The sequence below is a fragment of the Quercus robur genome, chromosome 11 (genome assembly GCF_932294415.1).
Source record: "Quercus robur chromosome 11, dhQueRobu3.1, whole genome shotgun sequence".
NCBI lineage: Eukaryota > Viridiplantae > Streptophyta > Magnoliopsida > Fagales > Fagaceae > Quercus > Quercus robur.
Genome location: NC_065544.1, coordinates 14,429,082 through 14,500,838, shown reverse-complemented (window position 1 = coordinate 14,500,838; position 71,757 = coordinate 14,429,082). Strand labels below are relative to the sequence as shown.

Sequence of the window (71,757 nt, the reverse complement as noted above, 5' to 3'; positions counted from 1 at the left end):
TAATATATGTTCTTTTTTTTAATTAATGTTATGACTGACTATAAATACTTGAATTCCATCCATAGTTTTATAGTTCAATTAGTTTCCTGATATTTCCAGTAAAAATATTCATCAAGATTTATCAATAATAATAATAATACTTAAATTTTATATCTATATATATATAGATGAGAGAGAGAGAGAGACTATAAATGTGTACCCTTATGCATGCCACAACAGTTGTCAGTTGGAATGACTTTTTTTGTGTAAAATGGAAATGGGTGTGAAGTGTTTTCTAAACTTTTGTGTGGGGGTGGCTTTATTTGCATTATTGCATTGACAACGACTCTTCGTTGCATTCAAACGCAAAATTTTCATTTATTTGATGTAGACCGTGATCTCTATGCTGTGCAATCTCACTTTTTTTCATATTGTAGTGAACGTGTGTCCATAGCACACGATTTAGTATATATATAGCACCGTTTAGCAAAAAACAATAGTATATATATACTAACTCGTGAGCTATGGACACACGTTCATTACAATATGAAAAAAAGTGAGATTGCACAGCATAGAGATCACGGTCTACATCGAAAAAAAAAATAGTATATATATAGCACCTTTTACATCTTTTTTGTTTTTGCTGAATGGAATCTTTTAGATCTGATTGTCCAAATTATTGAGATTTACTTTATACATTTTTATATGGGGGAAGTTTGGGAGTCTTGCAACGTAACTGTTCCATCACATATATATATATAGTATTGCTGCACAGTTGTGTGCATTAAAATTTAAAAGATGACCTTGTATTAGCCCCACAGCTGGGGAATCTCATCTCTAGTTGCATGATTAATAGTTCTTACAGTATTGTAGGAATATCTCTCGAGAACATTCCCTAATGCTTGTGCAAACTGTGAAGTGTATCTACCCCGAAACAAGTCATTGTGCGGATGGAGTTGGGTTGTAACCAAAGTTTAGATTTTGTATCCGCGTAATTGATGTAAAGTGAAACACATGTTATAGTTTAAGATAGTAATAATGTATTCTGAAAGCTCATAGTGGTAAGGGTAATTTTTTTTTTTTTCACCATAATTGGTTGGTTATAATTTGCAGTACTAATGTAAAAATAAATAAATAAATAAATAAAAGTCCAATTTTCCTTCAAATTTGACACTTCATAAGATCATTAACGTGCATTCATAGAATTTAAGAGTCTTGTATCTCAATTCATTAACACCTCATGGTGTTTTCAACATACACATCTAGTATTCAAATTCCCCCCCCCCCCCCCCCCAACTTCCCGTAATTATTGAATTATCAACAAAGAAAAAAAAAAGAGTAGATCATGTGACTTAAAATACAAGTAAATATTCATTTGTCATTATGTATTGAGGTAGAGGAAATTTTATCCCACCGTTTGGAAGAAAATTATGCCCAACACAAAAGGTTTAGGACAGTTTTGTGTGTGTGTGTGAGAGAGAGAGAGAGCTTTGCATGCTCTTTATTTATGGGAAAAATACGATTTACCCCTATGATCTAGTACGGTAAACAATTTAGTTTACAACTCTTCAAATGTTACATTTGACTCCTTAAAATTTGGATTAAAATAAAATTTTAGAAATGGAGTAGGCGACTACATGGAATAACATGCTGAAGAAAATTAGTGTCAACTGCCAAGTGGTTATAGTACAATAGGACAACTCTCTTTTTGTATTAGGAAAATCAAGATTTAAATTCCTCCTTCTCTAATATTAAAGAAAAATAAAAGATACCCTTTCTCTTCTTTCTATTTATCAATAAACAAAAACAGTATAAGAGCATCTCCAATGGTATATGTAAAGGCAAAATATTCTCTATAATAGAGAATAGCACCATAAAAAGAGTCTCTAATGAATTCTCTATAGCTGGAAGTTTTTTTGGCTCATGAACAGTAGCTCATCAAGTCTGATGGGCTACTATTCATTCTTCAAATTTTTTTTCTATTATAATAATCAGGTGTTGAATAAAAAAATATTGGAAGATATGTAGTTGTTAAAAAAAAAATAATGAATGAAGAAATAATATTTAAATGAGATAAAAAATGAGATAGAGAATCTATTAGAAAGTGTATTTGAAAAAATGGATAGATAAAAAATAAAAGTCATTATTCATTATCCAAATAGTACAAAATTTTGATAAATTTGCTAGAGATACTCTAATAGAGGAAAAACAGGATTCGAATCCCTCCTCCAATACTATGAAAAAATAAAAATAAAAAACACCCTTTCTCTTCTTTCTTTTAAACAAAAACAATATTATTATAATAATAATAATAATAAAAACAGTTAAAATTATATAAAATATGGTGCATAAAAAAGCGTGTACAATATAAGATCTGCATTTAAAATTTGATTTCATAAATCTACGTCAAGCCCATACATTCTGACAGCCTTAACCCACAATGGCACCATCATATTGGTCCCCTTCCCATTTTTTTTTAATTTTTTATTACGAGTAACTTAGTCAGGATTTGGATACACATTTGCGTTTAAAGTTTATGTTTTTTTTACTCTTATTTTTTTCAATGCGTAAACAGTAACATCACATGGGTTCACTGTATAGGAGACAAAATGCACTGTTCACGCACTGTTCACATATTAAAAAATTATTTTGTTACAGTATTTTTAGTTTTCAATTTTCAGTTTCAATAAAAATAAGTTATATCTAAACGGTCTCTTATTAGATTCCTTTATGAAAGATCAGAAAATTAAATCTAAAGTTGCCATGTTTGATAAGAGATTTTTAGTAATGTTGTTATGTGTAAGTGAAAATACGTATTGTGATGTTTAAATAATGAAAACTGTTGTTTAAACAACAATACCAAACCAACTATCAATCTCTCTCTTTTCCACTTTCTCAAAAAGTATCTCTCTCTTTTCCTATATAAAAAAAAAAAAAAAAAAATCTCTCTCTTATTATATAGGTTCTCACTATAAAAAAATTCAAGTAAGACAAATTCTTTTTGATCTCTATTTTTAACCAAATCATATATATATATATATATATAATTGTTTTTTCACCTTTTCAATCTATTGATTAATCTTAATTATTCATAAATATTAATAGCCTTAATGTCATATTTTAATGGAAAAAGTATACAAACCTCCCCCCCCCCCCCCCACGTGGCTTCCCTATAAATATGGAACCTCCTTGAATTTTTACTTTTTATTTTTTATTTTTAGAAGAACCTCCTTGAGATATATATTGATTGCAATACTTAACTTTTGTATTATAATTGGTTCCGGCTTCAAAAAAAAAAAAAAACTTTTGTATTATAATTTTATATGTAAACCGAGAGACATCTGTGAAAATAAATTATGAACTACTCATGTGATTAATATGTGTCCATTTTTTTTTTAGATAACATGCATGTATCTATATTTAAAATAGCGCTTTCACATAAAGTAATATCACTTGGGGGTTTTTGCGTCATATCGTTAAAACTTGAAAGGGTTTTTTTTAAAAAGAAATTTTGGCAATTTTATTGAAGTAAAAAAAAAAAAAAAAAATCTAAATATCAAGGAATTTTTTTATAAATGGATATCAAAGAGTTAAGTGTTACACCATTTATACATATATAAAACAATATCACATTAAGGATTAAGTGTTGTACTGAAAAGTTTAAGAAGATTTCATGTTTTACGAGAAAACTATACTGGAATTTTATATATCTTCCTTATTTTAAAATAGATGAAATGTCATCAACCTTTATTAATTTTTTTTATATTATTTTTTGAGAAGAGAATTGTCATCAACCTTGATAGACTCTATCTTACCATTATTGTTGACGTGGGCCGTGTAGCTTGTATTGCCAAGCCCAAGTCAACACAAGTTTACCAAATACTTGTTATATTAGGAGTCCAAGGTAGACGACCTAACATTTATATTATTTTTTGAGAAGAGAATTGTCATCAACCTTGATAGACTCTATCTTGGCCAAAATGGCCCATTAGCATTAATTTTTGAAATATTTAGCAACAGAGCACTGTTTCGGAAATAATTAGGGAAATACCACTTTTTTCTGGTACTCGAGCTCCCCAAGCTCGAGTACCATGTTTTTTTAATCCACCATCGCCCCATATTCAAGGAGCCCTATAGTAGCGTTTTTAAGCCCTATAGTGACATTTTCGGGCCCTATAGCGGCGTTTTTAAACCCCCATAGGTTCAAGGGGCCCTATAGTGACGTTTTCAGGCCCTATAGAGGCGTTTTCCTGCAAAAAAAATTTTATAAGTCCCATAACAGGTTCAAGGACCCTATAGTGGCGTTTTTAAGCCCTATAGTGACGTTTTTGGTCCCTATAGCGGCGTTTTCCTGCAAAATTTTTTTATAAGTCCCCATAACAGGTTCAAGTGGCCCTATAGTGGCGTTTTTAAGCCCTATAGTGACGTTTTCGGGCCCTATAGCGGCCTTTTTTTTTTGGAGAAGATGTTTGACCAATGAAAAGATGGTACTCGAGCTCACCATGCTCGAGTACTAGAAAAAGTGGTATTTCCCTAATTATTTTCGAAACAGTGCTCTGTTGCTAAATATTTCAAAAATTAATGCTAATGGGCCATTTTGGCCCTCTATCTTACCATTATTGTTGACGTAGGCCGTGTAGCTTGTATTGCCAAGCCCAAGTCATCACAAGTTTACCAAATACTTGTTATATTAGGAGTCCAAGGTAGCCGACCTAACATCTCTCTCTCTCTCTCTCTCTCTCTCTCTCTCTCTCTCTCTCTATATATATATATATATATATATATATATGTTATTAGTTACAGCAATAGAAGAACCTGAATAACCTGGTAGGTTACAGCCGCATAAGAAAAAAGAGAATTAAAGAGACAATCAACTTCTATTTTTATTGTTTTTGTGAGAGAGTGTTAGGGTGTAATTGAGATTTGGATTTCTTGAGAGTGTTCTCATACACTATTATATCTTCCTATTTTTATAATGAAAATTTTCTGTTATAGCAATGGAGAATAGGCAGTTTGTCGAATCACGTAAATTATTGTATTCTTTGTGTGCTTGTTATTTAATTTATGCTTATTTACTATTATTGATTTGAGTCTGGGGTGCTATCTGCACCACAATTATTTATGTCTTACTATATTATTCATCCCACAAAAGAAATAATTGTTATGTGGTTATTTTATTCCATTTTTCCTTCGGAACGAAGTAAGTTAATTGATAAAGTAAAATGAGCTTATCGAAGGGGTTCGTCTTTATTAGTTAAAGAAATCAATTAAATGTACAGAATAATTGATGAAAATGAAACCTACTTAAATATATTGGCACATTGTTTCTTTCCACGTTGAACGTGAGGGGCCTGTTTCCTTTGGATATCTCCAAGCTGTGATTTTTTTATTTATTGGATAATCAAATATTCTATTTGATTATGATTAGTTTGTAATCATATCTTATTCTTGGCTTAACCAAACACTATTTTGAAATTTTAAAAAAAATCAGATTTCAACAATTCTAAACATTTAACCCACTTAAAAATCTCAATACAAGTAGTATGATTCATAATAAAAGTGACTAAACTTTACCTCTAATCTTATCTCATTTCTTATTAAATTTGTCATCTAAGAAAAAACCAACTTGCTTATTTTCAAGTGAAAGGTTACTTTTCAAGTGAAAGGAGCAAGTTGTTAATTAATTAGGATAAGCAAATTGCCCCCTTGGCTAAGTAGAAACATAATATAGAATTATTTTTTATTGTATTGTTTTTTAGTGGTATTGATCTCTTTGTTCACTCCTACCGATCGACCTGCGCTTGTCAAGTCAACTTTGCTTTCCAAGGAAATGAAACGGCAGCTGATGGACATGGTTTATCGTTTAAGACTTGTCTAATCTTAAAATCTGATTGATAAAAATGGAAATGTATGATAGAATAATACACCCAACAATACCATTTGAAAAAAATAAAAAGAAAATTCCATAGACGTATAGGTGTGTTTTATATAAGTTGATGAAGAGAGTTGTCAAATAATTGGTCTAAGATTTTGTAGTACGTACAGAACATATCCAAAGCATTGATCAATAATGAAACGATATCTTCAAACTGTTAACTACTGTGCTATGAAGACCAAAGTACAATACAAATTGGAAGAAGATATATATAATAAGCATACAGTAGCAGACATTTTTCATCCAAAAACAAAAAAAACAAAAACAAAAACAAAAACAATACCAGACCTATTTGCATGTGGGATATGAGTTATGACATCAACTTTGCATGTACTCTCTTCTCCAGAAAAAAAAACCTTTGCATGTTCTTTCTCTAAAGCATATCTAATTGGGCTTTAGCTATAGCCTTTAATCAAGAGTTAACAAGCAAGGCCCAAGCATTGGCCTAACCATTAAGAAGATAATTACATTTAGACCCAGCCCTGCTATTAAAATGTTGTTAGCTTGTGATTTTGTCCTTTTTTTTTGGGTAAACCAACGCTGAAATAGATTAAATACTAATAATTCTGTTATAATATAGCTCGGCTTTGTCAAAAGCCAGCAAATCGTCCATCACAGGCGGTGGGTTAACAAAATTAACAAAATATTGGTTTGCCTCCCTGAAAATGTGCTGGATATTTGTACTATGAAATTTCTTCAATAGGGTCCTGCAATCACCAAGCAAAGGCTCTAGCATGAGATTATTTATCGAGTAATTATTGAGAAGTAAGACAATAAGCTCAGCATCAAGCTCAACACAAATGTCAGCAATTCTAAGTTGAGAAGCTAGTGTGAGACCATCATTTAAAGCCCATAATTCTGCCATGACTCCAAAAGTAATTCCCAATGATCTAGCAAATCCCATAATCCAATCACCATTCTCATTACGAATCAGCCCTCCACCACCTGCTATCCTAGGATTACCAATAGCAGATCCATCCGTATTAAGTTTCAGCCACCCTACAGGAGGTTTGGTCCACTTCACCTGAATATTAGTTCTCGGATTCTTGTTGGATTTAGCACCGACAATTGCAAAGAATTCAGCACTCTTTTTAATGCAAAGGTCCTAGATGTTTCTAGTCACCGTACCAGAAGAGAAAAGAAAATAATTTCTTTGATTCCATAACTGCCAAATACCAAACGGAAAGACTATCTTCCAAGGCAACTGATGGTGCCTTGATATACTCTTTGAGGAGCAGTTCACTTTCATCCATTCCTCAAGATCGAGTAGGAAGAAATCATGGTGCTTATTAGGGATGCCAAGCAACTTCCAAAATTTTTTTTGCAACAATACAATCCCTTAGGACATGGGATTTGGATTCCATGGCCAAGCCACACAGTTCACATGCCGTGTCAAGATTTGGATTCCTAAAATTTGTTTGACAATAAAATGAACCAAGCTTGAACATGCAATCTAATTTGATGATAAGCTCAAGCTCGATTCATGTTTGAAATAAAATTAAATGAACAATTTGAATTTTTAATATTTGGCTTGGTTCAGCTCGTTAATTTACAGCCTTAGAGGAAATAAAATTTTTTTTTCCAAACGTGAATTATTTTATTTATTCAAATGCTGACATGAGATTTTTTTTTTTTTTTTTTTTTTATATTTATGTAAGCAATTTCCATCAATCATTGGTATGACGATAATGACTAAAATGAAATTTGTTATAAACTCAATGTCCAAATTGAATGTTTTCAAAACATGAGGACAAAAATGAGAACCCAAAATACAAAATTGAAAAAGGAGTTTTGGAAAAAAGAAAAGAAGAAGTAGAAAATGTCTAAGCTTTATACTTGTGGGGGTGTGCAAAACTTCATCGGAGCCGACCCAACTGACCAACGCCGATGACACCGTCTCCCGACTGTAGCGCCGACCGAATGAGCCGAGGCCGGCGTTCAAACTTCACCCTCCATTCCAATGCCAGTGCGGTGAAATCATCGGATTGAGAAATTCGAAACCGAGACTGTGCCGAACCGAACCGAACCGATACAGGATCTATAGTTCTGTTTTTATTTATTTATTTATTTATTTATTTTTATGAAGCTGATAAAACGATGTCATATGTACTATGTATGGGTGTTATAATAAAAGCAAAACGGTGCGTTTTATGCTAGGTTTTCAGATTCTCAGAGTATATAAGTTCATATTTATCTTAGAGTATCTTTTAACTCTCTCTCTTGCTCTCAGTCTTGAGTCTCGCCTGATGCAGAACGACAGTAAGCTTCTTCAAGTTTTTCAGTTTTGTTTGTCTTCCTGTTTTACTATTTTTTCCTTTTCATTTGTTTTGGAAAGCTGAAAGCATGAATAAGTATTTTTAGTTGGTTTGAATGTTTGATTAAGTTTAGCAGCTAAGCCTCACTGAGTCACTGAGTCACTGTATGCCTACACACTTCCGTTTTGCAAAGCATTTTTAGTTGGTTTGAATCTCTCAAAGCAAAGCTTGTGTGAGTGTGTGTGTGTGACTGCCGTCTGTGTCTTTCTATTTTGTGGGGGGTCCAACTCCAAGTAGCTGCTTAGTGCTTACAGTTACATATATAAATATAAAATTATATTAAGGTTGGATGCTTACAAAGTTACATATATAATATTAAGTATTAACTAGTAACTATTAAGTTTGGTTGTTTGTGTTTGTAGCTGCTTACGTTTACGTATATAATATTATATATATAATATTAAGTATTAACTAGTAACTATTAAGGTTGGTTGTAGCCTGTTTGTAGCTGCTTACGTATATAATATTATATATAGACGGATGCTTACATATATAATAATATAATATTAACTATTAAGGTTGGCTCATTTGGCTATTTGTATTGTAGCTGCTTACATATATAATAACAATATTATATATACATGGAGTACACGGATGCTTACATATATAATATTAAGGTTGGCTGTTTGATTAAGGTTGTGATTTATTGATTTTTATATAAGACTTTAATAGTGGACTGTAAACTGCTGGAAAGACTATTATATTATATAGTCTAATAAGTATCCTGTTAGCCCCCCAAAAAATAATATAATATAAAATAACTATGTCATTAGTCTTAGTTGTTACTTTAATAAGTTTATAGTAACTATTAGTCTACTAAGTACTGACATTTTTTTTTTCTTCTTCAGCATTTTAATTTTTGAGGGAGATAGAGATTGAGAGAGTTCAAGCTTTCAATCATTCACAGAGAGGTAATCACTAATCACTCACTATATTCAGCATTTTGATTTTAAATTTTTAGTACTTAGTAACAACTGCTTTAAGTTTATATTATATATAATTAGCTTTTATTTTATATTTATATTGGGAACTGTAAGGACCGTATTTGGATTAGACCCAGTATAGGATTGGGTTTAAGCCCAACAAGCCCAAACAATGAATTTATAGAGCGTGGATAAAAGAACTAATTCTACTCTAAAAGATGGACCATAAAAGTTGCTGAATTAAGATTATTAAACATAAGTTAAGTAAGAAAATTTGTCCTAGGCATAGACTAAGAAACGTATCTTATAATATCTTGTTGATGAACACAGTTACCAGAGTTCACAATGTTATTGCCTAGATTTTATGATTTTTTTCTCGATCTCCCTTTTAGGTCATCTTCCCATGCTATATATTACAATCTTGGTTTTATCCTTACCATACACGTGTAGGTTGGATTTTAGGAGTTCCTTCTTGTCCCATCCAACACCTCTCAGAACCATCAAATAGTAGCTGTAAGGCTGCTTGGTCACTGCTCAGGTATCACCTCCACATTAATGCGGCCAAAGAGTTAGTTGGGAGGCATTTAATGTAGAGGTAATAGCTTTTGAAGATATTTGTTGCCTCCTTTTGCTTACCCCTTGTCCAACGTCCAACTCCTAGTTGTGATGTAACTTTGAAGAAGGTCTAGGGTGATATGACACTCTTACTGACCTCGGATCCTTGTTCCCGAGATGGCTTTTCTCTTCGGACGTGTATTGGACTTATCTCGTACTATCTTTATTTTTCTCTTTATACCATTCCCATTATAACCTCGTTTGGTCATTCTCGGATTAGTTAATGTGCTCGGATTGGGCCATAGGCCCAATTCGTATAACCTTAATAATACCTCCTAACTAACTGGCCTCCACAATAGCCCCTCAAAATCTTGCTTTTCGACTCCTCAGGAGAAAATGATGATTTTGATGTCCTCAGCCCATCCTGCTTATGGTTTTACTCTATATTCCTAATCTCCTAAATGCCTTTTTACCTGCTCAAGGCACGCTTCGGCGTCCAGAGCGTGCCATCATTAAATTTTGGCGGCATCTTTGTCCCCCACGTTCAACGGTGGGATGTAAATCGAACGGTGGAGGATTTTTCTAGTTTTACGAGTGGGAACTTTCCTGCTTGTAACTTCTGCACCACTATAAATAGCTTTTCAAATCAATTCCTTTTCCTACTTTCAACAATCACACAGTCCTAGAGCTCATACATTGAACCTTTCTCTCTCTCTTTCATCTGCGTCTACAAATACTAGAAATTTGTCTGAAGACCCCCTTTTTTGAACTTGTAAGTTTTATTAAACCCGCTTAGTTTTCGTTTTAAACTTGTTAATTTTTCTTCAAAACCTCTTAGAAAAATGGGTAAGTTCAAACGTTTAGTTGAGTCCGAGGAGGGTATGGAAAGTTTTAGGGCCAAGTATAGGATCCCACCAATAGTGGGCATGAGATATGCTGCCCAGGGGAATGGGTAGATGCTAGGAAAACAGGAGAAGTAGTTATACCCATGATCGCCTTCATAAAGGGAGGGATGACCATTCCTATTAGCCCCATTACTAGGAACTATCTTAGGTTCTTTAGACTATCTCCCACCCAGTGCACCCCGAATATGTTTAGGGTATTGGGGAGTATAGAAGCTTTAAATGAGAGAATGAATCTCAATTTAACCCACCACGATGTGAATTGGGTATATAACTTACACCATCTGAAGGGACAGGGGTACTACCTTAAGTCGAGGCATCCTGAAGTAAGGTTAATCCAGTGTCTCCCCACTTCAAACAAAAACTTAAATGAGGATTTCTTAATCTTTTCTGGGGAATGGCATGATGGCCTACCCTGTCCAACTAAGGAGGGAAAACCAGGTGGGGGTATAGCTGTAGATTTATGTGTCTTGGTTTGCATTTTTTTTTTTGTTTCCCAACATCCCTGTCTCTAATGAAATTTTACTCTAATTCAATGATTTTGCAGATAAAAGTTCTACTAAACTCAAGCTCAATTTAGTCAACAAAGAGAGCTTAGATAGGATTTTGCGAGCCGAGGTGTACGTAAATGAAGCTGACCATCAACTTCGAGCGGCACACCTGATTCTCGAGTATACACCCCTTTCTCTTGCCTTTCAAGCCCCAAAGTACGTGATAAAAGCACACGATCCTCGTCTCCACCGTATCAGTGTTGCCTACCAAGGGTTCGTTGTTCCAGAGGGCATCCCACTTCCTGAAGGCACTCCCCGTACTCAACCGCTTTTTGTTGCCACCCCTTCAATAGGAGCATCCTCATCCCAACTCATTCTTGAAGAAAAGGAAGAAGAAAAAGAAAATTCAGAGGAGATCGTTGACATGTTAGACTCTTCAGACGAATTCGAAGCATTCAACCTGCCTTTATCCCCCTGAGAGTACATCAAACGAAATAGGTATCCAAAGGAAATCCCAAAGGAGTTTGATGGAACTAATAAAAGATCAACCCGGGAGAGGCGCATCGGGGAAGTCCACCCAGCCCAAACTTCCTCCTCCTCCTCCCAAATCTCCTCTCCCTCATCCTCAGCCATCTTTGCCTTCCAGGCCCGAACCTGTTGACCCGAAGAGGAAGAAGGAGCAAAAAGGTAAGGATGTGGTGGAGACCGGGAGACCTCGTCCTACTTGTGAAGACGAGGCTCAACGAGCTACGAAGCAGCAAAAAGTTAGCCACGCGTCACAATGAGGCGTGGAGAGGACATATAGCCAGCCTTTAGAGCCTCAGGCTTGGCTCCCAGCACCCATGCTTGGCGGTGAGCCCTTAAAGGATGATGCATCACTCAGGGATTTCAACGGGGGTATTAGGTGCCATATTGCCTCGGTCTTGGAGGAGGCTTTGTTACTTCTAAAGGATATGACTGAGTTGCGGAATATCAGGAAGAACGAAGTTTTCCTAAATGCCAAGAGATATTTAGGCATCGTATGATACTAACCCCCCTTTTTTTACTTATAATTATCATATATATATATACATATATATTTTTTTTTTTGTTATGTTATTGACCCTTTTCTTTTAGGTTGTCCAAGCCACCTTCAGGCTCGAGGAGATAACCAACTCCTGCTACCAACAACCAAATGATGAGAGGAAGAGGCGGGTAGCAGCTGTACAGACGCTCAGCATTGCTGAGCAAAGCAATGTAGAGTTGAGGAAAAGGCTGGCTGACGAGGAGCATGCCTGGAAAAGTGCTAACTCGGCTCTAGAGAGTGCACAAAGACAAGCTGAGGATCAGAGAAAATGCTTGCGTAAGGCCAATGATCAATTGACTGCTTCTAGGGAACAAATGGAAATCCTTAGAAAACAACTGGAAGAAGCCCAGAGACTCAAAGATCAGGCCGAGAAAGCAAAAGCCGAGGCAGAAAAGGTAAAAATAGAGGCCGAGAAGGTAATGGATAAGGCTGAACAGCGTGGCTACGACATTGGCGTAGCTGAGACCGAGGATGCCCTCCGGGCAGAGGTCCTTGCCTTATGCCGAGCCTACTGTGCTCAGACTTAGGAAGAAGCTTTCAACCGAGCTGGGGTTGAGGCTTCTTCTGAGCTGAAAAAGCCTAAAAACGTTTATTTCCCTCCAGCCATACGAGCTTCCCACCTTCCTTCCAACCAAGTGGAGGCGGCCTCTATAGTTGCTGACCCCGCCGAGGAAGCCCAGACTCAGGATCCTCTTCCTCCCAGTCAGCAGGAGCAGTCCAAAGAGCCTGAAGCTCCTAAAGACAACTACTCAGACAAGGCCACAGAGGTTCCTTAGGATAGGGCAGCTTCCCAAAGTTTTGAGTAAGCTTTAGTCTCAACTACCTTACCTACTGGAGAAGTTCTTAAGGAGAAAGAAAAAGTGGCTCCTCCTGAAGCAGCTGACAAAGCCTTCATGAACAAGCTCCAAATAAAGTTAAAACCATAACTCTTTATTTTTATATAGAGTAGTCATAGTTAATGTAATGAAATTCCCTTTTTATTTTTTACTTTAAGACAAGTTTTAATGAGATGTACGCTTTACTTTTCCAAATTTACATGGGTTATTATTATTTTATCTTTTATTTATGCAATTTTCATTTTGACTGTTCTTTGTTCATACATAACCATATGCCATAGAAGAGCGAAGTTTGCTAATATGAGGGAAGGCACAACTTTACATATTTTAACTGAGAATCTGAGTATATTATGACTATTAAATGCACAGCATTATCAAGTCATGTTTTTAATTCATCAATTCTAATAAGTTTCCAACTTTGAGAAAATATTCAAACGTTTAAATAACAGGCAAGTCCAAGGTACCTTAAAATGCTTTAAGTGATGCTCATGGATTTTACTTTGGTTTATAAATTTGGTCATAACTCAATTCAAGGGGTATTAATTTCCACTAAGTTTGTAATCCGAGGAATCTGACATAACTTAGCTTCTGTTTAATACTTCAATAGATGTCAAAGGGTATTAATTTCTACTAAGTTTGTGGTCCGAAGGACCTGACATAACTTAGTTTCTGTTTAATATTTCGATAGATGTCAAAGGGTATTAATTTCCACTAAATTTGTGGTCCGAGGAACCTAACATAACTTAGTTTCTATTTAATACTTCAATAGATGTCAAAGGGTATTAATTTCCACTAAATTTGTGGTCCGAGGAACCTGACATAATTTAGTTTCCGTTTAATACTTCAATAGATGTCAAAAGGTATTAATTTCCACTAAGTTTGTGGTCCGAGGAACCTGAAATAACTTAGTTTCTGTTTAATACTTCAATAGATAGGGGAGCACATAATACATGATTGGAATAAATTAGAGAAAAAACTAAACAGGATTGTTTTTATTAATAATAATATCTCTTTAGATTGTTTACATTCCAAGGATGGAGTACAGTTTTTTCATCTAGATCCTTCAAATAGTATGCACTTATTCCTGCCACCAAAGTTATCTGATACGGTCCTTCCCAATTAGGCTCCAATTTTCCCAAGGCTGGATTCTTGGTGGTTCCCAAAACTTTCCTCAGTACCAGATCTCCCACGGCCAACGGCTTCAACTTTACATTGGTATCGTAACCTTGCTTGAGCTTATGTTGGTAGTAGGCCACTTGGACCATAGCATTCTCTCTTTGCTCTTCGATCAAGTCCAAACTTTTTTCCAGTAACCCATCATTGCCATCCGGGATAAATGCATTTGTTCTCAGCGTCGGGAAACCTGTTTCCAGAGGGATTACAGCCTCGGCCCCGTATGTCATTAAAAAGGGGGTCTCCTTAGTTGACCGGCGAGGCGTTGTTCGATACGTCCAAAGGACATGCGGCAATTCCTCCACCTATCTTTCCTTTGCATCATCCAGTCTCTTTTCAATTTGACAGCTTCAGTTTGCCCATTTCTTTGCGGATAGGCTGGAGTGGAATATCTATTCTTTATCCCCAGATCAAAACAATACTGCCTGAAGGCTTTACTATCAAATTGAAGGCCATTATCCGAGATGAGGGTATGGGGAACCCCAAATCGAGTAACGATATTCTTCAAAATAAACCTTTTGACATCCACATCTCTGATATTAGCTAAAGGTTCAGCTTCAACCCACTTGGTGAAATAGTCTGTGCCGACCAACAAATACTTTTTATTTCCTAGTGCCTTAGGGAAAGGACCTACAATATCCAAGCCCCATTGAGCAAAGGGCCAAGGGCTAGAAAGAGGTTAAGAACTCCTCCTGGCTAATGGATGTTTGGGGTGAATCTCTGACATTGATCACACTTTTTAACATACTCGTAGGCTTCCTTTTGCATGCTTGGCCACCAGTATCCTTAAGAAATGGCTCAGTGAGATAAGGATCTTCCCCCTGTGTGACTTCCGCAGATTCCTTCATGTAGTTCTTCTAGGAGTGATTCTGATGCCTCTGGATGTATGCAAAGCAGATATGGTCCAGAAAAAGAACGTTTATACAACTTTTTATCCTCAGACAACCAAAATCGAGGAGCTTTCCTTCGTATCTTCTCAACTTCTAACTTTTCTTCAGGCAATACATCCCTTTCAAGGAACAGCGATATAGGATCCATCCAGCTTGGCCCTAGCCTGATTTGATGGATCTGGAGCAAATCTTTCTTTGTTGGGGTAGGGGTGCATAAGTCTTCGACAAGTATCACTCGGGGCAAATTCTGTGCCGAGGAAATGGCAAGGGTAGCCAAAGAGTCTGCATGGGTATTTCCACTTCTGGGGACATGCGATAAGTCGAAGAATTCAAATTTCGTTTGTATACGCCTAACTTGACCTAAATATCCTTGCATTCTTGTATCCCGGGCTTTTAGTTCCCCTCTTACCTGGCCTACGACCAGTCTTGAATCTAAGAACATTTCCACTGCCTTTCCACCCATTTTCTGGACCATCGCCATTCCAATCAACAAAGTTTCATATTCCGCTTCGTTGTTTGTAGCCGAGAATTCCAACCTCAAGGATTTTTCAATGGTGATCTTTTCAGGGGATACCAGAACTAGCCCCACTCCTGATCCCCGCTGGTTTGCTACTCCATCCACATATACTTTCCAGGGTGAGGGGTATTGGGTGGAGACTAAGCCAACGGATTTTTCATCCATGCCACGCTGCTTCGCATCTATTTCTTCAAGAAATTCAGCAAACTCGGCTACTAGATCGGCAAGGACTTGGCCTTTTATAGAGGTACGAGGCATGTACTTGATGTCAAAAGCTCCCAGAATCGTGCCCCATTTAGCAATCCTCTAGATATAATCTGCGCTCCAAAGTATTGATTTGAGCGGTAATTGAGTTAGAACAACCACGGTGTGCACCTGAAAATAATGGGGGAGTTTCCGTGTAGCATGTACTACTGCCAAAATGGCCTTCTCCAGTGATAAATACCGAACCTCGGCTTCATGAAGTGACTTACTTACGTAATAAACTAGTTTTTGAATACCACCATCTACTCGTATCAAAACAAAACTTACCACGTGAGAGGCTACCGTCAGGTAAGCAAACAAAACCTCGTCCAGCTCGGGACTGGACATGATGGGTGGCCGAGATAGGTATTCTTTAAGTTGTTGAAAGGCTAGAGCACACTCCTCGGTCCATTCGAATCATTTCCACTTATGCAGTAAAAGGAAAAAGGATCTGCACCTATCTGCTGACCTGGATATAAATCGGTTCAAAGCAGCAGTTATCCCGGTCAGTTTCTGGACCTTCTTGGGATTCTGAGGTGCTTGTAAGCCATTAATGGCCTTGATCTGATTTGGATTTACTTCAATTCCCCTGTGAGTCACTATGTAACCCAAAAACTTTCCCGAACCTACACCAAACGAACACTTGGATGCATTTAGGCGCAACTTATGCTTCCTTAGAACTTCAAAGACGTTTGTGAGGTCTTCCACATGCCCCGACGCTACCTTGCTCTTTACAACCATATCATCGATATAGACTTCGATGCTCCTGCCTAGCTATGGTTTGAATATTTTAGTCATCATCCGCTGATAAGTAGACCTTGCATTTTTAAACCAAAGGGCATCACTTTGTAGTGATAGTTTCCAATGGGAGTGACAAAAACTGTCTTTTCTTGATTGTTCAACGCTAATGGTATTTGGTGATATCCTTGAAAGGCATCCAAAAAACTCATCCGAGGATGACCCACCGTCGCATCCACCAACTGATCTATCCGAGGCATAGGGAAAGGATCTTTGGGACAAGCCTTATTAAGATCCGTGAAATCCACACACACGCGCCATTTCCCAGTTTTCTTTTTCACCACTACTGTGTTAGCTAACCATTGAGGATAGAAAACTTTCTTGATAGTCCCTACCTGTTTGAGCTTGGTTACTTTATTTCTGACAGCCTCGGTGTGCTCTTTTGATGGGCGCCGAGGTGGCTATATCTTCGGGGTAATAGAGGGGTTAATATTCAGATGATGACAAATGAAACTTAGATCTACACTCGAGGCTTCATACGCGCTTCATACGAACACATCCACATTTTTCCTAAGGAATTCAACCAACTGATCCTTCTCCTGCATAGGCAGCTGAGCTCCAACTTGAAAGAACTTTTCCGGATCGTCGCCAACAACTACCTTTTCTATATCTTCACATTTCGCTTCGTTAGCTGGTCCATTTATGGGTAACGCCGGAGTTTCTGATTGCTATAAGTCGTTATCAACAGTGGTCAAGATTTCAGCCTTAAGCCGATGTTGGATGGCCGCTACCAGGCATTGTCTAGCTGTAGACTGATTTCCTACTACCTCCAAAACCTGGCCTCTGAATGGGTACTTCATCTTCTGGTGAAGAGTAGAGGAGACGGCCTCTAGGGTATGAAGCCAAGGTCTACCCATAATGGCCGTGTAGGAAGAGAAAGCATCTATAACAATGAAGTCCACCTTTACCACATCTGGGCCGGTTTGTATGGGTAATCTGATCTGACATTCCAGCACGACCATCTTACCTTCAAAACTCACCAAAGGAGAATTGTAGGCTGTCAAGTTTTCAGATTTCAGATTTAGCCCCTTATATAGGTCTAGATACATTATCTCAGTTCCGCTGCCTTGGTCAATCATCACTCTTTTCAACATCGTACCCACCAATCCTGAGTGTGACCACTAGAGCATCATCATGTAGCTGTATAGTTCCAAGTTTTTCCTCATCTGAAAAACCTAACACCAATGGGATGCCCATCTTGATTTTCTTCGGCATTGAACTAGACTCCTCGGCTAGGTAACAAGACACTGACATTACCTTGGAAGGACAAGATCCAGTCCTCCCTAGGGCAACAAATATGACATTTATTGTGCCGAGAGGAAGTCTTGAAGAAGTATCTCCCCGAAATTCTGAACTCGTTTGGGTTCCCCGTCCACTGGAATGATGCAAGAGTTGCTTCAGTTTCCTTTCTCGAACTAGCTAGTCTAAATGGTCCCACAGGTTTCTACAATCCTCGGTGGTATGCCCATGGTCCTGGTGATATTGGCAATAAAGGTTCTGGTTGCGTCTCATAGGATCTCCTACCATCTTGTTTGGTCATTTGAAGAACGGCTCATTCTTAATCTTCTCCAGCACTTGCTGCACTAGCTCTCGAAACAGAGCATTAACCACCTGGATGTTGGCAGATCCTGTCTGCCCAACAAAGTCTTTCTGAGGTCAATTATTATTGTATCGGTCCGACCTGAAATCCCTCCTCTCTTGAGGGATCACCTTAGCCTTTCTTTTCCCCTGCAGTTGGTCTGCTTTTACCCTTCTGTACTTGTCAATCCGATCCATCAATTGACGTACACTGGTAACAGGTTTACCAGTTAGAGATTTCCTTAAATCATGCTCGGCCGGAAGGCCAACCTTAAAAGTACTAATGGCCACATCATCGTACTCTCCTTCTATTTCGTTAAACATCTCCCAGTATCTATCTGAGTAAGCCTTCAGAGTCTCACCCTCCCGCATGGACATAGATAATAAGGATCCTAAAGGCCGAGGAACCCTGCTACAAGTAATAAAGCAAGCATCAAAGGCTCGGGTGAGTTTTTTAAAGGAGTCAATAGAGTTTGCCTTTAAACCGTTGAACCACCTCATCACCACTGAGCCCAAGCTAGATAGAAAGACCTTACACATCAAGGCCTCATCTTTGGAGTGGACAGCCATCCTTTGACTGAAATGGCTAACATGTTCTACTGGATCTATTCGACCATTATAAATGGTGAACATGGATTGATGGAATCGCCGAGGAAGACTTGCACCTTCTATGTTTCATGTGAAGGGTGATTTAGATACTTGACTCAGCGCCTTGTTCATGGCATCGTTCCCCAAGCCTTTGCGAGGCGGGCTCTTGTATCTACGTCTATGGTGGTACTCCTCGTCATAAGAAAAAGTCTCGCTGGGCGGAGTTCTAGATCTCCATCTGTAACTAGCACCATCTGTCTCCTTAGAGGACGGCTCGGAGCTGGGCGATGAATGTCTTCACCAAGCGTGACGCAATTCCCTCTTCAATTCATCTATTTCATGTTGCATGTCTCTATTACCCTTTGAATGGGAGACATGGCTTTTCCCTCGAGATTGATTTTTATTGGTATGAGTTGTATGCTCACTTCCTTCACAACCTCTTCTCCGTTTGAGGCTTCTACGCGGACTGCCATGTTGGGATCCCCTTGATTTTGCCTGGTATAAATTAGCATCCACCTGGTGTGGACCTGCTTCTTCCATCTTAGGCTACGCACTTAAATCTCTTTCAGAATAGATTAAGCTCTTCTCACAGACGGTGCCAATTGTAAGGACCGTATTTGGATTAAACCCAGTATAGGATTGGGTTTAAGCCCAACAAGTCCAAACAATGAATTTATAGAATGTGGGTGAAAGAACTAGTTCTACTCTAAAAGATAGACCATAAAAGTTGCTGAATTAAGATTGTTAAACATAAGTTAAGTAAGAAAATCTATCATCGGCATAGACTGAGAAACGTATCTTATAATATCTTATTGATGAACACAGTTACCAGAGTTCACAATGTTATTGCCTAGATTTTATGATTTTTTCTTGATCTCCCTTTTAGGTCACCTTCCCGTGCTATATATTAAAATCTTCATGTTATCCCTACCATACACGTGTAGGTTGGATTTTAGGAGTTCCTTCTTATCCCATCCAACACCTCTCAGAACCATCAAATAGTAGCTGTAAGGCTACTTGGTCACTGCTCAGGTATCACCTCCACATTAATGCGGCCAGAGAGTTAGTTGTGAGGCATTTAATGTGGAGGTAGCAGCTTTTGAAGATATTTGTTGCCTCCTTTTGCTTACCCCTTGTCCAACGTCCAACTCCTAATTGTGATGTAACTTTGAAAAAGGTTTAGGGTGATATGACACTCTTACTGACCTCGGATCCTTGTTCCCGAGATGGCTTTTCTCCTCAAACGTGTGTTAGATTTATCTCGTACTATCTCTATTTTTCTCTTTATATCATTCTCATTATAACCTCGTTTGGTCATTCTTGGATTAGTTAATGTCCTTGAATTGGGCCATAGGCCTAATTCGTATAGCCTTAATAATACCTCCTGACTAACTGGGCCCCACAGGAACAATATAATAAATCCCTTGTTAATATTAGTGACATGAATTGTTGAGTAATGACTAATGATTGTTAATTTGTTAGTTTGTTATTGTTGTAACTAAACTTATTAATTATATTTTGATATTATTGTGAAACTTTGTTTTTTGGTTGGTTGGAAATTTTTTCATTAGATGGATGTCGATGCTCCACCTGGATTTAGCACACCTGGGGACCCTAACCCACCTCCTCCTAGTCCTGGTAGTGTTAATCCTAACCCACCTGAACCTGCAGCACCAATTGGACTTGGTGCATCACTTCCCCCACTATCTCCTAAACAAGGTGGTAAGGACCCGTCTATAGTATGACAGCACTTCATTAAGCTGGCGAGTTTTGATCCTAATAATTCTAGGTCTCAATGCAAGTATTGTAAAAATCAATATAAATGTCATGGTAAGAAAAATGGTACTTCAGGCCTGTTGCAACACATGAAGGTGTGTAAGAAGTGGTCTTTTCCTCGTGATGACAAGCAAAAAACTTTGTCTTTTCAAGCTAAGAGAGAAGGGGAAAGTGGTCCAAATGTGTTAGTGGTTGCAAATTATAGTGAAGAGAGGATAAGGTTGGCATTGGCAATGATGATTGTCATTGATGAATTGCCTTTTAAATTTGTGGAGCATAAAGACTTTCAAGAATTTATGGAAATAGTTGAGCCTAGTTTCCTATTCCCCATCGCACTACCATTGCAAGGGCTTGCATGAAGATTTATTTTAGTGAGGTAGATGTTTTGAGAAGGGCTTTTGTGGGGCAACGGGTTTGTGTGACAACAGATACTTGGACATCCATACAAAACTTGAACTACATGGTAGTCACCGCACACTTCATTGATGGGGATTGGACTTACCAAAAGAAAATCTTGAACTTTTGCCCTATCACAAAGGGGACACTATAGGTAGAGCGGTTGAGTCATGTTTGCTGAAGTGGGGTATAGACCGGTTGTTTACAATTACTGCGGATAATGCTAGTTCTAATGAAGTGGCAATTGATTATGTGAAGAAGAAAACAAAAGAAAGAGATAGTAGTATATTGGGTGGTGAGTTCATGCATATGCGTTGTTGTGTGCATATCTTGAATTTGATAGTGCAAAGTGGGTTGAAGTCCATTTATGAATCAATTGCCAAAATTCAAAATGCGGTGCGATATGTGAGAGCCTTTCCTGCAAGGTTTGAGAAGTTTCAAGAATGTGTTGAAAATGAGAAAATCAAAGCCAAATGTTTGTTCTCCCTTAATGTGCCAACAAGGTGGAATTCCACTTATCTCTTGTTAGATTGTACTTTGAAATTTGTGGGAGCATTTGATAGGTTGGAAAAGGAGGATGGGCATTATAAACTTTATTTTTGTGAAGCGGATAGGAATGGGAAAAAGCCCATTAGTCCTCCTAACTATCTTGATTGGGAAATGTCAAGACCTTTGTGAAATTTTTTGGCATATTTTATGAGGCGACACTTAGATTTTCTGGGTCCTTGTTTGTTACTTCTAATACATACTTCCATGAGCTAATTAGCATTGAAGATCAATTGCAACGATTGTGTGGTGTTGATGGGGATCCACTGTTGAAGAGTATGGCGGTAGAGATGAAAAAAAAATATGATAAGTATTGGGGAAGTATAGATAATATCAATTTGATATTTTTTGTTGTTGTTGTTCTTGACCCAAGATATAGATTGAAGTATGTAAAGTTTTGGTTTAGGGAGTGGTATGGAAAGGACAAGGGGGATGCGATGAGTTCTAAGGTTCGGGATGCATTGAAAAGGTTGTATGTGGAGAGAGTGGGTCAAAATGGAGCTTTGAGTTCTAGTGGTAGTGGTGCTTCATTGTCTAGGGACTCCAGGCCAAGTGTTGGTAATGCTTCATTGTCTGATCGCATTAAAAGTTATAATAATAAGTTTAAGCAACACTTGGCAGACAAGGACAGTATGGAAAACAAATCTGAATTTTATAGGTATTTGTTGGAATCTTCTGAGGACCCTAATGTGGAAGATTTTGACATCTTGATGTGGTGGAAAATGAATTCTTCTAGATATCGAGTCCTTTCCCAAATTGCCCTTGATGTGTTGGCTATTCCTATCTCTACAGTTGCATCCGAGTTTGCTTTTAGTACCGGGGGGGGGGGGGGGGGGAGGGCGTGTTCTAGATTCGTTCCAAAGTTCACTATCTCCTAATACAGTTAAAGCCCTTATTTGTACCCAAAATTGGTTGAAGGATGCAAAGAGAAAAAGACCACTAAAGCTTCGGGAGTGCATGGATAATGTGGAGGATATGGATGGTTTTGAGATTGACACTGGTAAAAATATATATATGTTCATTTTGTTTGTTGTATAGATCAATTGTTTATCTATTTGCTCAATGCTTACGAGTTATTTTATTTTGAATGGGATTGTAGAAATTGCATCGGTTTGCCCAATGCCTATGGAGGAGGATCCAAGCACCGTTGTGTTGGATGATGATGAGTGATGTGCTACTCTTTGCTTGGAGTTAATTAGTAATTAGTATTATGTAAGTATACTTACTATTATCATTCGTTTGTGTTAATTATAAATATTTTATTGTTCATAAATGTTTTATTGTTATTAACACGTGTTTATTTTGTTTTGTTTAGTATTTTGTAGGAGTTCTAGAATGATGCATAGTGTAGACTTACTGGACAAAGGGCTTACGAGAATTAGCATTCTTTTGCCTATATGCTAATTATATTTGTACATGTTATTGGTAGTGGACTTTTCACTAATGATAGTTATTTAGGTATGCATGGGTGGGATTATCATTGGGGATACAAGCAATTAGCATTCTTTTGCCTAAATGCTAATTTAATTTGTATATCTTTCTTTTGGCATTTGTGGACAGTGACAAATGGTTCTGTAATGCGTTATTAAGTGGATACATTAACGCTTATTATTATTGACACTGACACACACAGTAACACTAATGATATTATTATATGCTACATGATAGTATTTTGGAAGTTTAACTCTTATTGAGGCAATTTCAAAATATTTTTACATGGTGAATGAAATGAAAAATTTTGGATAGTTTGGATCATTGCTGTTTGGGTGAACAAATATTTTTATGTGAATAGATTTTTTTATGTTGAACATTTTTTTTATGTGAACATATTTTTTTTTATGTTGAACAGTTTTTCTTATGTGAAAAAATTTGTTGAATAGTTTTTTATTTATTTATTTTTTTTATGTTGAACAGATTTTTTACACAGATTTTTTGCACAGATGGCTTGCTAAATAAAAAAACTGTTTGTATTTACTTGAAATCTTGAACAAGTTGATATATTGATATTGGGCTTGAAAGCCCAATTTTTTTTTTTATTAAAAAAAAACAGTTTTTTTTTTTAATATTTCAACCGACCGCAAAAAACCACACCGCTATTGGTCGGAAAACCGACCTTAGGCGGTGTGCATCAGTTCCAATTATAAAAAATAAAAAATAAAACCGATCTCTATCGATTCGGTAATAAATTTGGAAAAAAACCGCCCCTACCAAACTGCGCATACCCCTACTTGTGGGTGTGATGATATATTTTGAAAGCCCTAGGTTGGGTTAAACGCCTTTAGGCTCAGCTATATATCTGGGAAGAACATTTATACGCCTTGTGAGATTACATTTTAGTTGAATTAAACTTATATGTTCTCAATTTATGCGAGAGCAAGATTCATATTTCTCAAGCATGTCAAGATTGATTTGATTATATGAATATATTTTGTGCACTTTGTAACTTTTGTTCTTGAGTTGTAGTGCTCCTTGATGTCCAACTATGTGCCTCGTTTTTTACCATTGCTTTGCCAAGTAACACCTTTCAGCAGTCATCTTTAGGAAGCTACTTCTTTTTTTGGGATAAGTGTCATCTTTAGAAATTAAGCTATTCCTTAGAGATTCCCTTTTATTAATGAAAATCTTTATTACTTATAAAAACTAGTGTTTAACCCGCGCAATGTGCGGGATCATTTTCCATATTAATGATCTTTGCATCCAACATAACCTTAGTTCTCATACTTTCACTACATGCATTCAAACCTAAATAATTTTGTATATTTAAACATATAGTATCTAATATCCCCTAAAATTTTTAAACATTAGTCTCTTCGAATCACTTCATGTATGTACTTCCATTCTCCAAGAGACCACTTGGACTAACATATGATATGAGCAACCACCATTGTTATTACTTTCATTGCAATCAAATGAGTTTGAATGAGGGGAATTCTCTAGAATACCTGAATTTTGCATGCAAATATGCAATATCTTCAAAACCATCCAATATCACATAATAATAATAATAACAATTTATTATAGTGGAAATCATATAGAAAATAGGGCAAATATATCCAACTGAATTGGTATGCCATCATTGTCTAAACATTTGGGACTAAATCTTCAAAGTCAAGACAAGACATTGAGGAGGATATTAAGCTAATCCAAAATATCACTATAAGAAGCAGTTATAGCACCGAATTTGTCAGGAGTTTGATAAAACCTAATACAAAAAATGAACACAATAATTACATAATAGCAAGATGATAGGCCTATAATTTAGATTATATATAAACCATCAAGAAAATATATTCAATTGCAGGTCTATTTTGTCACGGTTTTGTAATAGGAGAAATGAATATATGTTGATAGTTGATAATTAATATAATATTTTAAAAGGCCTTTGCAAAACTTTTTGTTTTTTTTAACAAAACAATAGTGGTATTTATTGAGAACTTATAAAACTTGTACATCAGTAACTATTAATTGAATCTGAAATACATTCAAGAGTATCATACCAAGATTTGAGTATGTTGTATTGCCTCAAAAGAATGCAATGCACCTGAAAGCATGACAAAGAGTTAAAGCATATTAGGTTCACTTATCAAAAAGCATATTAAGTTCTTGAATGACGGAGCTATCTTCATACTCTACCTCCAGGTCTCATATTGATAAATTCTTGGCAAATTCCAAGGCTTTACATATCCCAACAGCTAGCATTTCCAATCAATCATTACCAATATCCAACAAATCCAGTGATCCGCAAATAATGCTCATATACCAAACAAAAAATCCTTTCCAATTTTTTTTTTTTTTTTTTTGGGTGGGATTCTATATATCAAACAAAGCTAAGATATACAAAAATGGACCTCCAAAAGGCCAACATCACTCAGCTAATCTAATACTCTTTTCTTTCTTCTTTTAAGCAATTTGATGGTTTTTGAACCTTAATTTCTTGAGTTATTTGGCTTTGACAATCATAAAACTACAAAGATTGAAGGAAGAGATTGGCTCGCAGATTAACTGTCTAAAGAGAATCAGAAAGAGGACAATTGGTAAAAGAAAGAAAAAAAAAAAAAAAAAACACACACACACACACACATTTCTTAAATTTATTCCTGGATTATGGCTTGCGAAGTACACTTTGCAGTGGAATGCTCTATGGTTTTAGCTTTCAAGAATCTGCCCTTTACTAATCTCACTAACAATTTGCAAAGGTCATTTTATTTTTAAAACATTTACTAAAACTTACATAAAAGCTTGAAACGCACCAATCTAAAACTTACATGACAATTTCAAACACCAAATTTGCTATTCCTTGGAACCACAATGAATCGCACCGAACTAAACTTTTATGACAATATTAGTTATAGTCTTTGAGGTATGTATCATAATTTGTGTGAGGGTATGAAGAAGCATATAAAAAGTTAAAATAAAAGAAATATCTCTTAATTTTTTTGTAGATTAAACCCAATTTATCACCACTTTTAACCCCATTCCTCCCATTCTCTTTCAGGTATTACAAAAAGTATTAGAAAACTTTAGCCCACAATATTCTCATAAACTAAACATAATTTCACAAATGATGATTTAAAAATGAAATACATAGGAAATCCTTATATTGCCTAATTGTGCTAAGTGCTAACAAATCCTAGATTGTACAATGACTTAAAACAATATATGAAAGCGATCACAATATAATGCACATGCAATGAACATGATAAATCAATTCTAACATTTATGAAATCACCCAACAGGAAAAACTCAGATTTGTGTAAAATCAAGTCTTGATAGTCACAAATTTACAATCAATATTGTGCCATCCAAATAAAACCCATGATGATAAAACTTCAATTGTTCATTACATACTAAAAACATATTAAAAAAAATCAAAACATTGTAGCAATAGAAGTCCTAACTGCTACCTTGAAGTAAAAGAATAGGACTGTTTCCATCAATTTTGTTTTCTCTCATTTACATTGGTAAAATAGAGAATTTGAGTACTTGAATCAGTAGACAACTTCCACAGTAAAATGAAATCATTTAAATATAAATCCTGAGCTATTTAATATAATATATAAAGCCATAGTTGGTTTGTTTAGCAAGTACAACTTTCTACCATGAGTAATAAAAAGTTTAGCATAGTGCATTCTCATCATTCCTTCTAATAATTAATTATGCTTTTCCAAAAATAAAGGAAAGTCATTGAAAGAAAAGATTCCCCACATTTTTTTTTCATTCCAAGAACTTACTGGTGGTTCTTAAGTAGGGAAATTCTTCTAATTCTAGGCCTGAAAGATTTGCTTCAGATGTTTCTAGTGCCTGCCTTTGGATTTGCTTGAAACAAAGATGGGTTGGCAACACTAACTCTACTTTCACCACTTCTATCTCCTTCTTCTTCATGGAAATTGGATATCACTAAAAACAGTGGCTTTTGTGAGAAATATACAATTTTAAGAAAACCGCAACACAATCCAAATTAATTAAGAAAACCGCAACACATTCCAAATTAATTAAGAGAATACAACACTTTGTACAGAAGCCTCGACACAGAGTCCATTACAGAAACAAAAAACCAATAATTAAAGATGTATAACATAACCAAAAAAAAAAAAAACTAAACTAAAATTTTAAAAGAAAGCTTATTTGATCCAAAAGACATCTTTAAGATTTTTGTTTTGAACACTTTGTGAGAGTGCCCTTTTCTGTGACACTCAGGCCCAAGGATCCCGGGCCTAAATAAAAGGTTTGGTGAACCGGGCCTTGACTCACCACAGCTAACAAGCTGTTTAAGAATCAAGTGATATATAGGGGATGCTCCTGACAATAAAAAAAAAACTGGGAAATCTCAAACACACTTGGCATCTCAGGAAGGCAAGGATGTCGGGGAACCTTTAGCTTCAAGGACCCGGAAGAAGACCAAGGTAGAGTCTTCTTTTTCCCAGGTTCCTGTGACTGCTTCAGTCCATGGTTCTTTAGGATCCTCTGATTTTGTATCCTAGCCTCCTTTAAGACCCTCTGGGCGTACTCGTAGTAAGCAAAAGACTTCCAGAGAATTTGTAGAGAGAGAGAGAAGGGCAAGACTTCTTTCCTTCTTCTCTCTTTTTCACTTGTTCACCTTGTTGCACTTATTTCTTCTTTGCTGACGAGTGGTGGTTTCCTTTGCAGTCCAAACGCAAGTCTGATTACAAGAAGGGCAAAAGCCAATCTTCTGGTGACGACGTGGTATGTGTGTTTTTTTTTTTTTTTGTTCATGTTCTCTCCCTTTTGCTCTGGCACTGTGTTGTTAGCATTACCCCGTTGTTTTCACTTGGCACTGCTTTTCCCTCCTCTTTTTCCTTTAGGTGGAGGTATCTCCTCCTATGACCAGCAAGGCTCTGGGAGAGGAAATTGTTACAGCTCTTTCTGTTGTTTTTCCTATTGTGGGGGAGGAGCCCCCTATTGGTGGTCTGGCTGAGGAAACCGGGCAACCGATGCAGGGTTCCCAGGATTCTCAGGATCCCAAAGCCTCTAAGATCCCTGCATCTCAAAGTCCCCATCTTGAGCGCACTCCTAGTCCCATCAGGACTGTGTTTCCTCAAACATTGTCAAATAAAGGTGCTTTGGGAGACACTCCTTTATCCAAACAAACAGGTGAGCCATGTTTCCTTGAAATAGCGTTACATCTCTATTTTCTTTTCCAGTTTTTTTTTTTTTTTTTTGAGTTCCTTCTTTTCTTTCTCCTTTTAGGTCAAGCCAGTGAGAAGTCTGCTCCTAGTGTTGCCTCTTCCTTAGAATCAGAAAGCTCAGAAGGTGAGTGCGAGCTGCTCCCACTGTGTTTCCTTTTCCTTTCTTTCCTTCCTTTCGCCCTTCTTTTTTTTTTTTTATATGGCGAAGCCCCCTGCATCTCTTCCTTCCTTTAGCCATTTTTCCATTAATTCTTCACCCTTTCTTCAACTTGCCTTATGTTCTTTCCCAGAATCTTTGGGGAAATCAGGGGATCAGGAAGAAGAGGCTCTGCCTCAAGAAACCGGTACTGGTTTGCTCTTCTCTCTTCTTTTTTTTTTCTTTTTTTTTTAAGACTAAATCTGTTCTTCCTTTTCTTTTTTTTTTTAATATTGATACAGGCTTTAAAGATTTTGAGCCTGTTATCCCTGAAGGAATTGTAAGATCCGTTCGAATTGTTGATCTTCAGCCAGAGCAAAAGGCTGCAAGTCCTCCAGTCTCTACAAGTGGTGACACAGCGATGGGGGACACCTCGGGAGTGGTTGCTTCAGATCTTGATTCAAGGCTTTCCTCCTTCCTAGGTCGCTTTGACCTCTTGGAGTTTAACAGTCTTCCTGCCAGCCATTTCCATGCTTTTGGGTCTTCTTATGGCAGCTTCCTGTGCTTCTCTATTCCTGTTGAAGGCCTGCCGTTGTTAGAGAGTCTGTTCAAGAGTCACGGGGATTTCACCAGTGGCTTCAGGGGAGGCATTTTTCTGGGTAATATTTTGATGGAGTTGCTATGTGCTGTGCTGGTTTCCCTGAGGAATTCTTTTGTAGATTCTTTTTCTGAAGAAAAGCTTCTGGAGTCGAGAGGGGTGGTCTAAGACCTTCTAGAGGCCAAGTTCAATTTGTCTTTTTTGTTGGATCACTTGCGTCCGTTGGCTTATATGCTGTTTCAGAGGCAATCATCCAAGAGTATAGACATCGAGATAGCTGCTGCTGAGGAAGCTTTGGCTCGTGCTCACAGGGTTTTACAAGATTTAAAGGTCAAGCAGCAGAGGATCCTTTCTGCTTCGACTGTGCCTGTTATTCCTCCGGATGCCTCCCTGTTGGCCGGCCTCATTCCTTAGCTTACTTTAGATTTATATAAACAATTTGGGGTTGTATAAGTTTTTTTTTTTGAACATTTCTTTCCTCTTTCTTTCTTTCTTTTTTGTGTTTCAAAACTGCTTCTAATTTCTTAGTATATGAATCTGCCTTTCTCTTTGATATATTGCCTTTTCTTTCCTTTTTTTTTTTTTGATATATGACTTTTCTCTTTTCTTTCCTGAGTCCTGGACCATGGTTCCCACAGCCTTCACTGTAAGTTCTGGTCCAGGTACCCAGTGATCTATTGTGCAAGTACTAAACTGGGTACACTGGTATCTTTTCCTATATATATATTTTTGAGATACGGTCCCAGTTCATGAACTTTGACAGGTTCCCCTCTTTTGCCAAGTGCTAGGCTAGGTATCTTGGGTATTTTACTTTTACCTGTGATCCTAGACCTATGCACTTGGAGCTCTCTGTGGGGTATCTGAAATTATTTGTGAGGTGAATCCTGAGCCATATGTAAAAGGGTATTACATACCTTTTTTTTTTTTTTTTTGACTCAGGTATCCTTCCTTAAATCTATCCAAACTTGGACTTTGCAGTATTTAAAGAAAGACTTAAATATTGAAGAAAAAGGAACTTCATTAAAATATGGTCATCTTTTAAGGAACAAAGAAAATCATTTAGTGCGGTATTGACCACAAAGTGTCAATCTATCATAGGTTCCTGAACAAAATCATTTTAGACCAGAATTCATGACAAAGGCTGAACGAAATAAAAAGATAAAAATAAAAACACTTAGCAGATTGTGAAGCTGGTAAAAGGATCCTGATGTGCTGAGATCCCTTCGTCCTTATGCATAGTATTGCTTCAGCCATTTCCCGTTTATGGGTTCTATCAGGACTATCCCATCTTCTTTGGTAAGGTAATAATACCCGCTCTCATGAGCTGCACTAATGATGTAGGGTCCTTCCCACTTTGGGGTGAACTTGGAAGGCCCTGACAGGTTCCTCCTCACGTGTTCCGCCATCCTTAGTACCAATTGCCCTTCAGTGAACATTCTTGGGCGTACTGCTTGTGCATATGCTCTAGTCATTCTTTACTGGTACCTCTGGCTTCTTTTCTTGGCTAGCTCTCTTTCTTCTTCTACCCCTTCCAGATCTGCTAGCCTTCTTTCATTGTTTGTGTCCTCACTTTCTCCTTGGCTTTCCTCCAGAACTACCCTTGGTGTAGGAATGACTAACTCCACAAGGCTGATGGCTTCTATTCCATAGACTAGGGAGAATGGGGAGAATCATGTGGCTGTCTTTACAGAGCTCCTACATGCCCAAAGTACATCTGCCAAATGATCACTCCATTTCTCTCCATACTCATGCTTCATTTTCTTAAGGATCTTCAACATTACCCTATTAGTAACTTTAGCTTGGCCGTTTCCTTGTGGGTAGTATGGGGTAGATCTCCCATGCTTGATGTGGTATGCTTCAGTTAACCCCTTCATGTCTGTGTTTATGAATGGGGTTCCGTTGTCACTGATCAATCTTCTGGGGATCCCGAACCTTGTAATGATGTGGTTTCGAATGAAATTTGCTACGGCTGCTCCAGTGGCTTTTTTCAAAGGGATGGCCTCTACCCATTTTGTAAAGTACTCGGTGGCTGCTAGGATTCATATGTAACCGTTGGATGAAGGGTTTATAGGCCCTATGAGATCAAGCCCCCAAGTGTGAAAAGGCCATGATGTCGTCATATCTTGTAGAACATTTGGGTGAGTGTGAATTGCATCTCCCAGGACTTGGCAAGCATGACATGTTTTAACCAGCTCCTCAGAGTCCCTTTTCATCGTTGGCCAGTAATATCCCAACAACAATAATTGCTTATACAGCCTTCTCTTCCCCGGGTGACTTCCACAATCTCCAGAATATACTTCCCTGACTACTTCTCTAGCTTCCTTTGGCCCTAGGCACCTTAGGAGATCCCCATGGTATCCCTTTTTGAATAAGATGTTGTTTTGCAGGAAATATCTGCCCGCTAGTTTCTTGAGCTTGTGGGCTAGTTTTCTGTCGATTGGCAGGATCCCCTGAGCCAGGTATCCTATGAAAGGAACCCGCCAATCTTCTGTAATAAACACCGCGTAGCTTTCTTCTTTATCTATTGCCAAACGACACTCCTGACATTTCTCCTGTATAATTGCTGCTTCCTTGTCCATATTTGGCCAGTAATACCCCATGCGTTGCATCCTTCTATATAGGCTGACCTTTTCTGCAACTCCACATGCTTGGGCGTGTAATTCTTCTAGCTTCAACTTTCCTTTCTTCTCGGTGATACATCTGGACAATATTCCTCCTGGCAGCCTTCCATACAATTCCCCTTCTATCTAAGTGTAATCCATTAGTTCTTTAATGTTCCCTCTAGGCCCTGCCTCTTTCATCTTTTCTTTGACTTTGTTCCTCCAATCCCACTGTTTGGACTCTCCGGGGTACATCCCTTGGAGGATCCTTACAATAGAATGTTCCTGCCTTCCTATTTTTATCAACGTATCTCTCCCATTAAATGGTATTTGGGATCCTAGGGTGGCGAGCGCATCAGCAAACCTATTTTCACTTCTTTAAGTGTACTCTATGCTAAAAGTCTGAAATTCCAGCTCCAGCTTTTGTGCCCAAGTTCTGTAGACTGCTAATCTTTGTTCCCGTAACGCGAAGTCACCTTTCAATTGGGAGACTACAAGATTGGAATCTCCCAACACTCTCATATGTTTCACTCCTATACTGAGTGCTATAGTCAACCCGATTAAGTATGCCTCATATTCAGCTGCATTATTAGAGCACGAGAAACCAAGCTTGAAAGACAAGGGTATGATATCCCCATTTTTACAACTTAGTACAATTCCTACCCCATTTGAAGTTGCTGTAGCCGACCCGTCAAACCTCATGGTCCATTTCTTCCCTGGGATCTCCATTACTGCTACCTCACCAAGGATTTCTTCGCTCAGCGGGTCTTCCTCCTTTCCTGGGAATTGAGCTAGCAAATCTGCTATGGCCTGGCTTTTGACAGCCTTGGGAGTTCTTATGCCTATATCATATTGAGAGAGCAAAACTAGCCATTGTGTTATTCTTCTCGTGAGAAGGGGTTGGTGCAGGAGTGCTTTTATGGGGTATGACTTGGTTACCAAAAGGATTTGGTGAGCTGAGAAGTACCTCTTTAGCCTTTGGGACGCGTAAATGATCACTAGGCAGGCTTTCTCTATTCTGGGGTACCTGGTCTCGGTATCCTTGAGTGTTCTGCTTACATAATATACAGGCTGCTCATTCCCTTGGTCGTCTTCTTGTGCCAGCAAAGCTCCTATTGCCTGGAAGTTTGATGCTAAGTATAGCAGCAGAGGTCGCCCACGTACTGGTGCCTAGAGGGTGGGCAAATGATTCATGATGCCTTGAATTCTTTGAAAAGCTTCCTGCTGCTCCGTTCCCCAGGTAAATTCATTCCCCTTTTTCAACAGTTTGGATAGACCTGCTGTAGCTGAGGCCAAACCAGGCATAAATCTCCTAATATAGGAGACCCTTCCCAGGAAGCTTTTGAGTTCCCTAACAGTAGTTGGTCTTCTCATTGTGGCGATAGCTGTGGCCTTGGCTGGATCCACACTTATGCCCTTGTGATGTACCAGAAACCCAAGGAACTTTCCAGCAGACACTCCAAAGGCGCATTTCATGGGGTTCATACGTAACTTGTACTTCCTGCATCTTTCAAAGACTTGCTCAAGTACTTGGAAATGTCCTGTTCTGGTCTTTGACTTGACCACAATGTCATCTACATAATCTTCCATCTCCTCATGCATCATGTCATGGAAAATAGCTGTCATGGTCCGCTGATACGTAGCCCCCGCATTTTTGAGGCCAAAGGGCATTACAGTGTAGTAAAAGTTCCCAATTGGAGTTCTGAATGCCGTCTTCTCTGCATCTTTGGCAGCCATTCGGATTTGGTTGTACCTACTATACTCATCCATAAATGAGAACATTGAGCTTCCTGCAGCTGAATCTACAAGGAGGTCGATATTGGGTAAGGGGAATTCATCTTTAAGGCATGCCTTATTCAAGTTGCGAAAGTCCACATAGCAACGGATCTGACCATTTTTCTTTTTCACAGGTACAATGTTGGAAAGCCATTTTGGGTGTTGGATGGGTTTAATAAAACCAGCTGTTAGCAATTTTTTGACCTCTTGAACTATTTGAGCTTCTACCTCAGTGTGGAAGACCCTAGCCGGTTGAATTACTGGCCTCATCCCTGGGTCCACATTAAGAGAATGGACTACCAATCCTGGGTCTAAACTAGGCATCTCATCATAGGTCCATGCGAACACATCTCTGTATTTTTGAAGCAAGGTTACCAGTTGTTCCCTTTCTTGTGCCACCAGATGATTGCTAATGAAGACAGGCTTTCGGGATCCCGGTTCGGTTCCCAAATCTATTTCCTTTAATTCTTCCTCAGGCTGAATCTGGGCCTCCTTAACTGGTTCTTCTGGGATTTCTTCTTGGGCCATCATGCAGTTTGGTGGTCCGGGACCTTCCTGCATAATGCATTCGGGCCCCGCGCACCTTCACAAACGGTAGATTAGCCTCTCTCCAGGTTCCCGCACCACCACACATTCTCGAGATCCTGAAGAGCTGGGCTCCCTCTTTTGTCTTTTTCTTTCCAGAAGGTTCCTCAGGTCACGGGTGCCCCTCCCTCCTTCTTCTTCTTCTAGGATGGGTGCCCCTAGGGTCCCCGGGGCGGGGCTCTCAGCATCTGGCTCTAATTCATCATAGAACATCATTTCTGCAAAGTTCACTTCTCCCTGGCTGAAAGGATTATGGTTGGCAGGGATCCTTATGGGCCTCCCATTCAGTCTCCCTTTAATGCATTGATGGAACGTGGATGGAATAAGGCGATGTTTGTGAAGCCACAGGCGTCCCAGCAACACATGATAAGAAACTTCTGCATTAATCACATGAAACCTTGTCAGGGCTACTATTAGCCCTACCCTTAAGGCTAGCTGCACGTATCCTTCTGTTGATTCCACCGATCCTCTAAATCCTGTTATTTCCATGGGAGCCCCCAAGATCCTTCTGTCAACTAAGCCCACAGCTTCCAGGGTACTCAAGGCTATGAGATTGAGCGATGCCCCCGTGTCCACCAGTGCTCTTCTGACTTGAACGCCGTTTATGGTGGCCATTAGATAAAGGGGTCTACGGTGGTCTGGGTGCTCAATCTCCATGTCTTCATCAGTGAAGGTTATTGCATTGGTTGTCTCCAGGAAAGCTCGACTAACATGTGACTCTACTATAAAGCATTCCATCCCTGAATCTACTGCTATGCTCATGAGAGACTATGTGGCCACTCTTCTTGCTTCTGGTCCGAATCCTAATTGATTGAATAGTGACCTGAACTTGGGATTCTTCTGGAGGGTCCTGACTGTGCTCGGGTGGAAGGATCCTTCAGATTCTCCTGCTTCTGCCGGGTTCCCATGTATTACCACTGCTACCACCCCTTTCCCTTTGTGGTTAGGCAAGGGGTTCCTCTGCACTTCTGGTTCCTTCTAAGTGAGTTCCAGGGTTCCTTCCCTCAACTTTTTGTGGAAGAGCCTGCGAAGGGTCCAGCAATCCTTGGTGGAGTGCTTGACATAATTATGGATTCTACAAAATAAAGGGTTCTTCCTTTCTTCTTCAGTTGGTGGCCTGGACACAGTGAATGGCCTAACAACCCCATCTCCGATCCATTTGTCTAAGACATGGCTTAACTCTTCAACTGTACATGGGATCACCAGTGGTTCCTCGAACACCTTCCCATTTGGTCTCTTCCTTTTCTCTCCTACTGATGCTGTCATAGCTTGGGACACGGGTAGCCTTTTTGTCCTCATGGTTTGCGTCGTTCTTCTGGTTCTCTATAGCAGGTCAGCAAACTGCGTGATACATAGATTTTCAAGGTTGAACCTGTAATCAAAAAGCATGTTGGCTACACAGGTTTCCACGAGCTCCTTTTCTTCGTGGTCCCTATAGCAATCTAAGGACACATCTTCAAATCTTTTAATGAACTGGACGGGATCCTCTCCAGGTCTCTGCCTCACCATTTGCAGGTTCTGGAAAGTGATCTTGTCTTCACCAGGATAATATTTGGCGTAGAATTTTTCCATCATCTCATCCCAGGTCTTGATGGACCCGGGTCTCAGCATGGTGTACCAAGTGTATGCCCTATCCACTAAGGACTTGGCGAAATCCCTTAGACATAATTCTCTGTCTCCTGCATAGGGGCCCATAGTGTGGATAAACCTACTCACATGTTCCACAGCACTTCCATTTCTTCCATCAAAAGGATGGAACTTTGGGGGTTCGTACCCCTTAGGGTATGGTTTGCCAAGAAGTTCTGGAGGGAACAGGGGATCCCGAGAGAATTGCTTGGGGATCCCTGAGAGTTTTTCCCTTTCTTGCTCCAGAAGGGTATTGACATCTGCCAGAGTTAAGTACTGAGGGTTGGCTCTTCCTCCCACTGCTGACCCTCCTTCTGGCTGCATTCCATTTTGGTGACCAGTAGGGGGAACATTGTCTCTGATTTCCTGTGTCCTGCCTTCTTTGAGAATACGAACTTCTTGCTCCAGATCCTTCAACATTGTTGTCATCCTGGCCATGAGGTCTGGTTCCTGCCTTATGTGTCTTTGTTCTGACACAACCTCCTGTTCTACCAGGGGTATCCCGCCTCCTTGCCTGGAAGCTACCTCGTTTTCTCCTACGGGCTCAGAGGCCGTAGGTGGCACATTAGTTCATTTGTTATTTCTTTGTCTTGGAGGCATACTCTGTGAAGGGATTGCTTCTTCCCTCTTCTTTGCCCAGTCCCCAGCGAAGTCGCCAAAATGTGAGAGTGCCCTTTTCTGTGACATTCAGGCCCAAAGATCTCGGGCCTAAATAAAAGGTTTGGTGAACCGGGCCTTGACTCACCGCAGCTAACAAGCTGTTTAAGAATCAAGTGATATACAAGGGATGCTCCTGACAATAAAAAAAATGACAAGCAAGGATATTCGTATTGAAGAATGCCAAAAACAACAAGGTAAATTCAAAAGGAAAGAAGCAGGATTAGCAAAGTGGTACAAAATTAATGCTAAGGGGATCCTGGGATTAATGAGGCATATTTCATTAATACGTTGACTGTTAAGTTACAGAAAACTCACTAGGACGTGATACAAGGTTCAATCAAGCTCAAAAATTACAGTCTTGAGTGGCTATTTCAGCCTTCAAAACTTGCAAAGTTTGATTCTCTTTGAATCCGAGTATGTGCAATAGTGGCTTTTACAGGATACCGAGAAGCAATATTCGTTTTCCCTTAGTGTTTTCTTTCTCTTCACCACAAGTTTACTGATAGTTTTTTTTTTCTTTAGAACATCTCTTCTTTTTTCTCTCTCTTTTTCCGCTCCCTTTTCTTCGCAACCCATCCCTTCCTTTTATAATGGAGTTCTGGTCTTCCAGGGGAACCATTGGTTCCCCTATTTTGCCTTCTTGCGAACAGAGCATGTTCCGTGCCTATCATTCGGTAAGTCCCATTTCCCGTTTTTCTCATTCTTTCCTTCTTTCAGTTCTGATTCTTTTGAAAGTTCCTAGTTGGCCACCTTCTTTGAGATGTGCTGAGATATGCCGTTCTCGGCATCACCGTTTTTTGGCAGTTTCCACTTTTCATTTTTCTTTCCCATCTGGGCAGAATCCTGTTTTGCCAACTTGAAAGCCGCTTTTTATCATTCTTTTTTTTGTGCTTCCCTATTCTGGTTCCCCAAGGTTTTTTTCTGTCTGTGCCATGAGAGGTCGCTGGGTTCTACTGGCGCTTGTGTTCTTTTGCTTTTGTTTCTTATTTTCTTGTTCTGTCTTTTTCTTTCGAGCTGTCCTAGTCTTCCTTTGTCTTTGTGCCTGAAAGGATCCGCGCCTCTTGATGGTTGCTGAGGATCCTAACTTCTTATCCCTTGCCGTGGTTTTTTTTTTTTTTTTTTTTTTTTTTTTTTTTTTTTTTTTTTTCTGGATGCTTCTTCGTCTGGGCTTCAAGTCTCCTGGGCCTTTTTATTCCTTCGTGGTTCCACTGCATCTGCTACTTTGGACTTAGCTTGATTTTTTCCTTTTGGGCCTCCTTCACTATGATCCCTTTTAGACCTCAACACACTTTAGGGTGAATCTTTTTTAGTAATTTCTGTAATCTATACAAATATAAGACGATGTTTTAAATAATTTTTAATGCATTTAAGGCCAATTGACAACCATAATCAAACACATTCAAGGCAATTCATCAAATGACAAAACACCAGACTCTTACTTTTTAATAAGCACATGTTGTTGCTTAAAATAGTATAAAGATAAATTTTAATCGAGAGCCAAGCTAGTTAGAGCAATTAAATCTTCAAATTGCTTCCAAAACAAATCATGAACTCATGAAGATTATTCTATGAAAAAAAAATGCAAATTAGAAAATTTCAAAACTGTGGTGCTTCCTGGCTTCTCTTCAAACTTGTTTTTGCCAAAAATCTTCAGTTGGGCTTCAGCATTTTCTGTTAAAAATCCACTTCGTTCTTCAAAAATTTCTTCTAATGCAATGTGCTCCCATCAAACCAAAGTATTTCAAAGATTTTAAAAATTAAAAACAGAACTTTACAGGTAACTATTTCGGCAATCTGACTGTGTGCGAAGACTGATTTTTCTTTCTCTACTTTAAAATCTCAAATCTCTAAGTCATTATTCTAAAAGCCCCAAATTTTTCCTGTTTGATACTGAAACAGTTTTTAACAACAACTGCAGTTCTACCTTTCAACAGAAACTGACATAGAATGGTTGCAGACAAAAAAAAAAAGTAAGAAGAAAGAAAAGAAAAACCAAATAGAATTCAGAGAATAAGAGGAAAGAAAGAAGAGCACAATAGCAATAACAAAAAAAGGAATATACAAATCTGAAAAATAAGAATTAGAACAGATTTTTTTTTCCTTAGAACTTTAAGTCTCTCTCATTCCGATGTGCCCCTTATGAATTGTTTCTCTTTGCGATTGTGGTTCCGGTGGTCTAAGTCTGGCGATGGAACGAATGGTAGAGGGAAAACTGATGGTTATGGCCAGCCTTACATATTGGCGCCCTATGAACTTTGTCTCTCATATCTCTGTATCTCAAGCCTTTCGAGTTTTGATTGCATTTTAAGTTTTTAACTCAAATAACTAAATCTAAAGCAATCCAACCAAAAAATTCAAACCTAAATCATATTCAATCCCTAGATTTGAAAAAGAAAAGGAAAAAAACAAAAACAAAAATTTTACTGATTATGGGTATACAGCAAAAAAACCTAAAATAAATATCAATGCAACATTCAATCCTATACTTATTTAATCCCAATGATTTGGTTAAGATTAGAAACAGAAGTACCCAAACTAAAACCAATATTTTTTTTAGTGATTTCTGTAATCTAAAAAAAAAAAAAAAAAATCTCGTTTCTTTACAGTGAAAAACCCAAAAAAAAAAAAAAAAAATCAAAACCTACTGTAATCCAAATACCCTAATAAATTCAATCCAACCAATCTCATACCCAGATCTAAGAAAGAAAGGAAAAAAAAAAACTTACAATGGTAGTTCTGACGATCCGATGTTAATGTGTTAATGGCACTTAGTTTTCTCTTCCTCAATCTCTACTCCTGTGCGCCTTATGGACTGTCTCTCTCTATCTCCGTATCTCTCAATCTGATGGTAACGGTGTTGATGGCTTTCTGTAGGTGTGCACTTGAGTGAATGAAGCCACCGCCTGATACTTTAAACCATGTCTCTCTGTTTCTCATATTCACTCTGTTTCTTGGGCTCTCTCTGTCTTTCAATTTAACCGTGTTCTGTTTTGGACCGTGTGGAAAACACAGTAAACGTATGGATTAATTTGAGGCCCTCAAATGGTGTAACTATCGGGCATTTGGCCTTTAAAAGTGTATACGTGGCAGCATTTTAAGGGGCCTTTTTTCCTAACGTGGCAGCACCTCCTTAAAGGCTTATGCTATTATATATAGTATTAGATTAGATTAGATATGGAGGTACCAGTAGAATAAAGGTCCTGATGGAGGTCCTTACATATTTATGAGGAAAATCTGTTTTGAACTTGCTTCAACCAATTTTTGGTTTGTTTGAGTATTTATAATTTCAAAGTAGTTAATCAATATTGTAGAAGCTCTAAAGTCGTTGATCAAACAATACATATTTCAAAATATTTTATCCATGGTACTTTTATATATATATATATATATATAGTCTATGATTCCGGAAATACTATTTGGCTCTACTGACTTAAGACCATGGTTGTTGTATGGAAAGGGTCTTTTGACTACATTTCCTCTTCATTTTGTAGATTTATACACACGACTGCACTTGATGTACTTGGAAAGGCGAATAGACCTGTGGAGGCACTCAATGTTCATTCAATGCAGGTATTATACATTTATTTTTATTGCATGTAGCATGCTTTTTGCTTGTGCACTACACCTTGCTAAGAGGAAAGAGAAAGCTTTGAGAGAAAATACAATTCTTTTATTTATTTTTGTTTAATTTCTCTCCAGCAACAAGTGTCTACATATCCTGAGTATTTGGGAAGTGGGACCCAGAGTTGGAACCAGATATCATGGTTTACAATGCGGTGAGTAATACTTGATTGAATTCGATCTGCAAAAGATAATGGTCTACATTTGCTTCACTGGTTGTATACCTGCATGATTGGATAGTTTCTATACCTTTTACATGACATACTTTTGAAAGATAGAAATTAAAAATTATAATTATATTAGAAATGGTTAAATCTGTGAGCTGCAACTAAAGTATGACAGAATTCTTGAAATTGTCAGATGGTAATTTTATTTCATTGATTCTACACTTTCTAATGTGTAAGTGATTCTTTTTTTCTTTTCTTTTTTTTAATTTTTTAATTTTAGAGATAAAGTGAATGATAATATATTAAGGCATAGCCCAAGTTTATAGGGAGTATAGTAAAGTTATACCCACAATTAAATTCTAAAAGTGCAATGATCCATCTGATCTAAGAGAGTAGAAAAAAACCAGTTGTATGCAACCATCCATTTAAATAAAGTTTGAAGAAACATCAACTTCAGATCCAATAGATTCCATTCACAGCCCTCAAAACATTTGGAATTCGTCTCCCGCCAAAGACACCACATCAAATAATGAAGAATCGCCTTCCAAATTTCTATGCACTGATACTACCACAACCCCTAAGAAATTCCATTGAAGTTTCGGTTCATTACCCAACCCACTTCATGAAAATTGCGCCATATTTTTCAATATGATGAGTCACACGAAACAGAGATAAGAAGTAAGTGGGTAGATTTGAAAAGGTGCTTTTTATTAAAGTATCTCTACCCCTTTCAAGAGATACAATCGCTTCCATCCTGTCTGTCTTCGTTCCAACTTTGACTTGCCTAGATTAACCTTCAAACTGGAAACAGCTTCAAACCAAGTGATTTTAGGTTTTGTAATAAAGCCAGGGCTTCTTTATTTGTTATTATTATTTTTGTAATTTTTAATCTATGGTTTAGTTAGATCTCAAGCTAGTACATGTAGCTTGTAATAGGCATTAGGGTTTTGACGGTTGGTTTTATGAGTTTGGAGTTCGGTACTCTTAGCATCTTTTGGTATTGTTGTAGGAAGTAGAGATTAGGTAGAGTTTTGAGATAAAGAGCTTTACCTGAGAAGACCTTTGGTATTGTTTGATTTGCTCTTCTTATGTTAGGGAGGAAAAGCTTTTATTTGAATGGGTGGGGATATCCTTGGTCAAGGTTAAGATGACATATTTGCATTCTTTTTATTGCATGGATGATTAAATTTGCCTATATTTATCTTTTCTCTTTTCTTGAGTTTAACAATTCCTTGATTTTTGAAATTTCCAGAGTCTAAGGTGGTCCTCTCTTCATACTCATGGATCAACCCCTTAGCATTGCCTAAACGAATTTCTTTAGTAATAAAATAGTTAAACCAAAATATCTCACTTATATGATGTATATGTCTCTTCATTTCAGGTCCTAAACGCTTGTGTCCAGCAGAAAAAAAGGGATGCAGCATCCTGGCTTTTGCAGCAATTAAAGCAACAAGGCCAAAAGCACTCTTCTGCAACATATGGACTTGTCATGGAGGTAATAGCTGCCATTAGTTGCTTTCTTGTGGTCCATTCTTTAACTATTAAAGGAACACTTTAATGGCATGGTACTCAGTTTACTTCTTTCTTGTGAAAATTGTTTCATTAAAAATTTAAAATACGAAGATGATTGTGGTTTTTCAATTGATTTCCTGATATGCATGAATATGTATCCTTCCAGCATGCAATTTCTGAAGTTGCCATGTGGGATATTTTTTTTTCTTCTAGCGTTTAGTTATTATACAAAAGAAATGTGTGGAATTGCTTGCTATTGGCCCAAAACTATATAAATATTGTTGAACTAGCTTTTCCATCCAAATGAAAGTGACCATTTTCACATCCTATACAATCTTATTTTACTTATATAGTTATGTGCTCCATTTGTAGACAGGCATTTGCCATTTGCTCAGGAAAAAAAAACCTATAGCTGCGTTTTAAAAATACGACTAAAGTATGTCCTATAGCTGTGTTTCTAAAAATGTGGCCATTGGTCGTAGCCTATAGCTGCATTTATAAAAACACAGCTATAGACCCGTCGGACCTATAGTTCTGGGTTTTAGGAATTCATTTTCACTAAATTTTCAATGAAACGTGTGTGAAAAAGCATAGAAACATGTACATATGTAATCGAAGACAAATATCATTCAACAATAACTTGTATCAGCTACTAATTTGTGTCAATGAGTTTTTGGCTCAAATTTTTTTTTTTTGGAAACAAGTTTTGGGCTCAATTTGAACTTGTCCAATAAGAATAAGTGGAGGGTGAGGTATGTGACAATGTCGTGGAGCACCCATCCACAATTGATGAGCTCCACACACCTATGGGACTTATGTTGTGAGATGGATGCTTTATAAGACGATATGATAAGATAAGTTATTTAAGTAAAACACAATAAATGTCTCATTAGGGGGAAACACACAAACATACTATGAATGCTATATCACCTACTTTTCGTTCACAAAAACTTTTTTTTTTATAATATGTCTAAATCGAAGTCATCAACCATGCCATCAAAATGATTTGGCACACATAAGAAAAATGAACTTTTAACTTTTAAATAATTGTCCAACCATTATGATTCTAAAATTATTATGATTCAATGTTTTTATCATAAACTTTATTGTTCTTTTTAGCTACTTTTTGTTTTCAAAAATAATATTATATTTTCTATGTTAGAAAATTTGTTTTGCAACTAAAATAAAATAAAATACAATCATTATCAAATTTCTATTTTTTGACAAAGATAATTTATTCAAAGAGTGATACTGTCCTTGCTTTTTATTTGTTTTCTTATTTTTAATATTTTAAATTTGTATCCATGAAATTTTTAAAATTTATATTAAAATATTTTATATGACACAAAATTCCTAGATAATGTTCACCTAATGACCTGAAAATTTTCCGGTTCTGTAAGATAAATGTCATATTATAAGATCAAGATATACGGGAAATAGGTTCTTTAGCTTCAAAAGATGAATTCCAAACTATTTGTTCAAGAATTGGAAAAGTGGGTTGTTATCTATTTGGAATATCAAGAACAAGTGTTGTTTTGAAAATGCCCAACTTCATTCGACCATTATTTTTACCAAATCCATCGGTTGGAAGAGTATTAAAATAATAAAATATATTGGAGAGCCAAGAGCACACTTGAAATTGCTTTTGTATTTGTTTTCATGTGCTTTGTTTGTATTTATTTGAGATACAATTATGAACTATTATGTTTTTACCAGACCAGTTGTATATGTTTTATTTTATCATTAATACAATTTTCTATCATTTAAGTAAAAGAAAAAAAAAAAGTAAAAGTAAGATAAAGAAAAAAAAGTAGATTTAAAGTTTAGAGTAATTTTGATTTTTCACTCTAAAAAAAAGTAAAACTTAGAATTGTACTGTAGCATTATGCTAAAATATATATATATATATATATATATATTTTTTTTTTTTTATTCCACCCCTTAGCTAAAAAAAGTGATGATGTGAAAGAAATAATAAAGAAAGATTAAAAATAATAATATTTTAATGAAAAAATAAAATAATAGAGTTTTTGGATGTAGGGTGTATTGTAAAATGGTATGGTATAATTGATAAAGTAACTTTTTAGGATGGTAAAATAGAATAGAGTAGCATTCTTCAATGCTGATGCTCTAACATTTTCCATCATTCTAATCGTGGGCCCTTCCATCCCTACACTTAAGGGACACCTAAAACAATCTTGTATGTTAGTTGGAGCTTTTAAATTTTGACACGTCAGTTTAACATGTCAAGTCAATTAAATAAAATAAAAAATTTAAAAAAAATTAAAATCTAAAATTGAATTAAAAAAAAAAAATTCTACAATATTTTATGGGCATCCAATCCAACTTTCTGTATATTCTCTTTTCAGGGCATTGAAACTTTTTTTTTTCTTTTCAAATGGTCCATATTTTTCATTTAGTTTCTTTTTTTTAACAAATTTTTGGGAACCAAACAGAATCCAGATAATGACTAAAACTATATCAATATTGTTGTAAGATGTTATAAATTTTATATTTATGAAGATACTAATTTTTTTTAATTATATTAATTATATAATTATTTTTAATGGCATTTAGGAATTTTGATTAAAATGCCATTCCACCACCTTCACATAGTGGAACCAAAAAAAAAAGAGGAATAGTTATTTCATTTCACCTTTTTATATTAATTGTAATAATGTTTTCTATTACATTGTAAGTATGTAATAGGCCAATAGCTACTAGCCTACTACAGTGTACCAAAATGTGTCCTAAAATTTGAACCCTAACCACCATTTACAATTCATGAGTCCTTAGTGAACCGCTTTTCAAACCCAACAAATGCAAAAATCGTTCCCACAATCTTTATTGCTTTAAACCTCTACACCAGAGCATATGCAAATCACCTATAATAAAACTATATTATTTTGGTCATTTAACAGTAAGTGTGTGTTTGTATAGAGCGTTGCGCGTCTACGTTTCACGTTTTCTGCGTTTTTTTTTTTTTTTTTTTTTTTTTTAATTCTCCCCAGCAGCAATTGTTGACCCGGTCCTCTGTGAACAGTGCACTTGTGCACTGTTCACGGGTCCCACAAACTCCACTTTTTATCAACTTTTTCATTAAAAATGGATTCCACAGTACTATTCACACATTTAAAAATTATTTTGCTACAGTGTTTTCAGTTTTAAGTTTTCAGTTTCAGCAAAATAAGTTCTATCCAAACAGACCCTAAATCACCTAACGGACATTAACGGGCAAACTGAAATGAATAAAGTTAAAACTTAGAGGTCTAAATTGAATTTAAGCAACATTAAATGATACAATTTGTAATTTAGCCTAAAAAATATAAAACAATATGTATAGAAAAACAAAATGATGAAGTTTTTATTTAGCTTAAGTCTAAGCACAAAAATAGACTGAAGGCCTCCAATAAAAAAGATAAGGGTAAAATACAGTTAACACCTGTGAAGTTCAGACAAATGCTAGTCAGGTCTAAAAATTTTTAAAACTGAACAACTTGGTCCCTAAATCGGTTCTCATTTTTCTCTTCTTTCTAAACCCAACTTGATCCCCTAAACTGTTACGCATTATTCTCCTCTTTCTTATAGTAATTAAAGACCAAATTTATTAGTTTTGAAAAGTCTTAAGACTTAACTGACATTTATTCAAACCTCAAAATTATCTAAAACTTTAATTTTACAATTTAGTAAGAATTGTATACGTGGGGGTCTGTATAGTCCCATTAAGCCATATACCATTAGTCTCCAAAATATGAGCCCAGCCCAAAAGGTCCAAATTGCTGTGTGCGAAAGCTACTGTACTGTGTAGGCGTGTAGCTCAGCAAATTTTTCTTTTCATTTTCCATTCCTAATTGGCTAATTCCAACGTGTCTCTCTCACTCTCTCAAGCCAGACACCACTGATTTTGTTGAGGTTAATTCTTTTCACTCTCATTGTTTCTTGTACTTTGTTCTGTTATATATTTGTTGAATGTATGCATGTATGTATGTGTGTTTTGGATTATTGATAATGGGGTATTGGTTTTGGTATTAGAGGCGTGGCTTAAAGTTCTCTGATTTTATGTCATGGGTTTTACGTTTTACTTTACTGGGTTCTTCTTGGGGTTTAGTAATTTCTGCCTATTGCTTAGTTTGGACTAATACCCATGATTTTTTTTTTTTTACTGTATAAGTTTGTGAATCAACTTCATAGAATCTGGATAATTTTTTCACCCTTATTATTTCTTGCTCTTTGTTTTGTTTATGTGATGAATGTATTTGTGTTTTGGGTGATTGATAGTTAGGGTATTGGTGTTGTGTGAATTAAATTTCTCTGATTTACTGTCATGGGTTTTGTGGGTTCTTCTTGGGGTTTACTGATTACTACCTATAGCCTAATTTGGAACAGTACCCAAGATTTATTTTTTCTGAATATAAGCTTGTGAATCAAACATCATATTATATGGCTCTTGTAAATAGAAAGTTAAAGTAAAAGTTTGGAACTTTGAATTTTCATCCACTAAGATTTGTTTTGTTTATATGAATAATAAAAAAAAAAGTTAAATTCTTTTTTGACATTTGAGTGCCAGGAAATCCTTTTTACCCTTTGGGTGCTTTCTTCTTCCTTGCTTATTATTCTTATGGTTTTTGAGTTATTGCAGAGTAGCATAGAACCCAGTTAGAAATTTTTAGGATTGTCATAAAACGTTTTCAGCATTAACTTTTATAGTTTTTGACTTATTGCAAAAGTATCATTGAACCCAATTAGAAATGTTAAGGATTGCAATTAAATTTTTTTTCAGCATTAGCTTGGTAATGATTCTTCTTTTTCTTTGGGTGATAAGAGATTTCCAGTTGGGTAGCTCACATGTAGTTCCTAACCCAGCCCAAACAACATTCGTCAGCCATTTATGCAAATAACAACCCAGCCCAATTTAAGCAAAATTTTAGCCAAAGGAAAATCAGATTTTGAGAGAGAGAGAAACGCATACATCAGCTACAGCCACCGCAACGCCTCATCTGGCCAATCTGCCCAGTGGCCAACCACCTCGACGCCGGTCAGCCACCGGCCTCAATCTGCGACTAATATGTACTTCTTCTTCTCTCTTAAAAATCTAACTTTTAACTGCTATGCCCCATAAGTGATAACTGATAAGGCTGTGATTGACTGTTGTTCTTTTCATTTTTTTCTTTGTGATTGTGAGTCTTTTTCTCAGAGACCATTGTTTTTTTGGCAATTTTGCTCTGATTTGAGTTGTGAAAGGAAATTTATATTATACAGAGGCTGCGTGTCAGAGTTTTAAATTTATTAATAGTGTTTGATTGTTTGTCAATATCTTTGTGGATATTTGTCTTGGTTGATAGTTTGCTTATACTATAAAGATGCTTATTTGAAGATTTTATATATATTTTTTGCTTATACTTCAGCCCCCTAGCTTGAAATCCTGGGTCTGTCCTGAGTTGCTAATTTGCTGTGTGGGACTTGAAATCTGTATTTGCATTAAGAAAGAGTAGCAGCAAAGTTTGTTATTTTGATTGCTAAGATATATACCAATCATGATAATAGCTTTAGGGCAAAGGGGCATGGCACCTTCTTGAATGAATTTAAGCTGTTGAGTAGTGGAACATTACTTTATATGCCCCCTAGAAAATTTTTCTTAAGGAAAGTTATGGGGCAGTATGTAGATGAGAGCCAATTGAAAATATTCGTTCTGCTTGACAAGCTAGATTATTTTTTTATTGATTTCATTTTGAAGGGTAGAATTCTGGGAGAAAAACCAAAGTAAAGGTGGTTGATCTGGTTTTTTTTTTTGGAGAGGTTCCTTTGGAAGACATAGGAGTAGTCCCTGCTTGAATGCAACCTTTGTGTTACATTAAATAATTTTTCTGGAGAGAGATATTCGCATTTTTAATGGTGTGTTCTCCGATCTAAAATCATATTTTCTTGTAATTTTTTTGTATGAAGGTCTCTTGTTTTGACTTTTTATATTTCATATAACATGGTTTCTCCTATTTCTAATATGATTTTGTTACTAATAAAAAAAATGTTATTCTAGTTTTAAAAGTAAATTTCAGTTTCTTCAAGATTGAGGATTGCTTTTCATATGTAAAAATGGCTTATTCACTTGTCATTCTGCTTGGGAAGGCATTAGAGCAAGGAATGGTGACGTGGATTGGTGGAAATTGGTGTGGGATAGTGCTTTCATATTTAAGTAAGCTTTAATTCTGTGGTTATCTATTAATTATAGGCTATCCACCTGTGATAGGATGGCTTCTTGGGAAAAGCAAGGGAGTGTTGTCGTGTTTTTTAAACAGGACTGAATGCAGGGACCATTTGTTCTTTGATTGTTCTTGTTCACATAGAGTGTGGAAGCATGTGGGGTGGTGCTGCTGTGGTGTAACTACCCTGCAGGAAGCTGGTACAGTGGGGTTGCTTCCAGCTGGTAGGAAAGAAGTTTGAAGTTGGAGTAGGAAGAATTTCTGTGGTAGCTATAGTTATCATCTTTGGAGATAGAGGAACCAGTTTTTGTACCAGGGGTCATTGGCTCCAGAGGAGCAAGTAGTAAAAGGTATTTTAAATGATGTGAGATGGAGAGCTAGTGATATTCTTCCTGCTTAGCCTTCAGTCAGTGAGCAAGATCTTTGGTCCTAGTTGAGAATTCAGCTGTGAATGGGTTCTGGGCAGTGCTGGCGGTTGTACTGATCTGTTTGGACTAGCTTTTTGTTGTTACCTGCTGGGTGGGTAGGGGTGCAGGTGTTTTGTGTTGGATTGGAGGTCCATTTGATGACCTGTTTGTCTGTAGTTATGCTACTGCAGTAGCTGTGTTTTTTCTAGAGTGGTGTTTTGGCCTCAGGAGTCTAAATCAGTGTTGGCTGCCCTGATTGGGCTAGTTGATTGTTGCTGCTTGCTGGATTTTGGGCAGGGGTTTAGGTGTAATTGGGAGGTTCTTTGAAGACCTGATTGTATGCAGCCATGCTGTTTGTGTTTTTGTGTTGTTGAGCAGTAAATGATGGGTTTTTTTTTTTTTTTTTTTTTTTGATAGGTAAATGATGGTTTTTGGTTAATAAGATTTCTTATTCATCAAAAAATAAAATTTGCTTTTCATAGGAAAAGGAGATAAAACTATTTCTTTCAAATCTAAGATGAAATGATATGATGTAGTACATGCAATCCTATATTATTATGTTTCTTTTAATTCATTGAGATTATAAATAGCCAAAATTCAAGGATTCTAACATGGGACACACTTTTGATGTATTGCTGTATTTGTCTTCTCCTCCTTTCTCAATCCTTTAGTCAAATAACCTTTTTTACGTTTGACCTCCTGTATTTTTTCTTATTATTTTTCTACTGAAGGTTACTGTCGTGTCTTGTTTGTCTTTGTAAATGTCTTATTTCCTGTTGAACTAACCTTGCTTGAAGGAAATGTATATGAATGAACAATCTTCCATTCCATATTTATTTATTTGTTGATTTTGTGGATTTCAGGCCATATTGTTGCTCTAGTGAGAACTCAAAAGCTTATACGTTGATTTTCCATTAATAAGACTATAAGCCTGAAAATGAGCTTCGTTTTGAGATTTAGACATCATTTACCTAATGGGTTATCTAGAAATCCTGTGGTAGCACTAAATGCCATTAACTTCAGTGGGTTCACTCGAAGTTTTGGTCAACCTGCAAGGGTGGAAGAGGAGGAAGAAGAGGAGATTGATCAAAGAAGGCTCCCAACTGATTATGATCCAGCTACTTTTGATCCTACAGAGCATCGCAGTCCACCAAGTGAGCGTGTCTTTAGGCTCGTAGATGAAGTTTCAGGACTCACATTGGCTGAAGCTGCTGAGCTGGGAGCCATTATGATGAGAAAAATGGGAATGAAGGAGCCACCAACAGTGGGGGTCTTGAAACCAGGAGCAGCTGGATTGGCTGGAATGGCTGTTAAATCATCAGCAGCAGCCAAGGAGGAGAAGAAACCAGAAAAGACTGTTTTTGAAATAAAACTGGAGTCGTATGAAGCTTCTGCAAAGATCAAGATAATCAAGGAGGTCAGAGGGTTTACCGATTTGGGTCTCAAGGAAGCCAAAGATTTGGTGGAGAAGACCCCTTCAGTTTTGAAAAGGGGACTTTCAAAAGAAGAAGGTGAACAAATAATTGAGAAGTTGAAAGCTCTGGGGGCCAAGGTTGTTTTGGAATAAATGGAACCAATTTGACTTGTACGCCTCCCTATATGAATTCTCTAAATTTGTTCTTTTTGCTTTAGCTTTAGACACTATAATTATAAGTTTTGCATGCATGTATCAAAGTAGAAGTGGGATGAATCCTGTTTTATGGATTAAGGGTTTGGGATATTTTGGATACCTCAGGATTGATCCAGTCCTGTCCCGTGCTATTCAATTATCTGCCCCATTTGTAGTCATTTCTTTGCTAGTTAAAACCCATCTTGGAAACCCAAATATGATATCCTTTTCATGTTTGATGTTTTCATTTGCTATGATTGTGGTACATTTTAGGCTAAACATGCCATGAATTGTTTCAAGTTGTTTACAGGAGCTTCTTCATTTCTAGGAGAGACATACTTAAAATTTCTGTTGCTGGGCTGACTTAATTGGGATGGTACTACCCTTGCATCTAGGGGGCATTAGTGCCATGACAAAGTGTCCAATACTCGGTGTACCACTTAAGAGAACTCATAGAAGCCGAACATTAGTGTACTGTAGTAAGAAATTTGTTAGGATGATTAGTTCTATTGGCTGAATATATGTGCACGTAATCTGGCCCTTTATTGAAACAACCATATTAGGTTGTCTACATGTCATTTCAGTTGAACCGAATCCATCTTGGTATTTTGTCTAACCATACTGCATGCCATTTCATTTTAGATTAGAGTGGGATATGTGGAACGGATTATTTTATATCATCTCAAAAATGACCTCCTTGGCCTGTGATGTGTGTGTATATATATATATTGGACAATTCAATTGTTATAATGGGGAATGAGTGATTCGAACCATGGATGTTTTTGACTTTTTGTTGGGAACACTTAGAAGTGCCAATTGAGTAAGATCTACTCGATGGCTTTTGGCATGCACAAGGTAATTGAAAAATACCACCTTCATATACTAGATTAGGATTAAGAAAGAAAACATATCATGTTGATCAATATACTATACTACCTCCAACATTAATTAAAATTAATTTTAAGTTCTATAAATTTATATAAGAGTACAAGACCTCAGCTATTGTCCATCCTAGGAACTTTAGTAAGAAACTCATACATGTGGACATTCATGTGTAAGAGCTGGAAGGATTCGAATGATTGAATTAATAAGTACTTCCACAGACTGAAGTATTAGAATTAGTTAATGATTTCTCATAATATCAAGAGACTTTGAAAGTGTTCAATCGGATTGAGCTATTGAAGTTATACAACATGATTTTCAGTTGAAGTTAAAAGTCTTATTTATTTTGAAATTATGCAAATTGCACTTTCTCATAAAGTTTGGGTTCAATTGCAATGTTTCCACTAAAGTTCAAAATCGAACAATTAACTCTTGACATGGTTTCAGGAAGTAAAGCTTCATTTCAACATTAATAATGGTTTTCTAAGATATCCATTTCTTGCTTAGTGAGAGAAGCTATACTCACTCGTAAAAAAGAGAAAATTTTTAAAAGAAAAGAAAATGGAAAAATTTAAGCTTGATAACAAGGTTTTTTTTTTGAGAAAAACTTGATAACAAGTTAAAGAGGAATATAGGCACATCTTTGTGGTGTGTGCTAACGATTGAAATAACTTCTTGAGAGAATTACTTTATTTATCAACAAACTCTTTTGAGTGGGGATAATTATCATCGTAAAGAAAGTGTTTTCAACATACTTCAAAGTCACATTAATTTTGTAATCATTATTAATTTTCCTTTTCTTTCTAGTGGAGACAATTATCACCCTAAATACAATGTTTTCAACATGCTTCAGAGTTCTTCTTAAAAAAAAAAAAAAAAAAACTTGCCTCAGAGTCACATTAATTTAATGATTATCAATTTCCTCGACATTTTTTGAGTGGGAGCAATTATCATCCTAAAAGGAGTTTAAGGTTTCAACATTCGTTACATTAATTTTAACATCAATATTAATTTCCTCAACATGTGTGTACAATAAAATGCTTTCACCGGCAGCAACATAACTATTGTCCATATAGATCTTCATCCTTCTATTTCTTGCTTTGAGCAGTCATGGCCTTGGTCAAGATCTTGTTAGCCACATCCGCATCAAACACTTCGGGGAAGTCCACGTTAGACACTCCTCAAAAGGATCGTGGATATGATAAGGGATTGCAGCCACATTGGTATTTGGCCTCTAAAACATGATAAAGGTAGTTGTTGCACCACTGATCATGCAAGGACTCAGTTCCTGTACTTATCTTGCTCTCAACCCCAAGTGCCTTGAATCTGTCATGATCATAAACACTTCACTTCATCGCCTTCAGCACTTCTCCATATTCAGTCAACTCGCTGACCATCTTGAAGCTTTTGGCGTGATCACAACTGTGATGGCGGAGCTTCGGATGCTAAGTGATGGACTTTGGCAGTGTCATCTATGGAGTCCTCAAATGTCTATTGAATTGGATGCTTTTGCAGGTTTCTATTGAGGATGGACTCCTGAACGAAAGTCAAGCATATATTCAAGGAAGCGTATAGATGGTGTCTTGGCTGCTTTGTGGAGAATACAAGCTGAGCACTTTATTTTGTTTGCGACTCTCATTGCTCCTTTTCTAGCACTAGTCTTCGTTTTGAAAAGATACATATTAAACTTTCTTGATATTTTGTCGGTTTCTCTATGATTTTTGAAATTAATGGTTTCTTTTTTCCTTCACTAACATGTTCCAAAAAACCTATAGAGAGAAATCCAATACAGTGCGAAAATAATGGTTAGAAATGTTGAACTTATTGTCATAAATCTCATGACACTCTAGAAACCGAAAATAATGCAATAACCTTTAGGGGTGTATTATTGTCAGTGTCACCAAGTGATAACTGACAATCACCTCCCCACAACTTTGGGCCCGAGTCTAAAATTTGGAAGTGAGAGCCAGCCAATATGACCTTTTTTTTTTTTTTTTTTCCTGGCCTAAAATTGAGGCTTCTTTTGTTTTAGGATCCTCATGTTATTGATTCTTCATTTCTTTTTACTTTGAAATGTCTCTTTTTGCTTTTCTTTTTTCATTTTCTCTCTCCCTCTCTCAAGAAACTGGAACTGCTCCTGGTTCAAGAATTTAGAAAGAAAAATAAAATCTCAGAATACATGGATTTGCCCATCACAAAACTAATGTGATCGCAGATCAGATACACTAATGGTTCATTTGGATAGAAGTTCAAATGCTTGGATAAAATATGAGGGCTTTTTTTTTCCAATATATGATATTTGAGAAGGGGTTTGGGCTGTATTAAGATATGGATTTGGATTTGATGCTTATTTCAAATCCATAACATCACAAGTATTTTTGATAGATCAAAATCCCCAAATCTCAAATAATTTGTTGAACCTTATCAAACAATTTATACTACCAATTGTTCTACAAATCCCTTGATTGCATAACATTATGACTCAAAAAAAAAAAAAAAAAAAAAAAAAAAAAAAGGGAACATCTACCTACCGAAAGAGACTACCAAAATTTCCAAACTGTGGTCGGATGAAACCAAATGAAAAAGACACAGAAATGCTAACAATCATCAATGCCTGAAGTGCCTCACATTGGTGAAGAGGAGCGATACACCATACTTGTTACAGCAGTCTATGGCATCTGCATCTCTGATGCTCCCGCCAGGCTCAGCAATAACGCTAACTCCATTCTCACATGCTATTTCCACTGCGTCTTTCCAGGCTGTTCACAAAACAAGCAGCATCCACATTAAAAGATAGATATAAAAGATATATACAACCTTTTAAAGCATCACTTTTTTCAAAGTACTACTGAGCTTTTGCACAATAATCAGAATAAGCTGAGCTGAAAAGAGATTCATCCAAACACACAAGAATCCACTGGTGCGGGAACACACTAGCAATTTAGCGTAAATCAGGTAGAAATTACCAAATGGAAAAAAGGCGTCGCTAGCCAAAGCTGCCCCTTTGACCTCATCCCCAGCTTTCTTCAATGCTATTCTCAAACTCTCTACACGGTTTGGCTGCCCACTTCCCATGCCCAACATACAGTTATTCTGCTCAAATGACAAGAAGAATAAGAAACAAGTCCCAGCCAGATCCATTGGTGCATAAACTAAGAAAAGCATAAAAATTCCAACCTTTGCTATTACAATGGCGTTACTTTTGACATGCTTGACGCATAACCATGCAAACTCTGCATCATGAAGCTCACTTTCTTGTGGAGCCTTCTCAGAGACCAAGTTAAATTGGATATCCTGGGGGGTCAAGTCATCTGAATCCTGAGCTAACCACCCACCACCAACTTGTCTGAGTGAAAGCTTTCCCTTTTCATTTTTTTGTGCTTCGAGGATCCTTAGAGACTTGGATTTTTTCTGTAGAATTTCAAGCCCTTTCTCTGTATACTTGGGTGCAACCACAATCTCATAAAACATCCGAGTCTCACCATCTGTGGGGCTCCTAAACTCTCGGATTTCCTTAGCAAGAGCCTACAAGTACAGAAAAACAAAAAGCAAAGAGGGTTTAGCTCCTCTTTATTTCCAGCTTCCAAAATTGGCTGCATTAGCAATCTAATTGTTACATCTTAATGAATGGAGAAGTGATTCAATCTTATGAGAAGAGAATATGATTTGGCCCCAGGGTCACAGATCACATGATAAAGGAGCACAGTAGGCTTGGGTTGGGGACCTCGGATATGACTAATATTCAATTTTCAAATCTTGCTAATAATATGTCATATAAGATGAAAGAAAAGTGATAGAATGTTGGCCCTACTTCTTGGTTATATATCATCAATGCCACCTCATGCTTTAATGCATATAATAGGAAAGCTCACAAGATATGCAAGGAAAAGAATCCATGCTAGACCCAAAACTTACAATGACAAACTTACCTCATCAATTTCAACATTGAAGGCTACAATGCCGCCAAATGCACTCACTGGATCTGCTTTTACAGCAAGCCTGTATGCTTCAAGGATATCATCACGTGAAGCTACCCCACAGGGATTTGTATGCTTTACAACTACACAGGTAGGGTTTTTAAACTCTGACACACAATTCCAAGCTGCATCAGCATCTAAATAGTTATTGTAAGACATTGACTGCACCAAAAAAGAAAAAGGCTGTAAGCACATGCTTGGTTCAACAGATATGTATATCATAAAAAAGTGATTTCTGCAGACTGATGGATTCAGATAATCCTCTACATAAAAACTTGGGAAAAAAATAATAAAGAAATTAAAATCTGAATTATACCAATTACAAGGAAATGTTAAAAGAACCCTAACCACAGTGCTACCATAATAATTGTACATGTACTAGCACAGACATTCATACACGGTCTTCTTGTGATATACATTTACTTTATCACTGCCAATCTCATCAATAGGAAACAAAATCCAAGTCATAAAAATAATGAAGATTAATATACAATGCTCAACTCTTGAGAATAAGATCAGGTACACAAAAGGTATGTAAGTATGAAACTATTCACAGCAGGAATCTTTTATTGAAAGTGCCTACATCACTACTGAACCCACTTACACTTTAATGCCATTGCTAAAGATAACGGTAATGACACTAGACAAATGAGAATATTGTTGTCACCTATTCAAACCCAATTTTAATCTACATCTTCACTATAAAAGTAGAGGATCTATTTTATTATTATCATATTAGAGAGGTAGAGATTAAGACAAACACAAAATAAATTTACACATTAAATATCATATAATTTTTTTATAATAGTGAATAGATGAACACAATAGTATGTATTTCTCACCTTCCCATGGTGTTGAATAGCGGTTGCAATACCACCAGCATTAACCTCTGCAAGCCTCTTGTCAACATAAAATGCAGCTTTTTGATGAGGATTTTCACCATACCGAAGAGAACTTGCACGCTCTAGTGGCACAGTTAAGCTGGGAGGGAATTTATCTTGAAACAAATAAAGAACCTTGTCATCTATATACCCAAGTCGGAGGCAGTTTGGAAAAACAACATAATAAATTTACGGCATTCTGCTTTCTTAGATATTTTAAAAATATATACTTTGTGATGCTTTTTTAAAATCAGTCAAGATAATTTTCAAAATAATACTTTTCTATCATTCTAGCATCAAACTGTTGCTTCAGGAGAATATTTCAATATAACAGATGAATTTGTATGAGATTAATATATTCCCACATGCTTTTGACATGCCTAATTAGTGATGGTGTGCATAACACAGTGCGAGAAGTGTTGAATATAACTTTTCAGAAAGCAGCCACCTAATGTCAAGAAAGAAGCTGCTGTCTCAAATTTGAATGCCCGTTTGGAGTTTCCTCCATTACAGACTGATATGCTGGAGAATAGTAAGAACCAGTGCGGCGTTCAATAAGCGGTGTCACCACAACAGAGACAAGCAGAAGCTAAGCGCTTAAAAACATGATGATGTGGAAATGAAGGATGTGATCTAAATGAGCCCTTGAAGATGCATACCAAGGTTTACAGACGTTGGGAAAATGCCATCATAGAGTAATTCCTTGACTATATCATTTTTCCTAGTTAAGAACTGGGTAACAAATATTTGGGGAAATGATGGTTTGGATGTCTTTGCTTTTTAATGATAAGTTAGCACTCCATGGGTTTTAAATCCATGCCCTTACTCTTCATCCCATTTTTATGGAGGAAGTGTCATTTGAGCTATAGCTCATTGGCAAAATGATGTTGTGGATGTCATCATGCTTAATAAGGGATTCTATATTGTTAAAGCTAGAGATGAATGGCCACTAGAAAGAACACTTAATGAGGGACCTTAATTATATAGTGGGAAGCTGTTTGTCATTGAGAAATGGTAACTCAGTTTGCTTCTTAGGAAGATTACCTTCACAGAAATTCCTGTATGGGCTAAGCTTTGTAATGTTCCATTGGTGTTATTTTCTGAGGTATTATGTTTTAGTGTGCCTTAGGGAGTAGGGTGGTGCACATTATCGTGTGTGTGTGTGTATTTTTTTTTTTTTGGTTGGGGGGGGGGGGGGGGGGGGGGGGGGGGGGTGGGTGGGGATAAAATTTACTTGCTTACCATCATCGGCAGAAGATGTAGAAATTCCTGAAGTCTGCTTCCAAAGCCACTCAGCAACTGCTGAATCATAAGAAGCAACATGTTGAAATGCCTTCCAAGCAAGCCTTCTACGGAAGAGTTGATCATCCCCGCCTCCTTTAAGAAATTCTAGGAGCAGAGGATAATCTTGTGGATCCACAACCACCAACACATCCTTGTTATTCTGTTTAATAATAGTCGGTTGATATTAGAGCAATTAACAAGAATATTAATATTTGGCCTTAATCAAAATGATGATGAATACTAATCTATCTATTATATTTATGTTGCATTTTGCATTGTGCTTCCAAGAGAAGAATATAGGCTTTGCCCAGAAGGGGACCACCCAAAAAAACCCATGGCTTATGCATCAACAGGGAGCTGAAAAAAAATACATGTATGGAAAACTCCTTTTGATATTAGACATTATCATCCCACAACATCTCCATAACATAATTACAACTCAAATGGCAGAATTTGAGAAGTTTCAAGGGATGTGAACAGACTATCCTTGAAATTAAAGCCTTCTTCCTTGTACTTTGTTGGATTGGAAAGCTACTTTTCTTTCTTTGCCTTGTTTTTTTCTCTTAAATTTGTTTGAGCATTGTGTATTTTGAATTGATTGTACTTCTCCCTTAGTAGACCACAGGTGTACTGGGGTTGTTTCTCTTTCTAATAAAATTTTCCATTACTTATCAAAAAAATAAAATAAAAAATTACATCTCAAATGACAATATTGAATATTGAATATTGAATATTGCTTATTCAATTCAAATGAATTTATTTTATGAACATAATTATAATGTTTTTAAGCATTTACAAGCAAAGCAAAGGAAACATCTAAAAACATCAGGGTTTGTACGGTCACACTTCATGTTTCTTAAAAATTAAAACCCTGTCTGGTTTGTGACCATTGCCAAAAGCAATATTGGTGGCTAAAGATTCAGCAAATAACCTTCACCTAGTTAGTGATTTTGGCAATAATATGGTGATAAGTTGGACAATTTTAAAACATAAGAAGAGTTGATGAAATATTTAATTCCAGGAAAAAACTATGCATAAATCATGGTGTACATGTGCCAAGTCCACAGAGAAACCAATTATAGATATATGAACCCCAGATTTATTTTTCCTATAAAATGTCAGTGAATGATTCAAATACAACTAACCTTTGCAGCAGCCCTGATCATTGCAGGACCACCAATATCAATATTCTCAATTCCATCCTCGAACTCAATTCCTCCAGTTGAAGTAACTTTATTATAGAAGGGATACAAGTTCACCACAACAACATCAAATGTAGCTGTAAAGGAACTGTCTTAGTCAGGCAACTATATAGCAAATTCACACAAAGCAACATTATGACCCAAAAAAAAAAAAAAAAGAAGAAGAAGAAAAGAAGACAATGAGATAGCTGGAATGGTGAAGGTATAGTAAAGGGTTTCCCATCTGAACTAACCAATTCCATGTTTATTGAGGTCATCCATGTGATGCTTTTGGTCTCTCCTAGCAAGAATACCCCCATGTATGCTAGGGTGTAGAGTTTTTACACGGCCATCAAGCTGTACAAGAAAATCTGAAGAATCAATTTTATGAAAAATCTTCAAAATGAAATTTCTCCTCCTCTATCAAACCATTCATATATAAATATACTTTTTTCAAAAGGGGAACATCCAAACAAGACGACATAAACAAAATCTGAAGAATCAATTTGAACAGTCAATGGTGAACTGATGGCAAGACAACAACCAACAGCAGGAGACTAATTCCCATTGATCACAGCCATCCGTGATGACTTGCAGTTGAACCAGTTTATCAGAAATAAAAGCATGATTATAGATCAATTTCAAGGTAAAATAAAGTTGATTCAATCTCACCCTGAAACAGCCTTAATAATATGTGCCTGCAGAACTGACCATATACACAGTAATAGTTAAAAATGAAACACCCCTTACAGTCGAAGCAGAGGGGCATTCATAATTGCTCAAGAACAAAAAAATCTAACATTAGAAGATATCAAAATAACTATTGAATTCCAGAGATATGATCCAAATCTGCATGACACATAGCAACTCCAGACAACAAAACACATCAGAATCCTCACATACATTCCATGTCCATGACAATGAGATCTTCCATAAAGAAGCATATTCTTAAGAACAAAGTAACAATGACTTAGTGCATTACATAAAGGAAATTAAACAATTAAAAAGAAACACAAGCTAAAACAGATACTCACCATTTCTGGAAAACTAGTAAGCTGTTCCACTTTAGTAACAGATACCCCAGCACTTTCCAAAGTCGATGCTGTTCCTCCAGTTGAAACAATTGTGTAGCTATAGTTCACAAGACATCACAAGAGTAATCAACCACTTTGAACACTAATATTTCTGGCCTTTTTTTATAGGGCTTTGAACACTAATTCAAACAAGGTTTCATGAAATTGACTGACATATATAAAGATGATCAACATATCCCAACAAGAGCTTCCAGAACTCAAATCTTTAATAAAGAGGATAAATTACTCCAAATAAGAAATCTAAAACAAGTGTGTATGATGTAAAAAAGAACAAAACAGAGAAATAGGTATTTGATTTTTTAAAATCTTACATTCCAGGCAACAGATTTATCACCAAAATCAAAGACAAATCATAAAAAGAGCTTCTAAAACATCAATATCTAGCGACTAGGAACAATAGACTAGAAAGCACTTGTGCTCAAACCAGCAAAGTATGAGTACAAAAACCTTACCCCAGTTCTTGGAGCCCTTTTCCAAGAAAAGCCAGATCTTTCTTGTCTGACAATGATATTAGTGCTTGTTTGTTTCCTGAAACAATCCAATAACAATAAACAAAAGATACTATTTACTCATCCAAAGAAAAAAAAATTATGATTGTTGTTAGTATTTTTATTTGGCCAAGCTAGCATTTAGTCCCTAACCCCACTTGGATTAAAAAAATGCCACCAAAACCATACAAAACATGCCTCCTTCAAATTCTCTAGTCTTTTATAGTATAAGTAAGGACAAAACCTCAAAACTAAATTGAAACATTCGAAATGTTGAAAGACGTAACTAAACTCGGACACATAATTCCAAATGCCAAAATCATAGCTTGTCCTTTGTTATCAACATAATTATTCATTAAACAATATGCAAAATGACAACTCAAAAAGAAATTCCACTAAAATGTAAACTTCATTAAAACCATCACACACCCATTTTTCATCCTAAGGAATAGAACACAAATTCAGACTCCCCAGTTGATAAAGACTCCTTTTTTTTTAATATCATTATTTCATTTTCACCACTAAAACAAAAAATAAATAAACAAAATACTAACACAACATTATTTCATTAGACACATTAGGGACTTAAAATGATTACTTTAAGTTCCAAATTTTTTCTTTTCCTATGTATGCTCTGTTGCTAATTCTATTGCTTATAAGTTGGCTTTGTTTCTGAGGTACCATGTCGGTATCTTCCTTCAGCTTTTCGGCCTACATTAGCAGCTGATGTAACTCCTTGACGTAATGTCTGTGATGATTATTCAATAAAGATTCTAAGATATTTCTTAAAAAAAAAAAAAAAAAAAAAAAGGACTAAAATTGACCACTTAAGTTTATCAGGAACTAAACAACCAAAATACAAACTTCGGGACGGTTTGGAATTCGCTTATTTTGCTGAAACTGAAAACTTTTTGCTGAAAGTACTATAAATATAAATAAAGGTAAAAGTTAACTGAAATAGTTCAGTAAACCCATGAATAATATCAAAAAGTGCAGTGGGATGATGAATAATAGCAAAAATAAGTTAAATAAGCTAGTTCTTTAATCTGAAGCCAAGCGCACACTTCATAGTAAAAACAAGACATACCCATATTTCATTTCAAGCAATAGAACACAAATTCAGACTTCCCAGTTGATAAAGGCTCTTTTTTTTAATATCATTATTTCATTTTCATCAATAAAACAAATAATAATAATAATAATAATATCTAAAATTCACAATTTTACATTACAAAAAAAAAAAAACAAAAAGACATTTCTTTATATACAGAATTGAAGAAAGGATTGAGAGAATAACCAGAAGCAGAGGGATGAGAAGCACTGTTGGGCACCGAGATAGTATCAGTGCTAGTGTTAGTGTCAGCCATGGCTTTGATTGGACCACCACAGTTCAAGCGCAAGGAACAAAACTGAACCCGACCGCACCCAATTAAAGCCTGAAACACAACAACAACAACAACAAAAACAAAAATGGCATTGAAGTGTTAAGAATATTACCAAAAAGTTAGGAAGTAGAGTACAGAATATGGAGTGGAAATTGATGGATATTTTGGGAAGTTGAAAAGAAAGTCAGTACCGAAATAAAAGGATTAGAAGAAGAGGTAGCGTTGATGCTGTGGAGGCGAGTGTGAGCGGTGGTGGTGGTGGCGGCGATGGAGGTAGGAGCTGCTGCACCAACACCGAACATAGCGAGAGAGTATCTTTTGTGTGTTTTTTTTTTTTTAGTACTCTTTTTGTTTTAAAAGTACTGTTGCTGTTGCAGACTTGCGTTTCGGTGTTAATAAATAAGATGAGTTTTTGCTTTTTACTAACTTTTACAACTTTAAATCTTATCCATTCAAATAAAAATGTATAAAAAATAAAAATAAAAATAAAAAAATAAAAAAGTAAGAATAGTAAAAATATGTTGGGAGAGAAAGGGGGTTAATTGCATAAATATGCAATTGCACCGATCTCATTCCCAAATCAAGTCACCAGCTCAACTCAATTCTTCACAGTTTTTTTTTGTCACTTTCACATAAGTTTTTTACTTTTTATTTACTAATCATAGTTTGTCATATAAAAAAAATTATAGCAAAAATTGTGTGTTTTATTTTGTGGTATTAAATTCTTTTTTTATATTAAATTACATGTTCTTTATGTTTTTAATATATATTCCAAATTTTGTGTCAACTATATGCTATTTGGCATTCTATCTAGAAACATATCTTTTATGCACAATTCTAATGTATAAAAACTAATTTAAACAAAATTCGCATCTATTAAAAAAACATAGCAGCCGGTATAATATTACTTCAAATGATCTCGTACTTTTTTTTACTTATTATTATTATTATTATTATTAGAGAGAGAGAGAGAGAGAGAGAAGGGGGGGAGAGATATGCAATAAGCTTTTTTTTTTTTTTTTTTGAGAGATTTGTAATAAACTTGTAATAAGAGTTTTGAGTATTTTTTATTTATTTATTTTATACATCAACCGTTTTTTATTTGAGTCTTTTTTTTTATGTATGTTCTATTTTAAAAAAAATTAAAATTCATTTATTTTTTGGGAATATGCTTTTTTTTTTTAATCAAAAGCAATAAGGGAATATGTATCTAATAGAATTTTTTTTTTTTTTTTTTGAAACTAATAGAAATAAATTCAAAATTAGTTTTTTATGGGAATATATTTTATCCAATTTTAAACCAGTTTTTTATACCCAAAAATAATAATTACTGAACTAAATATAATTAAAATCAGTTTATTCATCTAAAAAATCAATTACATTATTCTTATCTTAACAGACCAACTTCTATGACATGCTAGACATCCCCTAAACTTATTAAATGATGTGACTTTTGTTATTCTAATTTCTAAGCATGTGTGTATATGTGTATTGTTGTTCTTCAATTGAAGATGGCAACATTTACCTTCTTGGGGTGTATCTCACTTTCAGAACCCGTATTTGCTAATGTGCACCACTTGAGAGTTGATGCGGCTAGAGTAACAGCTTGGAGCTATGAGAATGGGTGGTGGGTGGAGGAGGCAATGAAGAGAGTAGAGGAAGAGGAGGAGAGGTGCGGTAGTGTGAGTTGTTTTGTGAGTTTGGTGTTGGGTTAGAGTTGGGAAAGAAGAAACAAGAAAGCGAATGAGATGGAGTTGACTAAGGGAGATGAGTTTTGGGTGTTAGTGTGTTACTATTAAATAATAGAGAGAGAGAGAGAGAGAGGGGTTGTTGCAGGGGAGTTTTTTTTAGACATTTATCAATAAAATTACCCACTTTTTTATTAAAAACACATACTTTGGGCCTGTTTGGTAGGGTATTTCAAATACTCATTTTTAGTTTTTAAACAACATTACACACATTTTCACACACTTTTTTACCTACATGTATTTCAAAAAATTACAAACAACACTACTCAAACTCCTCTACCAAACAGGCTTATAGTTTTAAAAATTGGATTGGACTAGTCAGTTCAATTGAGAATCAAACACTAGTTCGATCTAGTAAAAAAACCCCAAATCGGCAAATAATTAATTAAAATCAAGAATCGGTTTCTTTTCCAGTTTTTTTTATCGTACCATTTTTAAAACCATGCATATATAAGAGTAAACAAACAAAAAACGAGAGGGAGAAGACAAAATAAGAGAAAGGGCCAAAACTCACTTATCAAAATCGAAGAGAAATGGTTTGAAGCTTACTTTTGGTTGGGTTTGTTTGTTAATATCTTTGTCTATATATATTATCTCCGACTTTTTCTGTTTTTCTTTCACACCATTCCTGTGATTTGATGGGCTGGGTTTGTTTGTTAATCTCTTTGTCGGTATTTTTGTGTTATGATGGGTTCAGTACAGTACTATCTCAATCTCAAATGTTATGTTAGTAAGATATGAAAAAGTCGGTGATTTGTTCATTGTTTGTATCAGGACTCTTAGTTCAAGTGTTTAGTAAATCGATTTTGAATATTCTAGATGGTGTAACATAAGAAAAACACATAACAGTATTACTCAGATTTCCTTAAGAACAGTGGCTTTGGTCACTATTTCTTATGCCCAGCAAACCCAAAAAGAGTTTAGGATACAATCCAGTTCCTTATATCCATGATTTGGTTCAACTTTCAGAACCTTAACTTAAGAAGTCTATGGTTTTCTTCAAGGGATTGTGTAAAACAATAGAACCTACCAAATATTACCAGACGATAATTAACTATTGTTAGTTTGATATGATAAACCACATGTTTGAAATCTTATAGAACCAACTTATTAAAGAATTAAATACAGTTTGAAGTTCGATTGTGTAAAATTGAAACTTGTAAGATTAACTGCGTGCTGATTTGGGATGGAAAAAAAAAGTGTTTTTTAAATTGTTAAATTATTGATTGTCCTAAAAGGCTTAAAGCATTTAATCTAACACTCTCCCTTCATGTGTGGGCCATCTGAAATTTCCTTATTAAGTGACATTCAACGCATGAAAGTTTTGTTAATGGGAGGTAAAATGAAGATAAGGGGTTGAATCCAAGACCTCTTACTTTGATACTATGTAAAATTACAGATTGTCTTAAAAACTTAAACTATTAGAAAATAGTAAATCTAATCATTTAATTTAACATAAATAACTTAGTAATTGATTTTTGTATGTTTTTGGCATCAACAAACTTTAGTGTGTGACATAGGTAATTCACAAATTGCTCGGTACAAAATTGTATGTATTTGGTATTAATATGAACCTTTTTGGTATTTACTATATTGAATTTTGAATGTTATGTCAGGCATTTCTTAAGGCATGGAAGGAAGCATGTGAATGGACAAGAAGGGCTAGGTTTGGATCTCGCTGGGAACATCCAGGCTAAACTCAGAAAATTTGAGAGTCCATGCAAGGGTCCATTAGCCTTTGTGATTAAGGTGTATCTCAAGGCTCCTACTGAACCATCCATGTTTATCACTCAGAACTGGATAAATTTTCAATATATTAACAATTTGACAGTGAGCGGTGGTGGCATCTTGGATGGTCAGGGAAAGTAGGCTTGGCCTTACAATGACTGCAACAAGAATAAGTAATTAGAATAGCGAAAGAAAAAAAAATATTTAAGACAAGTGGAAGTGAAAAATAGGCTAGTACATTTGTGTTTTATCAAGTGACTTTTTGGGTTTAATTTTTTACTAAAATTTTTGCTAATCTAATGTGAATTTTCTAAGGCCGACTTCCTTAATGTTTTCGTATTGGTTACTTATGTTTGACATTCAATGTTTCTTTGACTAAATTATAGGCCCAAGGTTTCTGTACTTTCAACATTTTTATGATTCCCCACCCTTTTTTTTGGGGGCTATTGATTGATAACTAGCTTCAAATTCTCTTAACCAAGCACATTATACTTTTGAAACTTCCTTGTAAAATTCTGCCTCTTGGGAGGAAGGATGTAGTCCACTTTGTAAAAGTTTGCACCTTAAGAAGTACATTCCGAAATACAACAACCGCAAAGAAAGCTTTTAAAAAATCACTTTGTTTTATGCTTGACAAATTTTTAGCAATGTGTTAAAATAAAGTGATTTTTTTTTTTTATTAAAAAAAAAAAACTTTTGATTGTTGAGAGGAAGAGAGAGATTTGACAAACACAAACTTTTACTAAATTTTTAATTCAATTATCTTATGTAGTGGATTGTGAGCAGTGGAGAAAAATGATGCGCCTGTGTAAAAGTAACAAGCAACCAGTCACAATCTGGCATAGAGAATAATTGTGGAAAAAGTTGTAGTTCAGGAAATTTTATTTTTAATGATTTTACTAAGGCAGAGTCACCTTAAAAACTTTAAAGTTTCCAATTTAGCATTAACCTATTGGTGAATTTTTATTTGTTGTTGATTTTTCGGGTTAACTTAAAAATTTTAAAGCTTGTTTGTACACCATAGGTTACAAACTTTTCAAAATTTGCCAACCTGAAATATATTTCAGTACAGGTCATCATACAATACATTATACACTCAAAGATTCAACGCCATCAAAGTTCATGAGAACATTTCCAGTGTCAATGTTCAACTTAACAAGAAGAGTCAGCAGGACCATCTCTGGAGACAATCGCAAAGTATCCAACGATTGAGTAAAACATCAGTATACAAGGAGTGGTTAATTTAAAATCATATCTCCCCCCTGTAACCACCAGACCCAAAGTAGTCCCTTCTAGAGCTGGAAATAGCCATGCTCTTCTGATGTTCCAATTTCGGGCAATCCTTAATACGGTGACCAAGCCCACCACAATATGCACAGCCCTTAACCCCACTTGCATTGGCAACTAATTCCGCATCTTCCATTGGATCATTTAGCTCAGCCAACACTGGTGGAATCCTCTGCTTCGCTTCTTGCAAGAGATGTTTCAGATCAAGAAGTGTCGTCTCACTTTGATTCTTGTTTATAAACGTTGTGGCTATGCCAGTCTTGCCACATCTTCCGGTTCGTCCAATCCTATGAACATAGTTTTCAATTTCAGCTGGCATGTCATAATTGATGACATGTTGAATATCAGGAAAATCCAATCCCTTTGACGCAACATCAGTTGCAACCAAGACATCTTTCTTTCCTGCCTTAAAGGATGAAATAGCATACTCTCTCTCCTCCTGATCTTTGCCTCCATGAATGGCCACTGCTTCAACTCCTTTCAGGAGGAGGTATTCATGAATGTCATCCACATCAGCCTTGTTTTCACAGAATATTAAAACAGGAGGTGGGGTTTTCTGTAGACATTCAAGGAGGTAAACGATCTTAGCTTCTTGCTTCACATATTCTACTTCCTGAATCACATCAAGATTTGCCGCTCCTGCCCTTCCCACATTAACTGTAACAGGTTTTACCAGAGCACTTCTGGCAAAGTTCTGAATCTTGGTGGGCATGGTGGCAGAAAATAGGAGAGTCTGTCGTTGAGCTTTAAAATGGTCAAATACTTCTCTTATATCATCTTCGAAGCCCAAATCAACTAACCTATCTGCCTCATCTAAAGTAAGATACCTGCAGGAAAAGTAGTATTAATATTATAATTCAAAAAACAAGCTCAACATTATAGAAAAGTTACACACATGCAGCTTAAACCTGCAACTTTAGCCTCCACACTTAGAAACAATGGTTTGAGACACCATTTTAGCTAGAGCTTATTGGAAGGTGGACATTTATATATAACTGCATTCAAAATAATCTAAAAAGTAACTTGGTCTTCAAAATCATGTTACAGTACATACCAGCAGTTATCAACCACTTGTTAGGAAACATCACTCACTCAGTTATCAACATTAAAAAAATTTTATCCACACAAAGATTGAATGATTCTGGAAAGCAGCCAGGCAACAGAAAATTTTGCCTCCAAAGAGAAGAAAATGAAGCATATCAACGTGGATTCAAAATAATTCTACCAAAAATTACTTTCTACAAAGGTATTTCAAGAGGAGGAAATTGAAACATAATGTTGTCGTACTACTTTGCTGCCAGATAGGTTACATGCTGATGGCCAAACAGCCCCATTACCAATGTGAACGTGGGAGCAATTATAAATATAATAATAGTACAAGTTCTGAAGGACAGCCTAATAATTGACTGTTCTATAAGAATTATGGAATTGATAGTACTTACCTGCAATTGTCAAGGCTCATTTTTTTCTTTGCCAACATATCCTTCAACCTTCCCGGAGTGGCAACAACAATATGAACACCCTTCTTCACAATCTCTAACTGAGATCTCATATCAACTCCACCTATACAAAGCAAAGGTCTTAGTTCCGGGTAACCAGCCTCTCTCATGGGAGCCAAAAACTGTTCTACCACTTCATAAGTCTGCCTTGCAAGCTCTCTTGATGGGCATATAATCAAACCAAATGGCCCCTCTCCTGGAACAATAGGCATAATAATCTCCTCCTGCAGTGCTACCATAATCATTGGCAGCACAAAAACCAATGTCTTGCCTGAGCCTGTGAATGCAATACCAATCATATCCCTCCCAGACAAAATCACAGGAAGACCTTGCACCTGAATGGGAGTTGGACGTACAATACCCTTGGACTTTAACATCTTCAAAATTGGTTCTGGAAACCTCATATTCTTAAAATCCTTAATTGGTGGGGGTATATCTAGACCATCAACTATAATGTGCCACTGCTTCCGAATTGCATCACATTCATTTTTCGACATCCTTCTAATGGGCAAAGGTGGCTTCCATCCCGTCAACAAAGGTTCCGTATAAGTAATCCCCTTTGCCAATTCACGAACAGACATTAAAGTTTTCCGATCTGATAAGTGCTCAATCATTTCCTTCTCTTGTTGCACAATCTGCTCAGTAGGACTAATCTCAGGTTGCTCTCGCTTCAATTGCGATGCTTTTACAAGAAGGCTTGGTTTGGCCTCAGCAAGTTTTGATTTCTCCATCTCTTCTTCAAGGGAAGAAGACTTCCCTTTGCGCTGAAGAATCTTCTGTGCTTCCATGGCCCTACGCTTTGCCACGGGAATATATTCAACATAATCATCTTCTTCTTCCATGTTATCAGTTCCTGTTGTACAAAATATTTTTAAATAAGAAAATTTTCAATTCTTTTGATACAAAAAAAGAAAAAAGAAAGGACTACATATTCGATTATTTAAGCATGTAAAACTATAGACTGAATGACTAGTGAAGTGAAATGAATAAATTACTAATAACTTGTTATATACTATAAATATACAAAAAAGGCAGTAGAGCTGAACCAACCTTATACGTGAAGCCCTTATTAGAATAAAAAATTACATTTGCACAGTTTATACAGGATCTTTAAGAATTCAGCACTATACTAGATTTCTTGATGAGTTCTTGAAGGGTTCTTGAATAAGGATTGATGTTTAAGGGTTTTAGGTGATGGTTGTTTTGGGCTGAAACAGGATAGAACAGGAAATATAATAATAAAACGCTAGGCAATCACACCAAACCTAAAAGGCCAAAATAAGGGGCCGGATTTTAATTAGAATCAAGGTAGTCAAAAGTGAAAGCCAACCTTAAGGCGCCAAGGAATTGTATTGCCCGAGGCATGAGGCAACAAAAGGCGCTAGCCTGAGTAAAGTGAGACGCAAAATTCTAAATATATTTACTATACATATACAACTTAAATCATATGTACCTAGTATATTGAAATATTATAATAAAGTGTTTTTAAATGTGTTGCATGAAAAATTAGGTCTATCAAATGATTTCAAAATAGGACAACCAAAAAATTGAACTTTAGTGGATCCTATGCATGCAAGAACAAGTTAATCGAGCAACCAAACAATACTAAGAATCCTTTGAATGAATGAATGATTAACTTCAGTTGATATTTGATCCAAAGAGAAAATATACAAAAACAAGTACCCAATACCCAACTGCAGTTCTGAAAGAAATATAAAAGCTACCAACAAAGCATTCAATTTGATGAACTATTTGTTGCACCATGTTATTTGTTTGTAACGAGCGTTAATTTCCTGAAATTCTAAGAGAACTTTTCACAAACACCTTTCGTGCCCCTTTTCACACCGAACCCATATATCAGCCTAAACACACAAAAACCAACAACCCCTTCAAAGACAAAAACAAGAACCCAAACCCAACTGCAGTTTTGAATGAAAAGTATAAAACCCCAGATTCTCAATTCTGCACAGTTCAACTCTTTTCAACTATAACTAACACACAGGAAAAACACCCCAAATCCAGTAATAGCAGGAAAAAGCGAAAGAGAGTTGAAGTGAAGAAAAAGCGAACTCACCGTCGGCGTCACCACCGCCTTGTATCAGATGGGTTCACGATAAGCCGCTGGGTTTCGGGTTCACGATGAGTAGAAGAGAAAAAAAAAAATCTGGGTTTTGGGTTTGTTGGCCGTGGCTGAGTTTGGGAATTGCGATGTGAAACGATGTCGTTTTGATTGAGTTTAGAGTTTAGTTTGTGCTTCTTCATAGGCAAAATAAACACGTGCGTACTTTTTTTTTTTGGATAAGTAAACACGTGCGTACTTGTTAGTTAACCAGCTGCCAAAACTGACCATGGTGTATTTTTGCCACGGAACCAAATTTTAAAATTAAAAATATGTAAAATTCAAGTAACTTCAAATTTTAAGGGTATATTTAGCAATTTACCCCTAACAAGTAGTATTAAATTATTTATTATGTAATTTTTTTAAAAAAAAAAGTATTAATTATGTGTAAAGGTTAAATAAAACTATTGCGTTACAATAAAAATAAAATAAAAAGTATTAATTATATGTGAAGGTTAAATACAATATTTTACTAATACTAGTATATTCTTTTGTTTTTGAGAAATTATCTTCTTAATTTGTTTTGAGAAAATTCTTAATAATTGTTGAGTGTCTTGAAACTTTGGTAGAGTTTTACTTTAAAGTAAATTAGATATCTTTAATAATTAATGTGAAAGGACAAAAACACTTTAGTTTGACGATGTGTAATATACACATATATTGAATCATTTTGTGCAACACTGCAAGCATACAGTGCGTAAGTTTTACTAAACACAAAATTATGATATATAATCAAAATAACAAATTGTGGGGGTGATAAATCGGGAAATTCATGCCAATGTATGTGTTGGGCCAAGGGCCCAACTCAAGAAAGAACTCCTCCTCGGACAAGCCAAGCCGAGAAGAAAGGGGACGGTCAACCATCTGAAAGTGACGCATCGGACCACTGGAGGATAAGTATCAAGAAAGAAAATGACAAAGAGAGGCATGGAAATATCTAAGAAAAAGTTGCTGTCAATGCATTAAGTGTTCTGCAACTAACTGAACTTTACTTTCCAGCCTTTACAACCACTCCCAACGACTTTGGGGAGGGCTGATGGGACAAGTATCAGCACCATAAATCTAAATCTACACGTGGACGGTGGAGATGAGAGGAAGATAATATAAAATAGAAGGGACGGGACTGGTAAAGAAGGAGGACAAACAACATATTAAGAATCAACCTCCTCCTCAGATAAAATCCGAGGATGACTCTCCCTAGTAAACTGATGTTATCTTTCTTTATTTATCACTTAGGCATGTTGGTCGCTCGTCTGATTCGCTAAGGCCCGAGTTTCCAACCCATTCTTTACAAATTAATTGTATTGGGTTCATTGGACCAAGACTCCATACACTTTGGACTTGGACCCCAAATTATAACCCTACACAAATATATAAATATAAATATATATATATATATATATATATTAAATTTTAGGTAAAATTGCAAATCATACAGTTGAGTTTAGGATTTTAGATTTTATACTCTAAAATTTTACAATTTAAAATTTATCATTTGAAGTTATATTCCGTTTGCATCAATGATCTCTTCGTCTATATGTTTCATTAAGTGTAACATAAACTTTAATTATTTTTTAAAAAAAGTTAAATAACGTAGCATCATTTTATTGGACAAACAAAACATGAATGACAAGTTTATATGACACTTAACAAAAAATATAGATAGAATGGCTGCTAATGCAAATAAAATTTTTTTTTTTTTTGAGAAAGAATACTATTATTTTATTGATTCAACAGTGACTCCTGTCCATCATTACAAAATTGGCAGTATCATGGTGAATGTCCTCCAACCAAATTTGAGGAAAATTACAAAACTTTGCCAGTTTGGCCAATTTATCAGCTACATTGTTACCCATTCGTTTCGTGTGGCTGAACGAGTAATATCTAAAAGACGAAGCAATGGCTCTAGAGTCGTCGATGATGTGTCCGAAAGAAGCCAGGCATGGGCTTTTGGAGTTTAAGAGGTTGATGCAAATAGAATATTAATTCTAGGGGTAAAATTCAAATTCTAAAATTTTAAAGTCTAAATCTAAAAATTCCCAAACTTTAGGGTGTAGTTTGCACTTTAACCTAAATTTTATTTTAAACTATTGGTAATACAATTTTAGTTGAATTAGAATTATAAATTTTTTTAATGATTTAAATAATAGAGTTTACATAGAGTAAACTATCCTATCAATTAATAAGTCTTAAAAATTTTAATCTCTTTTCTTCTTCTTCTTCTTCTTCTTCTTCTTTCAAGTAGTCAAGAAATATTAGACTAGTTTGGTATTACGGTTCAGGTACAAAAAGGATAGTATGCTATCACAAATTATAAGAAGGATTTCTCCAAAAAATAATTTATAGGAAGGAAAGCCACATGAAATGACTAATGAGGATAATAGGACATCCCCCAATTTCTCGCTCTATCTAAACATTAACACTTGTCTCAAATTCAATAAAATTGTACCCTACCACCACACACCCTTGGCGCAATAGTCACTCCACAGGTATGAGTGCTTCTGGGGTGTGAGGAGTAAGGGCTAGGGTTCAAGTATTCAGAATAAATATTCACAC

General features: G+C 36.2%; 4 protein-coding genes and 1 long non-coding RNA gene across 7 annotated transcripts; 2 read left to right on the top strand and 3 right to left on the bottom strand.

Annotated features, from left to right (window-relative positions):
- Positions 1–18,159: 18,159 nt before the first annotated feature.
- LOC126704742 (uncharacterized) lies at positions 18,160–18,771 on the bottom strand. The gene is made up of 2 exons (XM_050403758.1): positions 18,373–18,771; positions 18,160–18,255 (listed from the first exon to the last, which is right to left on the bottom strand). Exons 1-2 carry the CDS (start codon positions 18,769–18,771, stop codon positions 18,160–18,162), a joined length of 495 nt encoding a protein of 164 aa, XP_050259715.1.
- A 3,598-nt stretch (positions 18,772–22,369) lies between these two features.
- Positions 22,370–22,893, top strand: LOC126706458 (uncharacterized). The gene is made up of 3 exons (XR_007648596.1): positions 22,370–22,507; positions 22,607–22,719; positions 22,823–22,893. It is a non-coding gene; the product is annotated as an uncharacterized LOC126706458 (long non-coding RNA).
- A 22,287-nt stretch (positions 22,894–45,180) lies between these two features.
- On the top strand, positions 45,181–49,827 carry LOC126705988 (uncharacterized). Of its 3 annotated transcripts, none has more exons than XM_050405229.1 (3): positions 45,230–45,347; positions 46,268–46,502; positions 48,903–49,827. In XM_050405229.1, the coding sequence occupies exon 3, from the start codon at positions 48,977–48,979 to the stop codon at positions 49,604–49,606; it is 630 nt and encodes a 209-aa protein (XP_050261186.1). In that variant the 5' UTR covers positions 45,230–45,347; positions 46,268–46,502; positions 48,903–48,976; the 3' UTR covers positions 49,607–49,827. The 3 variants fall into 3 exon arrangements, with proteins under 3 accessions (XP_050261184.1, XP_050261186.1, XP_050261185.1); XM_050405228.1 differs by having other exon boundaries at positions 45,232–45,347; positions 46,258–46,502; XM_050405227.1 differs by lacking the exon at positions 46,268–46,502 and having other exon boundaries at positions 45,181–45,347.
- Positions 49,828–52,828: 3,001 nt separating this feature from the next.
- On the bottom strand, positions 52,829–61,179 carry LOC126705717 (uncharacterized). Its single transcript, XM_050404880.1, has 12 exons — positions 61,012–61,179; positions 60,733–60,871; positions 59,400–59,475; positions 58,888–58,984; positions 58,108–58,210; positions 57,818–57,951; positions 56,631–56,832; positions 55,350–55,504; positions 54,460–54,669; positions 53,708–54,055; positions 53,497–53,623; positions 52,829–53,289 (listed from the first exon to the last, which is right to left on the bottom strand). Exons 1-12 carry the CDS (start codon positions 61,120–61,122, stop codon positions 53,138–53,140), a joined length of 1,854 nt encoding a protein of 617 aa, XP_050260837.1. The 5' UTR covers positions 61,123–61,179; the 3' UTR covers positions 52,829–53,137.
- Positions 61,180–65,321: 4,142 nt separating this feature from the next.
- Positions 65,322–69,322, bottom strand: LOC126705418 (DEAD-box ATP-dependent RNA helicase 35). The gene is made up of 3 exons (XM_050404419.1): positions 69,157–69,322; positions 67,026–67,935; positions 65,322–66,410 (listed from the first exon to the last, which is right to left on the bottom strand). Exons 2-3 carry the CDS (start codon positions 67,922–67,924, stop codon positions 65,546–65,548), a joined length of 1,764 nt encoding a protein of 587 aa, XP_050260376.1. The 5' UTR covers positions 67,925–67,935; positions 69,157–69,322; the 3' UTR covers positions 65,322–65,545.
- Positions 69,323–71,757: the final 2,435 nt, after the last annotated feature.

What these genes read in the sequence shown, in the direction of transcription:
- LOC126705418 (XM_050404419.1), bottom strand. Translation starts at nt 67,924, where the DNA reads ATGGAAGAAGAAGATGATTATGTTGAATATATTCCCGTGGCAAAGCGT. An exon ending in ATGAGCCTTGACAATTGCAG is followed by an intron (nt 66,411 to 67,025) that starts GTAAGTACTATC and finishes CTTTTCCTGCAG; the next exon opens with GTATCTTACTTTAGATGAGG.
- LOC126705717 (XM_050404880.1), bottom strand. Translation starts at nt 61,122, where the DNA reads ATGTTCGGTGTTGGTGCAGCAGCTCCTACCTCCATCGCCGCCACCACC. An exon ending in TACATCTTCTGCCGATGATG is followed by an intron (nt 55,505 to 56,630) that starts GTAAGCAAGTAA and finishes ATTTGTTTCAAG; the next exon opens with ATAAATTCCCTCCCAGCTTA. An exon ending in TCAATGTTGAAATTGATGAG is followed by an intron (nt 54,056 to 54,459) that starts GTAAGTTTGTCA and finishes CTGTACTTGTAG; the next exon opens with GCTCTTGCTAAGGAAATCCG.
- LOC126705988 (XM_050405227.1), top strand. Translation starts at nt 48,977, where the DNA reads ATGAGCTTCGTTTTGAGATTTAGACATCATTTACCTAATGGGTTATCT.
- LOC126704742 (XM_050403758.1), bottom strand. Translation starts at nt 18,771, where the DNA reads ATGGCTGTCCACTCCAAAGATGAGGCCTTGATGTGTAAGGTCTTTCTA. An exon ending in GGATTGACAAGTACAGAAGG is followed by an intron (nt 18,256 to 18,372) that starts GTAAAAGCAGAC and finishes TTTGTTGGGCAG; the next exon opens with ACAGGATCTGCCAACATCCA.